General features: G+C 45.3%; 4 protein-coding genes and 1 pseudogene across 10 annotated transcripts; all 5 read left to right on the top strand.

Moving 5' to 3' along the window:
- The first annotated feature begins 6,353 nt into the window (after window positions 1–6,353).
- LOC146397882 (carbonyl reductase [NADPH] 1-like) lies at window positions 6,354–11,457 on the top strand. 3 transcript variants are annotated; one of them, XM_084992042.1, is made up of 3 exons: window positions 6,354–6,674; window positions 7,488–7,604; window positions 10,752–11,457. In XM_084992042.1, exons 1-3 carry the CDS (start codon window positions 6,386–6,388, stop codon window positions 11,222–11,224), a joined length of 879 nt encoding a protein of 292 aa, XP_084848168.1. In that variant the 5' UTR covers window positions 6,354–6,385; the 3' UTR covers window positions 11,225–11,457. The 3 variants fall into 3 exon arrangements, with proteins under 3 accessions (XP_084848168.1, XP_084848170.1, XP_084848169.1); XM_084992044.1 differs by having other exon boundaries at window positions 6,373–6,674; window positions 7,526–7,604; XM_084992043.1 differs by lacking the exon at window positions 6,354–6,674 and adding an exon at window positions 7,016–7,172.
- A 9,009-nt stretch (window positions 11,458–20,466) lies between these two features.
- Window positions 20,467–25,562, top strand: LOC146397883 (carbonyl reductase [NADPH] 1-like). 3 transcript variants are annotated; one of them, XM_084992047.1, is made up of 3 exons: window positions 20,467–20,780; window positions 21,632–21,710; window positions 24,858–25,562. In XM_084992047.1, exons 1-3 carry the CDS (start codon window positions 20,492–20,494, stop codon window positions 24,877–24,879), a joined length of 390 nt encoding a protein of 129 aa, XP_084848173.1. In that variant the 5' UTR covers window positions 20,467–20,491; the 3' UTR covers window positions 24,880–25,562. The 3 variants fall into 3 exon arrangements, with proteins under 3 accessions (XP_084848173.1, XP_084848171.1, XP_084848172.1); XM_084992045.1 differs by having other exon boundaries at window positions 20,468–20,780; window positions 21,594–21,710; XM_084992046.1 differs by lacking the exon at window positions 20,467–20,780 and adding an exon at window positions 21,122–21,278 and having other exon boundaries at window positions 21,594–21,710.
- An 8,992-nt stretch (window positions 25,563–34,554) lies between these two features.
- LOC110256279 (carbonyl reductase [NADPH] 1-like) lies at window positions 34,555–39,662 on the top strand. Of its 3 annotated transcripts, none has more exons than XM_084992051.1 (3): window positions 34,555–34,888; window positions 35,740–35,818; window positions 38,966–39,662. In XM_084992051.1, exons 1-3 carry the CDS (start codon window positions 34,600–34,602, stop codon window positions 38,985–38,987), a joined length of 390 nt encoding a protein of 129 aa, XP_084848177.1. In that variant the 5' UTR covers window positions 34,555–34,599; the 3' UTR covers window positions 38,988–39,662. The 3 variants fall into 3 exon arrangements, with proteins under 3 accessions (XP_084848177.1, XP_084848175.1, XP_084848176.1); XM_084992049.1 differs by having other exon boundaries at window positions 34,557–34,888; window positions 35,702–35,818; XM_084992050.1 differs by lacking the exon at window positions 34,555–34,888 and adding an exon at window positions 35,248–35,386 and having other exon boundaries at window positions 35,702–35,818.
- Window positions 39,663–49,765: 10,103 nt separating this feature from the next.
- LOC110256483 (carbonyl reductase [NADPH] 1-like) lies at window positions 49,766–55,359 on the top strand. Its single transcript, XM_021070961.2, has 3 exons — window positions 49,766–50,544; window positions 51,629–51,736; window positions 54,656–55,359. The coding sequence occupies exons 1-3, from the start codon at window positions 50,202–50,204 to the stop codon at window positions 55,126–55,128; spliced, it is 924 nt and encodes a 307-aa protein (XP_020926620.1). The 5' UTR covers window positions 49,766–50,201; the 3' UTR covers window positions 55,129–55,359.
- A 4,704-nt stretch (window positions 55,360–60,063) lies between these two features.
- LOC110256280 (carbonyl reductase [NADPH] 1-like) overlaps window positions 60,064–69,249 on the top strand; it is an 11,341-nt pseudogene continuing 2,155 nt past the window's right edge.

Raw genomic sequence — 69,249 nt, forward strand, 5'->3', positions numbered from 1 at the left:
GTTGGAAACTATTTTCTGCCATTCTGCAAGGTGTCTTTTGGGGTTTTTCATGGTATCCTCTGCTGTGCCAAAGATTGTCCGTTTGATTAGTCCCATTGGTTTATTTTTGCCTTTATTTCTGTTGCCGTGGGAGACTGACCTAAGAAAATTTTGTACGGTTGACAGCAGAGAGTATCTTGCCTATGTTCTCTTCATGGAGCTTTATGGTGTCTTGTCTTACGTTTAAGTCGTTAAGCCCCCATTTTGAATTTATTTTTTGTGCATGGTGTGAGAGTGTGTTCCAGTTGCATGGATTTATGTGCAACTGTCCAGTTTTCCCAGCACCACTGTCTCTTTCCTGTCCATATTCTTGCCTCTTTTGTTGACGATGAATTGACCATAGTTGTCTGGGCTCATTTCTGGATTCTCTATTCTGTTCCATTGGTCTGTATGTCTGCTTTGGAACCAGGACCACACTCTCTTGCTTACTGTAGCTTTGCGGTACTGCCTGAAGTCTGGGGGAGTTATGCCTCCTGCTTGGTTTTTGTTCCTCGGGATTGCTTTGGCAATTCTGGGTCTCTCATGGTTCCCCATAAATTTTTGGATTCTTTGTTCCACTTCAGTGAAAAATGTCTTGGGGAGCGTGATGGGGATTGCATGGAATCTGTAGGCTGCTTTGGGTAGCATGGCCATTTTTACAAGGTTAATGTGTCCGACCCAGGAGCGTGGAAAGTCTTTCCCTTTCTTTGCATCCTCTAATTTCCCTCACTAATGTTTTATACTTCTCAGCATATAAGTCTCTCACCTCCTTGGTCAGGTCAATTCCCGGGTATTTGATTTTGGGGGGTGCAACTTGAAAAGGTATTGTATTTTTGTATTCCTTTTCTAGAATTTCATTGGGAGTCTACAGACATGTGACTGATTTCTGAATGTTAATCTTGTATCCTGCTACTTTGCTGATTTTTTTGATCCGTTTGAGTAGTTTTGGGGTTAAGCCCTTAGGGTTTTCTCTGTATAGTATCGTGTCATCTGCACACAGTGACAATTTCACCTCTTCTCTTCCCATTTACATACTCTTTATTGCTTCTGTTTGTCTAATGGCTGTGTCTCCAGCTTCCGAAATACTAAGTTGAATAAAAGTGGTGAGAGTGGGCATCCTTGTCTTGTTCCAGATTTGAATGGGAAGGCTTTCAGCTTTTCTCCATTGAGTGTCATATTAGCGGTGTGTTTCTCGTGCATGGCTTTTCTTATGTTAAGGTATGCTCCCTCTGGAACCACTTTGCTAAGAGTTTTTACCATGAATCGATGTTTGACTTTGTCAAATGCCCTGTCCACATCTACTGAGATGATCATGTGGTTTTTGACTTTTCTTTTGTTCATGTGGTGTGTGACGTTGATTGATTTGCATACGGCAAACCATCCTTGTGCACCTGGGATGAATCCACTTGGTCGTGGTGTATGATGATCTTTTTTCTATGTTGTTGATTCAGTTGGCTAAAGTTTTGCTGAGAAGTTTTGCATCTACATTCATCAAAGATATGGCCTATACTTTTCTTTTTTGGTGGTATCTTTGTCTGGTTTTGGTATGAGGGTGATGGTGGTGTTTGGGAGTGTTCCTTCTTCTGCAACATTTTGCAAGAGTTTAAGGAGGAGGCGTATAAGTTCCTCTTGGTATGTTTGAAAGACGTCGCCTGTGAAGCCATCTGGCCCTGGGCTTTTACTTGTCAGGAGAGTTTTTACGACATCGTCAATTTCATTTCTAGTGATAGGTCTGTTCAGGTGATCTATTTCTTCTGGATTCCGTTTTGGCGGGCTCTAGGTCTCTAGAAAGTTGTCTGCTTCTTCTAGATTGTCGAATTTGTTGGCATACAACTGTTCATGGGACTCTCTTATGGCTTTTTGTATTTCTGCAGGATCCATCAGGATTTCTCCTTTTTCATTTCTTATTTTGTTGATTTGGGTTTCTTTCTCTCCTCTTCTTGGGGAGACTGGCCAGAGGTTTGTTGATTTGGTTGACGTGGTCAAAGAACCAGCTCTTGCTTTTGTTGATTTTTTCCATTGTTTTTTGATTCTCTGTTTTATGGATCTCCTCTCGGATCTTCATGATTTCCTTCCTTCTGCTGACTTTAGGTTTTGTTTGTTCTTCCTTTTCGAGTTCCTTCAGGTGGTGGGTTAAGTTGTTGAATTGAGATTTTTTCTTCCGTTTTGAGGAAGGCCTGTCTTGCTATGAATTCCCCTCTGAGCACTGCTTTTGCAGCATCCCATAGATTTGGAGGGGTTGCGTCTTCCTTATCCTTTGTCTCCAGGTATTTTTAAATTTCCTGCTTGATTTCCTCATTGACCCATGGCATCTTTAGGAGCACGTTGTGTAGTCTCCATGTGGTCGGGTTTTTCTCATATCTTTTCCTCTGGTTGATTTCTAGTTCCATGTCATTGTGGTCAGAGAGATCCTTGAAATAATTTCTATACTCTTAAATTTGTTGAGGTTAGCTTTGTGCCCCAGTATGTGATCAATCCCTGAGAGTGTTCCAGGTGCACTTGAGAAGAATGCGTATGCTGATTTTTTTGGATGGAATGTCCTGAAAATGTCGATTAAGTCTCACTTTTCCATTGCGTCATTCAGGATCTCTGTTGCCTTCCTGATTTTCTGTCTAGAGGATCTGTCCATCGATGTGAGTGGGGTGTTAAAGTCTCCTGCTATTAGTGTCCTCCCATCTATTTCTCCTTTTATGTCTGTTGGTGTTTGTTGTAGGTACCTGGGTGTTCCAGCATTAGGGGCATATATGTATTGGTGAGTGTAACATCCTCTTCTTGAGTGGGTCCTTTAAGCATTAAATAGTCTTCTTCTTTGTCTTTCTTTATGGCCTTTATCTTAAAGCCTATTTTGTCTGATTTGAGTATTGCAACTCCTGCTTTCTGGTCTTGTCCATTGGCATGAAATATCTTTTCCCATCCCCTCACTTTCAATCAATAGGAGTCCTTTGCCCAAAGGTGAGTCTCTGGTAGACAGCAGATTGTAGGTGTTTACTTTTTTTTTAATCCAGTCTGCCACTCAGTGTCTTGTGATAAGAGCATTCAGTCCATTGACCTTTAAGGTAATTATTGATACATATGGATTTATGGCCATTTTCAACCTTGGTTTCCAGTTGATTCTATGTTTCTCCTATCCTCCTTTTTTTGGGGTTGGATGATTTCCATTTATTTTGTGCTTGAGTACTTTTCTTTTGAGCTTTTGTGAATGTGAACCCTTCCTGGATTTGCTTGTTTTAGCCTGATAGTCATACAGGCTCAAGCATATTATTGTTTAAAAAAAAAAAAAAAGAGTCTCTACTGTCTTCCTTTCATTCCCCACATTCTAAGATTTTGAAGTCCCTTGTTAGCATCTTCATGTTTGTCCCTTTGCTGTTCCTTGTGTTTATCATCGATTTTACTGTAGGTTGTTGGGTTTTTTTTTTTTCCTCTTTTAGATCTGTATGCTGGCTTATGTAAGTGTTTGCTTTCCAGTTGTGGTTTTCTCCATCCTATTTCTTCGTACTTCTTCTTTTATTTAGAGATGCCCTTTCGGTGTTTCTTGAAGAATGGTTTAGGTTTGCTGTACTCTTTTAGCTTGTGTTTGTTGGAGGAATTCTTTATTCCCCCTTCTATGTTAAATGATATTCTTGCTGGATAGAGTATTCTAGGCTGCAAATTGTTTCCTTTCAGAATTTAAGTATATCTTGCCCCTCCCTTCTGGCCTTTACTGTTTCTGTGGAGAAATCAGCCTTCTGCCATGTGGGTGTTCCCTTAGAATTAACCCTTTGTTTTCTTCTTACTGCCTTTAGAATCCTCCCTCTCACTTAAACTTTTGCCATTGGTATCATAATATGTTTTTGTGTGGGCCAGTTTGGGTTCAACTTGTTTGGGGCCCTCTGGGCTTCCTGTATCTTGATACCAGATTACTTTGTTTAGTGTTGGAAAGGTTTCAGACATAATTTCATTGAATATACTTTCAATCCCCTTTTCTTTTTCTTCTCCTTCTGGAATTCCTATTATGCATACATTGGCCCTCTTTGTATCACCCCATGGATCTCTTATACTGCTTTCATGTTTTTTCATTTGGTTTTCTGTCCACTGTCCCGACTGGGTGATTTCCATGAGTCCATCTTCCAGGTCACCAATTCCTCCCTCTGCATCATTCATTCTGCTCGTCAGTTCCTTTAGCTCAGTTTGTGTCTCTGAACATGAATTTCCTAATTTTTCTCTGTTCCTACTTACACATTTCTGGTTCCTTTCCAAAGGAATCTGCATTACTTTTCACCTCTGCTCTTAATTCCTTGATATTCAGACTCAATTCCTTCAGTAGTTTCACCTCCTCCCTTTTGAACACAGTGTCTATCAGACTACCAAGGACTGTTTCATTTTTTTGCTGCTTCATGTGAATTCTCCTGTTCCTTTAACTGGAATTGGTTCCTGAGCTTCTTCATCTTGCTTATGGTTTTCTCTTTCTGTGAGTTTAGGGAAGCCAAACTGAAGTCTTGGAGGGTGACTTCTATCAGGAACACCCTTGTATTTTTGGGGGGTTGCTATTTTTCTTCGTCATGGGAATTTGAATATTAGGTGTCTTGTTCTTTGGTATGAGCAGGCTGTTATCCCCAAGGTGCTGAGTGTGTTCCCAGGGAGCAGGAGGCAATGCTTAGGGGTAGTAGTCAGTGCCTGGCTGCTGGGCTCTTAACAGCAGCAAGGACCTGCAGGAAGGTGGCACAGCCTTCTCCTTATTGAAGGACCCTGGGAAGTGTGGATGAGACTTAGGCGGATTTACAGGATGCCCAGAGCATTTGGCAGTGGCAACAGCAGGGTGGGTGTGTTCCCAGGGGAGCAAGAACAGCAACAGGTGGTATTCCACTGCAATGTCCTCCTCTGTGGTGCCCTCTGAGGTGGCCGGGGCTGCAAATGATTCCTGATCAGGGTCCCCCAGAAGCAGTGATTGTGAACTGGGAGGGACTTTGGATGAAGGATATACCCTTATGAGAATCAGAGAGGATGGGAAAATGGAGCCAGTAGGGGTTTTAGTGGCTAGGAGAGATGATGGCCCAGTTGTTGGGGGGAGAAAGTGAAATTTAAGTGGGAAAGGAGGGCTGAAAGGTTATTAAGGAAGACATAGTTCCTGACACATGTCCATTGGTGCAGACTGCTTAATACCAAACCAATTGTTCCTAATTGTTGGATCTCGTTAGGAGGACGAACAAGGAGTATGGAATTGCTTTAGGTTTCCTATTTGACAGCTTTCCGGACAAACATCAGGAAGAAGGTATCCTGCCTGAGCCACCTTCCTGTATGACCTTGAGCCACAAGGGGTATCTACTTTATCCTTTCAACTGTAAAATGGGGATCACATCATAGGACTGCTCGGAAGAGGAGTATCAGGATATAGGGGCTGTTGCTGAAACACAGGGGGATTGCCAAGCATCCGCTGCCACGAGTCCCTGTAAGAGGGTCCCAACAGCAGCCAGGGCAGCAAGGACAAACTTCTTCCCGCCCAACACCAATCCTGGCCTCCCCAGGGTCCTGAGGATTGTCCTCCACGTTCCCTCCAGTAACAGAAGCACTGCAAGTCAACTTCCAAAAATATAACATACACTTCAATATTCCACTTATTATAGTAACATAAACCAAACCAAAATGTGGCCCTTTCAGGAACCCAAAGAATTATTCCTGCATGCAATAAATATCCCAACCACTGGCTTGGCACAGAAAGAACTTCACAAACCCCCCAAGCCCGGGGCATCACTGGGAATCCCACAGAGCCAGGTACACGGCCCAAAGGGTAGTTGAACATAGGACCATGTCTCTCATTCACTGTCTGGAATGCCTCTTAAGAAAGCTGCCAGGAACTCTGTTCCTCATAAGCCATCTCCCTTAGCAGTTTTTTTTTCATTACAGAAAAAGCAATCATTGCCATTCTGTAGGGAGTAATGGGCCCAGCCTAAGAGAATGAATCAGCACTCCTTTTTCTCCTTTGGAAGATCTCCTCCCAAATACTTTTTGCTCAACTGCAAGAACTCCCTTGCCCCCAGGGGCCCTTCACCTATATATCACCTCCCAACAGAACCCCGGGCATCTCAGGTTAATTTAAAAGACTGCTGTGCCCAGGTTTGGCTCTGGATGTGGCACCAGGGACAGAGTGGAGTCAGGAGTTGGTCATTGGGAACATCGTGCACCATTTGGCCAGTCCTTGGACAGAGGCAAGAAGGCAGGGCTTAGTGCCCTAGGAGTCTCACTCCTGGCAGCCAGACACACTGGATCCCAGCTCTGGTGTTACTAGCTCCTTGGTAGTCAGGTCCAGCCCCTTGTATTGCCCCGCCTCCTGTCCTAGATGCACACTACCCTCCACTCTCCACACCAGAGGCTCGGACACACTACACCGGCCATGTCCTCCCACACTCGTGTGGCCCTGGTGACTGGCTCAAACAAGGGTATTGGCCTTGCCATTGTACGGGAGCTGTGTCGGCAGTTCTCGGGGGATGTGGTACTCACAGCCAGGGACGTGGTTCGGGGCCAGGCGGCAGTGAAGCAGCTGGAGGCAGAGGGCCTGAGCCCACGCTTCCACCAGCTGGACATCGATGACCTGCAGAGCATCCGGGTCCTGCGTGACTTCCTGTGCAAGGAGTACGGGGGGCTGGACGTGCTGGTCAACAATGCGGCCATCGCCCCCAAAAGTAAGTAGATAGGAGTTCCCATAAGTGGATGGGATACAGCCTTGTGAGGGTGGCCAACATGGCTGTGACAGGGCACTGGCTGAATCTCAGGTGTGGGGTCTAGAGCCCACTCCCCAGAGAGTGGACATACTGGTGGCCAGAGGGAGCAGAATCCTTCCAGACTGACAAGTCCCTTCCAGCCAGAGGGCTCCCGAAATACCTTTGGTCAGACGGTTTAGGACTGAGTCCAGATTTTCACAATATCACTCTCATGGAATTTGGGAGCCCTTCAGTGAATTTTTAACTTATGTTGACATGAACAAAATCTGGCAAAGCATGGGACACGCAGATCCCATATTTGCTCCCTTCACTTAGCCTCCCCTGATGGTGCCATCTTACAGAACTCTAGAGCACGATCAAGCCCTGAAATGCGCACTGGCACAACGCTGCGAAGGAAACACGGACATTAATTAATATTCATCAGAATACATAGCACGGGAGTTCCTGTCATGCTCAAGGGTAACAAACCCAACTACTATGCCTGAGGAGGTAGATTTGATCCCTGGCCTCACTCAGTGGGGGAAGGATCCAGCTTTGCCATGAGCTGTGGTGTAGGCCACAGACACGACTTGGATCCTGCCTAGCTCTGGTTGTGGTGTAGAACGGCAGTTACAGCTCCGACTGGACCCTTAACGTGGGAAATCCATATCCATATGCCTAGGGTGCAGCCCACCCACCCACCCCCCCAAAAAAAGAAAGAAAACATATTACAAAGAGCTACCATTGTCAAAATTTTCACATAAGGCTAATATTTATTAACTCCATTTCCTTCAGCTCTAAGAGCTGCCAATCCCACACCATTTCATACTCAGGCAGAAATGATGATGAAAACCAACTTCGTGGGAACCCGAGATGTGTGCACCGAGCTTCTGCCGCTAATAAGACCCAAAGGTGAGTCTGAATGGAGCCCAAGATAAGGGGTTTCAGGCAAGATCTGGGCTCCGCCTGCCTCTGGCCTCCTCTGCGGTCCCAGCTCCCTCTCCTCTTCCACTTCACTGGCAGCAAGGCTGTGTCCCCACCTTTCCAGGTGCCTGAGGCCACAGGTCCTTCTACACAGTCCAACTGAGTCTTGCCTCGGTCCAGCTGCTCTTTGCACATCTGGCCCTTTCTTCTCTTCCCACCTTAACGCAAAGGTCTCCTCTGAGAGCCCTTTAACTTGCCCCATGCCCGTCACAGCTGGGCTTCCCTTAGGACTCCACCCAGACCTTCTCACCCCTCCTTCCCGCTCACAGTGACCTGATTCACCTTTCGTCGTTGCTTGTTGGCTTTTTCTGATTCGGGTTTCGGGAGCCCAGACTACCATCAATTCATTATGCCCCCAAAGGCTTTCCCTTCATCTCTTCATTTCACGTTTTCTTTTGACTCCACCTGATAGAATATATTATACATATATTGGTTAAAGATGCTAAGCGAAGCGCACACTTCGGAGTCTTGGCCAATTCAGGACATCCCATACCACCCTCAGGGTCAATAATTTACTAAAAGTACACAGAACTCAGCAAAAGTCTGTTAAACACACATGAGAGTAAACTAGGAAACAGAGACTAGCTCAGGTCAGCAGTGGTCAAGGTCTCATGGCACAGGGTCAAGAAAGACCAGGATGGAGTTGCCACATGCCCTCTCCCAGCAGATCCTGGGGGAAGCACGAGTTTCTCCCTGAAACAACAGGAGACAGCACCTGTGGAGCATTGCCCACCCGGGAGCTCACACTGACCATGGTGTCCAGTGGCCTTGGTGCTTGTTGCTCACTTAGGTGTGGCCCAATGAGCACTTTGCTCTCCTGACTCTTCAGCCCCTCCCAAGATCCACCTCATACCAAGTACCCCAAGGCCCCAGCATAGTCACCTGTTAACACAGATTATAGAGCGGGACCCTAGGTAACAAGTCCAGGCCAGGCTTCTCAGGCAGGACATTCTAAGGGTTTAACATTTCCTCCAAGGCCCCTGGCCAAGGGCTGAAGCATCCTGTGCACAAGCTTAGGCCTTCCCTTACAGAGAGCACCCAAGGTGGCTTTCCTAGGGCTCTCTTACATCCAAAGGACATCAAGCAACTACATCTAGTACAAAAGTTATCTAACAGAGCAACAGTCTGAGATATATGCCTAATAACTGCAGGAGGCAACTTGGGGGAGGGATACTTTGAGAGGAACAGATAAACCTACTTCCACTTCATGTGTTTTGGCAAATTGTGGTCTCCCCTTAGTCAACTGCTATTTGGACATTTTTAGCATACAACTGTTTCTTCAACTATTTGACAGATATTAAGCAATAAGCCAAGGCATATAAATTTTTCTTTCTTTCTTTTTTTTTTTTTCTTTTTCCCTTTTCTGGGGCTGCTCCCGCGGCGTATGGAAGTTCCCACGCTACAGGTCCAATCACAGCTGTAGCCACCGGCCTACACCAGAGCAACAGCACCGTGGGATCTGAGCCACATCTGTGACCCACACCACAGCTCACAGCAGTGCTGGGTCCTTAACCCACTGAGCAAGGCAAGGGATCGAATCCGCAACCTCATGGTTCCTAGTCGGATTCGTTAACAATGCACCACGATGGGAACTCCACAAGGCATATAAATTTTTAAAGATATTTTCTTAGAAAAATATATCTATTTGCCTCAGAAATCACAAAACTAGATGTGGTGATGATGCTTCTACCATGGGTAGAGAGGGACACATGATTATGGAGAGAAGACTGAAAGAAAGTAAGGAGGTTATGGACTGTGTGCAGCTTCAGAAACTTGGTGGCTCTTTGTCAATGGTGCTCCTAAGCTTTCAATCGAGTCACAATTAGACATTTACAGGTTCATACTCTGGACTGCTACCATAACCCACCAGGGGACTAAAGCCACTCAATCGAATGGCCACCTTGTTTCACCAATTTACAACATGGAAAGTAGCTGCTACTCAGCTCCCCTCGATTTTTGTCATCTACTCATTTTCCATCAGTGTGACAACCAGAGGAGACTGTCACTCAGTCTCCCAGGACACTTGACCCGCAACATCAGTACCTGCCTTGACGCCTTAGACAGGGGTTCTCCCACCAGGGTGGAAAAGCCAGGTCCAGAAACAGCATCTCATCTCAGCAGGGCACAATATAACTTCCTAGGCCTGCCACCTCCAGCCCGAATTCCCAGCTCTGTGTCCAGACATGGCCTCAACAAGTCTGTCTCCTACACATCTCCCCTCCTTCTGACTGGCTGGCAGAGGAAACATTCAGGGGCCTTGGAGTCTCAGAAGATGCTAGAGTCTTAGGAACAATGAGCCAACTCCTACCTTGGGGCTGCACCCATTTCCACTCCCCTCCTGCACCCAAAAAGACACTGCAAGGAACCACACCTGAGGACAGTCCCTCCATAGTATCTGCACCTCCTCACCCAGGAAGACCTGCTTCTGATGGCCCCTATCATGTCCTACTCTCATTCCCTCTTAAGGTCCCTTTGAATCTCTCAGTGGCATGCTCACTGGGCATCTCCGAAATAATCAGATTCCACTGCCCCTCTCTGTCCTCCAATAGCCAGGACTGGAGGCATTACTCGTGAGTGAGAAAAACCCAAACCCAGAAAAAAATGCATGAAATTCAGACCCTGAAATGAATGCTTTTAGCTTATTCTGACTGAGCCTCCCAAGATGAATGCTGTCTGATCCCCTAGGAACTGCCATTCATAAACCCACAGGCCCTTGGCAGGTCAAGACACACCTGTCCTAGAGCACTGGCCAAGTGACCATAGACCCTCAGGTGGCCCCAAAGGAGGCCACTCTCCTGAGTGCAGCGAGGACTCCTCTTATTTTCTGAGCATTTTCCTCCATACACCAGTTGCCTTTTCTTATGGGAATCTGGGCACTGCCCTCCCCACTAGAGCATTTCATTCCCTGACATCATCCATACACGATGCTCAGCAGATGATCCAAGGCCAGTTCATGTCCCTCTCTCACAGAGGCACTCTTACGTCTTCACCTAGCAAACTGCTCACTCCTGGGGAATTGGGTCTATATCCTTCTGGTGCTCATGTCTCTATATAAGGATCTGTGTTGTATTACAGGCAGAGTGGTGAATGTGTCTAGCACTGAGGGTGTCAGAGCCCTTAACGAGTGCAGCCCTGAATTGCAGCAGAAGTTCAAGAGTGAGACCATCACAGAGGAGGAGCTGGTGGGGCTCATGAACAAGTTTGTGGAAGACACAAAGAACGGGGTGCACAGGAAGGAGGGATGGAGTGATTCGACCTACGGAGTGACAAAAATTGGGGTCTCTGTGTTGTCCAGGATCTACGCCAGGAAACTGAGTGAGCAGAGAGCAGGGGACAAGATCCTCCTGAATGCCTGCTGCCCAGGGTGGGTGAGAACTGACATGGGGGGACCCAAAGCCCCCAAGAGCCCAGAGGAAGGAGCAGAGACCCCCGTGTACCTGGCCCTTTTGCCCTCAGATGCAGAGGGGCCTCACGGTCAGTTTGTTTCTGACAAAAAAGTTGTAGAGTGGGGTGTTCTCCCTGAGAGCTTCCCCTGGGTCAATGCATAATTTGTGTCCTGATTTCCCCAAAAGGGTACTTACACTGTCAATGTATCCTGATGCAAAAATGAAAAAGAAAACAGAGAACCAAATTGTCTCTATTAAGTCCCCACTCACAGAGGGCTGCTCATTCTGTGAAGGCTTATGTGATTACTTCTCTGACCCCAAGGAAGGGAAACATGGAGTAGATGACAAATAATGTAAACCAATCAAGAGATGAATAAATGGCTCTTCATAAAGGTCCACGTGTGCCGACTGTTCCTATGCTAAAAAGGCTCAGACATGGAAGAGACCCAAAGGCAGGTCAAGAGAAGCGCGAGCATAACTTGGGACAACCCCCGTTATGCATCCGGTCAGACAGGAAATCCACTGAGCTTTGCGGGTCCAAGTGGTCTCTGCTGCAGCTACTCAGATCTGCCTTTGCAGCAGGAAAGTCGCCAGAGAGGGTTCATAAACCGAGGAGCATGGTGACATTGAGACCGTGGGCTTTAGCTCAGCAGCCAGCAGTGTAACACGGGCAGCATCACAGAGGGAGGATATTTGCTCTGGTGTCTTTAAACCCCAAATTCAATGGGACAAGAGCAACTGTGTAGTTGAAGTGTGAGGGGGCACTTTTATGAAAGATGCGGACCTAAGAGAATCAGAGCCGGCAGGGAAGAGGGAGTGTGCAGGTGTGTTGGTGGATAGGAGAGATTGTGGTCCAGTCTATGCAGGGAGGGTGTGTTGTTTATGTGAGCCTGGAGGGGCAGGAGGCCTGCAACGTCAGTAATGAGTCCAACACCCACGTGGTAATGGTGCCTGACGCAAACAAGGATTGCCCATGGTGTGGGAGCTGTGCCAGCAAGGGACATTCCCAGAGGACAGGCAGCAGTGAAGCAACTGCAGGCAGAGGCCCTGAGCCTACAATTCCCCCAGCTGGACATCGGTGACCTGCAGAGCATCTCTGCCCTGTGCGACTTCCTATGCATGGAGTACCCAGGAGCTGCACCCTCTGGTCAATGATGGGGCCATCACCTTCCAGTGTATGTGGATGGGACCTCAAAGGATATAGGCTGGGAGGGTGGCCAGCATGGGTGGGTCACGGCTACTGCCTGAACCTCTGCTATATGGGATTTAGAAACTGTCCCCTCGGGAGGTGGAGAGATGGATGGACAGACAGGCAGATGTCCACAAGGAGCAGAATCCTTCCAGACAGACAAGCCCTTCCAGCCATAAGGACTCTGCAATACCTGTCATCCAGCTGTTAAGTCCAGATTTTCACAGCATCGCTCTGACTGAACTTTGGAGCCGCTGGGCGATTGTTGTATAGTTGACTTAGAACTTTCTGTCAATTTCTACTCTACAGCAACGTGACTCAGTTATACGCATGTTCATACTATTCTCCTATTACCTTCCGTCATCATCCATTATGACTGGATCTAGTTCCCTGTGCTATGCAGCATGATCTCATTCCCAATCCACTCCAGACATTATGGATTGCACCTAGAAACCCCAAACTCCCAATCCATCCCACGCCTTCACCCTCCACCTTGGCAACCACATCTGTGTTCTCCATGTCCATCAGTTTGTTTAGTTTCTACAGATACGTTCATTCACACCATATTTCAGATCCCACGTATAAGTGATATCACAATGTATTTGTCTTTCTCTTTCCGACTTACTTCACTTGGTGTGAGCATCTCTTGTTCCTTCAATGTTGCAAATGGCCTTCTTTTGTTCATTTTCTGGCTAAGTGGTATTCCTTTGTGTGTCGGTACAACATCTTTTAGTTTAATTATTTTTACTTTTTCCATTATAGCTGGGTTTCAGGGTTCTGCCAATTTTCTGCACTACAGCAAACCGACTCAGTCACACACGCACACACACACACACACACACACACACACACACACACACACATATGTATTCATTCTTTTTCTCACATTATCCTCCATCATGCTCCATCATTAGTGACTAGCTACAGTTCTCAGTGCTATGAAGCAGGATCTCATTGCTTATCCATTACCAACGCAATACGTTTGCACCTATTAACTATAGATTCCCAGTCCATCCCACTCCCTCCACCTCCCCCTCCCCGTCATCGTTGGCAAGCACAGTGTGTTCTCCAAGTCCATGAGTTTCTTTCCTATGGAAAGTTTCACTTGTGCGTTATATTAGATCCACATATAAGTGATACTGTATGGTATTTGTCTTTCTCTCTCTGATTTACCTCACTTAGTATGAGAGTCTCTAGTTCCATCCATGTGACTGCAAATGGCATTCTTCTGTTCTTTTTCACGGGTGAGTATTCCATGGCATACACACACACACACACACACACACACAGATCGATCACATCTTCTTAATCCATTCATCTGTCGATGGACATTTAGGTTGTCTCCACGTCGGGGCTATTGTGAGTAGTGCTCCAGTGAACACACGGGTGCCGGTGTATTTTTCAAGGAAAGTTTTCTCCAGATGTATGCCCAAGAGTAGGATTGCTGGGTCATATGGTACTTCTCCATTTAGTTTTCTGAGGTACCCCCATACTGTTTTCCATATAGGTGTACAAATTTACATTCTCACCAACAGTGTAGGGGGTACCCTTTTCTCCACACCCTCTCCAGCATTTATAATGCTTGACTTGATAATGATGGGCATTCTGATAGGCGCACGGTGGTACCTCATAGTAGTTTTGATTTGCATTTCCCTAATAATTAGAGATGCTGAGCATGTTTTTCATGTGCTTCTTGGCCATCCACATGTCTTCTTTGGAAAAAGGTATATTCAGGTCTTTTCCCCAATTTTCATTTGGGTCGTTGGGTTGTTTGTTGGTTGGTTGGTTTGCTTTCTGCTGTTGAGTTTTTTAAGGTGATTGTATCTTTTAGTGATGAAGCCCTGTCAGTTGCATCGTTGGAAACTATTTTCTGCCATTCTGCAAGGTGTCTTTTGGGGTTTTTCATGGTATCCTCTGCTGTGCCAAAGATTGTCCGTTTGATTAGTCCCATTGGTTTATTTTTGCCTTTATTTCTGTTGCCGTGGGAGACTGACCTAAGAAAATTTTGTACGGTTGACAGCAGAGAGTATCTTGCCTATGTTCTCTTCATGGAGCTTTATGGTGTCTTGTCTTACGTTTAAGTCGTTAAGCCCCCATTTTGAATTTATTTTTTGTGCATGGTGTGAGAGTGTGTTCCAGTTGCATGGATTTATGTGCAACTGTCCAGTTTTCCCAGCACCACTGTCTCTTTCCTGTCCATATTCTTGCCTCTTTTGTTGACGATGAATTGACCATAGTTGTCTGGGCTCATTTCTGGATTCTCTATTCTGTTCCATTGGTCTGTATGTCTGCTTTGGAACCAGGACCACACTCTCTTGCTTACTGTAGCTTTGCGGTACTGCCTGAAGTCTGGGGGAGTTATGCCTCCTGCTTGGTTTTTGTTCCTCGGGATTGCTTTGGCAATTCTGGGTCTCTCATGGTTCCCCATAAATTTTTGGATTCTTTGTTCCACTTCAGTGAAAAATGTCTTGGGGAGCGTGATGGGGATTGCATGGAATCTGTAGGCTGCTTTGGGTAGCATGGCCATTTTTACAAGGTTAATGTGTCCGACCCAGGAGCGTGGAAAGTCTTTCCCTTTCTTTGCATCCTCTAATTTCCCTCACTAATGTTTTATACTTCTCAGCATATAAGTCTCTCACCTCCTTGGTCAGGTCAATTCCCGGGTATTTGATTTTGGGGGGTGCAACTTGAAAAGGTATTGTATTTTTGTATTCCTTTTCTAGAATTTCATTGGGAGTCTACAGACATGTGACTGATTTCTGAATGTTAATCTTGTATCCTGCTACTTTGCTGATTTTTTTGATCCGTTTGAGTAGTTTTGGGGTTAAGCCCTTAGGGTTTTCTCTGTATAGTATCGTGTCATCTGCACACAGTGACAATTTCACCTCTTCTCTTCCCATTTACATACTCTTTATTGCTTCTGTTTGTCTAATGGCTGTGTCTCCAGCTTCCGAAATACTAAGTTGAATAAAAGTGGTGAGAGTGGGCATCCTTGTCTTGTTCCAGATTTGAATGGGAAGGCTTTCAGCTTTTCTCCATTGAGTGTCATATTAGCGGTGTGTTTCTCGTGCATGGCTTTTCTTATGTTAAGGTATGCTCCCTCTGGAACCACTTTGCTAAGAGTTTTTACCATGAATCGATGTTTGACTTTGTCAAATGCCCTGTCCACATCTACTGAGATGATCATGTGGTTTTTGACTTTTCTTTTGTTCATGTGGTGTGTGACGTTGATTGATTTGCATACGGCAAACCATCCTTGTGCACCTGGGATGAATCCACTTGGTCGTGGTGTATGATGATCTTTTTTCTATGTTGTTGATTCAGTTGGCTAAAGTTTTGCTGAGAAGTTTTGCATCTACATTCATCAAAGATATGGCCTATACTTTTCTTTTTTGGTGGTATCTTTGTCTGGTTTTGGTATGAGGGTGATGGTGGTGTTTGGGAGTGTTCCTTCTTCTGCAACATTTTGCAAGAGTTTAAGGAGGAGGCGTATAAGTTCCTCTTGGTATGTTTGAAAGACGTCGCCTGTGAAGCCATCTGGCCCTGGGCTTTTACTTGTCAGGAGAGTTTTTACGACATCGTCAATTTCATTTCTAGTGATAGGTCTGTTCAGGTGATCTATTTCTTCTGGATTCCGTTTTGGCGGGCTCTAGGTCTCTAGAAAGTTGTCTGCTTCTTCTAGATTGTCGAATTTGTTGGCATACAACTGTTCATGGGACTCTCTTATGGCTTTTTGTATTTCTGCAGGATCCATCAGGATTTCTCCTTTTTCATTTCTTATTTTGTTGATTTGGGTTTCTTTCTCTCCTCTTCTTGGGGAGACTGGCCAGAGGTTTGTTGATTTGGTTGACGTGGTCAAAGAACCAGCTCTTGCTTTTGTTGATTTTTTCCATTGTTTTTTGATTCTCTGTTTTATGGATCTCCTCTCGGATCTTCATGATTTCCTTCCTTCTGCTGACTTTAGGTTTTGTTTGTTCTTCCTTTTCGAGTTCCTTCAGGTGGTGGGTTAAGTTGTTGAATTGAGATTTTTTCTTCCGTTTTGAGGAAGGCCTGTCTTGCTATGAATTCCCCTCTGAGCACTGCTTTTGCAGCATCCCATAGATTTGGAGGGGTTGCGTCTTCCTTATCCTTTGTCTCCAGGTATTTTTAAATTTCCTGCTTGATTTCCTCATTGACCCATGGCATCTTTAGGAGCACGTTGTGTAGTCTCCATGTGGTCGGGTTTTTCTCATATCTTTTCCTCTGGTTGATTTCTAGTTCCATGTCATTGTGGTCAGAGAGATCCTTGAAATAATTTCTATACTCTTAAATTTGTTGAGGTTAGCTTTGTGCCCCAGTATGTGATCAATCCCTGAGAGTGTTCCAGGTGCACTTGAGAAGAATGCGTATGCTGATTTTTTTGGATGGAATGTCCTGAAAATGTCGATTAAGTCTCACTTTTCCATTGCGTCATTCAGGATCTCTGTTGCCTTCCTGATTTTCTGTCTAGAGGATCTGTCCATCGATGTGAGTGGGGTGTTAAAGTCTCCTGCTATTAGTGTCCTCCCATCTATTTCTCCTTTTATGTCTGTTGGTGTTTGTTGTAGGTACCTGGGTGTTCCAGCATTAGGGGCATATATGTATTGGTGAGTGTAACATCCTCTTCTTGAGTGGGTCCTTTAAGCATTAAATAGTCTTCTTCTTTGTCTTTCTTTATGGCCTTTATCTTAAAGCCTATTTTGTCTGATTTGAGTATTGCAACTCCTGCTTTCTGGTCTTGTCCATTGGCATGAAATATCTTTTCCCATCCCCTCACTTTCAATCAATAGGAGTCCTTTGCCCAAAGGTGAGTCTCTGGTAGACAGCAGATTGTAGGTGTTTACTTTTTTTTTAATCCAGTCTGCCACTCAGTGTCTTGTGATAAGAGCATTCAGTCCATTGACCTTTAAGGTAATTATTGATACATATGGATTTATGGCCATTTTCAACCTTGGTTTCCAGTTGATTCTATGTTTCTCCTATCCTCCTTTTTTTGGGGTTGGATGATTTCCATTTATTTTGTGCTTGAGTACTTTTCTTTTGAGCTTTTGTGAATGTGAACCCTTCCTGGATTTGCTTGTTTTAGCCTGATAGTCATACAGGCTCAAGCATATTATTGTTTAAAAAAAAAAAAAAAGAGTCTCTACTGTCTTCCTTTCATTCCCCACATTCTAAGATTTTGAAGTCCCTTGTTAGCATCTTCATGTTTGTCCCTTTGCTGTTCCTTGTGTTTATCATCGATTTTACTGTAGGTTGTTGGGTTTTTTTTTTTTCCTCTTTTAGATCTGTATGCTGGCTTATGTAAGTGTTTGCTTTCCAGTTGTGGTTTTCTCCATCCTATTTCTTCGTACTTCTTCTTTTATTTAGAGATGCCCTTTCGGTGTTTCTTGAAGAATGGTTTAGGTTTGCTGTACTCTTTTAGCTTGTGTTTGTTGGAGGAATTCTTTATTCCCCCTTCTATGTTAAATGATATTCTTGCTGGATAGAGTATTCTAGGCTGCAAATTGTTTCCTTTCAGAATTTAAGTATATCTTGCCCCTCCCTTCTGGCCTTTACTGTTTCTGTGGAGAAATCAGCCTTCTGCCATGTGGGTGTTCCCTTAGAATTAACCCTTTGTTTTCTTCTTACTGCCTTTAGAATCCTCCCTCTCACTTAAACTTTTGCCATTGGTATCATAATATGTTTTTGTGTGGGCCAGTTTGGGTTCAACTTGTTTGGGGCCCTCTGGGCTTCCTGTATCTTGATACCAGATTACTTTGTTTAGTGTTGGAAAGGTTTCAGACATAATTTCATTGAATATACTTTCAATCCCCTTTTCTTTTTCTTCTCCTTCTGGAATTCCTATTATGCATACATTGGCCCTCTTTGTATCACCCCATGGATCTCTTATACTGCTTTCATGTTTTTTCATTTGGTTTTCTGTCCACTGTCCCGACTGGGTGATTTCCATGAGTCCATCTTCCAGGTCACCAATTCCTCCCTCTGCATCATTCATTCTGCTCGTCAGTTCCTTTAGCTCAGTTTGTGTCTCTGAACATGAATTTCCTAATTTTTCTCTGTTCCTACTTACACATTTCTGGTTCCTTTCCAAAGGAATCTGCATTACTTTTCACCTCTGCTCTTAATTCCTTGATATTCAGACTCAATTCCTTCAGTAGTTTCACCTCCTCCCTTTTGAACACAGTGTCTATCAGACTACCAAGGACTGTTTCATTTTTTTGCTGCTTCATGTGAATTCTCCTGTTCCTTTAACTGGAATTGGTTCCTGAGCTTCTTCATCTTGCTTATGGTTTTCTCTTTCTGTGAGTTTAGGGAAGCCAAACTGAAGTCTTGGAGGGTGACTTCTATCAGGAACACCCTTGTATTTTTGGGGGGTTGCTATTTTTCTTCGTCATGGGAATTTGAATATTAGGTGTCTTGTTCTTTGGTATGAGCAGGCTGTTATCCCCAAGGTGCTGAGTGTGTTCCCAGGGAGCAGGAGGCAATGCTTAGGGGTAGTAGTCAGTGCCTGGCTGCTGGGCTCTTAACAGCAGCAAGGACCTGCAGGAAGGTGGCACAGCCTTCTCCTTATTGAAGGACCCTGGGAAGTGTGGATGAGACTTAGGCGGATTTACAGGATGCCCAGAGCATTTGGCAGTGGCAACAGCAGGGTGGGTGTGTTCCCAGGGGAGCAAGAACAGCAACAGGTGGTATTCCACTGCAATGTCCTCCTCTGTGGTGCCCTCTGAGGTGGCCGGGGCTGCAAATGATTCCTGATCAGGGTCCCCCAGAAGCAGTGATTGTGAACTGGGAGGGACTTTGGATGAAGGATATACCCTTATGAGAATCAGAGAGGATGGGAAAATGGAGCCAGTAGGGGTTTTAGTGGCTAGGAGAGATGATGGCCCAGTTGTTGGGGGGAGAAAGTGAAATTTAAGTGGGAAAGGAGGGCTGAAAGGTTATTAAGGAAGACATAGTTCCTGACACATGTCCATTGGTGCAGACTGCTTAATACCAAACCAATTGTTCCTAATTGTTGGATCTCGTTAGGAGGACGAACAAGGAGTATGGAATTGCTTTAGGTTTCCTATTTGACAGCTTTCCGGACAAACATCAGGAAGAAGGTATCCTGCCTGAGCCACCTTCCTGTATGACCTTGAGCCACAAGGGGTATCTACTTTATCCTTTCAACTGTAAAATGGGGATCACATCATAGGACTGCTCGGAAGAGGAGTATCAGGATATAGGGGCTGTTGCTGAAACACAGGGGGATTGCCAAGCATCCGCTGCCACGAGTCCCTGTAAGAGGGTCCCAACAGCAGCCAGGGCAGCAAGGACAAACTTCTTCCCGCCCAACACCAATCCTGGCCTCCCCAGGGTCCTGAGGATTGTCCTCCACGTTCCCTCCAGTAACAGAAGCACTGCAAGTCAACTTCCAAAAATATAACATACACTTCAATATTCCACTTATTATAGTAACATAAACCAAACCAAAATGTGGCCCTTTCAGGAACCCAAAGAATTATTCCTGCATGCAATAAATATCCCAACCACTGGCTTGGCACAGAAAGAACTTCACAAACCCCCCAAGCCCGGGGCATCACTGGGAATCCCACAGAGCCAGGTACACGGCCCAAAGGGTAGTTGAACATAGGACCATGTCTCTCATTCACTGTCTGGAATGCCTCTTAAGAAAGCTGCCAGGAACTCTGTTCCTCATAAGCCATCTCCCTTAGCAGTTTTTTTTTCATTACAGAAAAAGCAATCATTGCCATTCTGTAGGGAGTAATGGGCCCAGCCTAAGAGAATGAATCAGCACTCCTTTTTCTCCTTTGGAAGATCTCCTCCCAAATACTTTTTGCTCAACTGCAAGAACTCCCTTGCCCCCAGGGGCCCTTCACCTATATATCACCTCCCAACAGAACCCCGGGCATCTCAGGTTAATTTAAAAGACTGCTGTGCCCAGGTTTGGCTCTGGATGTGGCACCAGGGACAGAGTGGAGTCAGGAGTTGGTCATTGGGAACATCGTGCACCATTTGGCCAGTCCTTGGACAGAGGCAAGAAGGCAGGGCTTAGTGCCCTAGGAGTCTCACTCCTGGCAGCCAGACACACTGGATCCCAGCTCTGGTGTTACTAGCTCCTTGGTAGTCAGGTCCAGCCCCTTGTATTGCCCCGCCTCCTGTCCTAGATGCACACTACCCTCCACTCTCCACACCAGAGGCTCGGACACACTACACCGGCCATGTCCTCCCACACTCGTGTGGCCCTGGTGACTGGCTCAAACAAGGGTATTGGCCTTGCCATTGTACGGGAGCTGTGTCGGCAGTTCTCGGGGGATGTGGTACTCACAGCCAGGGATGTGGTTCGGGGACAGGCGGCAGTGAAGCAGCTGGAGGCAGAGGGCCTGAGCCCACGCTTCCACCAGCTGGACATCGATGACCTGCAGAGCATCCGGGTCCTGCGTGACTTCCTGTGCAAGGAGTACGGGGGGCTGGACGTGCTGGTCAACAATGCGGCCATCGCCCCCAAAAGTAAGTAGATAGGAGTTCCCATAAGTGGATGGGATACAGCCTTGTGAGGGTGGCCAACATGGCTGTGACAGGGCACTGGCTGAATCTCAGGTGTGGGGTCTAGAGCCCACTCCCCAGAGAGTGGACATACTGGTGGCCAGAGGGAGCAGAATCCTTCCAGACTGACAAGTCCCTTCCAGCCAGAGGGCTCCCGAAATACCTTTGGTCAGACGGTTTAGGACTGAGTCCAGATTTTCACAATATCACTCTCATGGAATTTGGGAGCCCTTCAGTGAATTTTTAACTTATGTTGACATGAACAAAATCTGGCAAAGCATGGGACACGCAGATCCCATATTTGCTCCCTTCACTTAGCCTCCCCTGATGGTGCCATCTTACAGAACTCTAGAGCACGATCAAGCCCTGAAATGCGCACTGGCACAACGCTGCGAAGGAAACACGGACATTAATTAATATTCATCAGAATACATAGCACGGGAGTTCCTGTCATGCTCAAGGGTAACAAACCCAACTACTATGCCTGAGGAGGTAGATTTGATCCCTGGCCTCACTCAGTGGGGGAAGGATCCAGCTTTGCCATGAGCTGTGGTGTAGGCCACAGACACGACTTGGATCCTGCCTAGCTCTGGTTGTGGTGTAGAACGGCAGTTACAGCTCCGACTGGACCCTTAACGTGGGAAATCCATATCCATATGCCTAGGGTGCAGCCCACCCACCCACCCCCCCAAAAAAAGAAAGAAAACATATTACAAAGAGCTACCATTGTCAAAATTTTCACATAAGGCTAATATTTATTAACTCCATTTCCTTCAGCTCTAAGAGCTGCCAATCCCACACCATTTCATACTCAGGCAGAAATGATGATGAAAACCAACTTCGTGGGAACCCGAGATGTGTGCACCGAGCTTCTGCCGCTAATAAGACCCAAAGGTGAGTCTGAATGGAGCCCAAGATAAGGGGTTTCAGGCAAGATCTGGGCTCCGCCTGCCTCTGGCCTCCTCTGCGGTCCCAGCTCCCTCTCCTCTTCCACTTCACTGGCAGCAAGGCTGTGTCCCCACCTTTCCAGGTGCCTGAGGCCACAGGTCCTTCTACACAGTCCAACTGAGTCTTGCCTCGGTCCAGCTGCTCTTTGCACATCTGGCCCTTTCTTCTCTTCCCACCTTAACGCAAAGGTCTCCTCTGAGAGCCCTTTAACTTGCCCCATGCCCGTCACAGCTGGGCTTCCCTTAGGACTCCACCCAGACCTTCTCACCCCTCCTTCCCGCTCACAGTGACCTGATTCACCTTTCGTCGTTGCTTGTTGGCTTTTTCTGATTCGGGTTTCGGGAGCCCAGACTACCATCAATTCATTATGCCCCCAAAGGCTTTCCCTTCATCTCTTCATTTCACGTTTTCTTTTGACTCCACCTGATAGAATATATTATACATATATTGGTTAAAGATGCTAAGCGAAGCGCACACTTCGGAGTCTTGGCCAATTCAGGACATCCCATACCACCCTCAGGGTCAATAATTTACTAAAAGTACACAGAACTCAGCAAAAGTCTGTTAAACACACATGAGAGTAAACTAGGAAACAGAGACTAGCTCAGGTCAGCAGTGGTCAAGGTCTCATGGCACAGGGTCAAGAAAGACCAGGATGGAGTTGCCACATGCCCTCTCCCAGCAGATCCTGGGGGAAGCACGAGTTTCTCCCTGAAACAACAGGAGACAGCACCTGTGGAGCATTGCCCACCCGGGAGCTCACACTGACCATGGTGTCCAGTGGCCTTGGTGCTTGTTGCTCACTTAGGTGTGGCCCAATGAGCACTTTGCTCTCCTGACTCTTCAGCCCCTCCCAAGATCCACCTCATACCAAGTACCCCAAGGCCCCAGCATAGTCACCTGTTAACACAGATTATAGAGCGGGACCCTAGGTAACAAGTCCAGGCCAGGCTTCTCAGGCAGGACATTCTAAGGGTTTAACATTTCCTCCAAGGCCCCTGGCCAAGGGCTGAAGCATCCTGTGCACAAGCTTAGGCCTTCCCTTACAGAGAGCACCCAAGGTGGCTTTCCTAGGGCTCTCTTACATCCAAAGGACATCAAGCAACTACATCTAGTACAAAAGTTATCTAACAGAGCAACAGTCTGAGATATATGCCTAATAACTGCAGGAGGCAACTTGGGGGAGGGATACTTTGAGAGGAACAGATAAACCTACTTCCACTTCATGTGTTTTGGCAAATTGTGGTCTCCCCTTAGTCAACTGCTATTTGGACATTTTTAGCATACAACTGTTTCTTCAACTATTTGACAGATATTAAGCAATAAGCCAAGGCATATAAATTTTTCTTTCTTTCTTTTTTTTTTTTTCTTTTTCCCTTTTCTGGGGCTGCTCCCGCGGCGTATGGAAGTTCCCACGCTACAGGTCCAATCACAGCTGTAGCCACCGGCCTACACCAGAGCAACAGCACCGTGGGATCTGAGCCACATCTGTGACCCACACCACAGCTCACAGCAGTGCTGGGTCCTTAACCCACTGAGCAAGGCAAGGGATCGAATCCGCAACCTCATGGTTCCTAGTCGGATTCGTTAACAATGCACCACGATGGGAACTCCACAAGGCATATAAATTTTTAAAGATATTTTCTTAGAAAAATATATCTATTTGCCTCAGAAATCACAAAACTAGATGTGGTGATGATGCTTCTACCATGGGTAGAGAGGGACACATGATTATGGAGAGAAGACTGAAAGAAAGTAAGGAGGTTATGGACTGTGTGCAGCTTCAGAAACTTGGTGGCTCTTTGTCAATGGTGCTCCTAAGCTTTCAATCGAGTCACAATTAGACATTTACAGGTTCATACTCTGGACTGCTACCATAACCCACCAGGGGACTAAAGCCACTCAATCGAATGGCCACCTTGTTTCACCAATTTACAACATGGAAAGTAGCTGCTACTCAGCTCCCCTCGATTTTTGTCATCTACTCATTTTCCATCAGTGTGACAACCAGAGGAGACTGTCACTCAGTCTCCCAGGACACTTGACCCGCAACATCAGTACCTGCCTTGACGCCTTAGACAGGGGTTCTCCCACCAGGGTGGAAAAGCCAGGTCCAGAAACAGCATCTCATCTCAGCAGGGCACAATATAACTTCCTAGGCCTGCCACCTCCAGCCCGAATTCCCAGCTCTGTGTCCAGACATGGCCTCAACAAGTCTGTCTCCTACACATCTCCCCTCCTTCTGACTGGCTGGCAGAGGAAACATTCAGGGGCCTTGGAGTCTCAGAAGATGCTAGAGTCTTAGGAACAATGAGCCAACTCCTACCTTGGGGCTGCACCCATTTCCACTCCCCTCCTGCACCCAAAAAGACACTGCAAGGAACCACACCTGAGGACAGTCCCTCCATAGTATCTGCACCTCCTCACCCAGGAAGACCTGCTTCTGATGGCCCCTATCATGTCCTACTCTCATTCCCTCTTAAGGTCCCTTTGAATCTCTCAGTGGCATGCTCACTGGGCATCTCCGAAATAATCAGATTCCACTGCCCCTCTCTGTCCTCCAATAGCCAGGACTGGAGGCATTACTCGTGAGTGAGAAAAACCCAAACCCAGAAAAAAATGCATGAAATTCAGACCCTGAAATGAATGCTTTTAGCTTATTCTGACTGAGCCTCCCAAGATGAATGCTGTCTGATCCCCTAGGAACTGCCATTCATAAACCCACAGGCCCTTGGCAGGTCAAGACACACCTGTCCTAGAGCACTGGCCAAGTGACCATAGACCCTCAGGTGGCCCCAAAGGAGGCCACTCTCCTGAGTGCAGCGAGGACTCCTCTTATTTTCTGAGCATTTTCCTCCATACACCAGTTGCCTTTTCTTATGGGAATCTGGGCACTGCCCTCCCCACTAGAGCATTTCATTCCCTGACATCATCCATACACGATGCTCAGCAGATGATCCAAGGCCAGTTCATGTCCCTCTCTCACAGAGGCACTCTTACGTCTTCACCTAGCAAACTGCTCACTCCTGGGGAATTGGGTCTATATCCTTCTGGTGCTCATGTCTCTATATAAGGATCTGTGTTGTATTACAGGCAGAGTGGTGAATGTGTCTAGCACTGAGGGTGTCAGAGCCCTTAACGAGTGCAGCCCTGAATTGCAGCAGAAGTTCAAGAGTGAGACCATCACAGAGGAGGAGCTGGTGGGGCTCATGAACAAGTTTGTGGAAGACACAAAGAACGGGGTGCACAGGAAGGAGGGATGGAGTGATTCGACCTACGGAGTGACAAAAATTGGGGTCTCTGTGTTGTCCAGGATCTACGCCAGGAAACTGAGTGAGCAGAGAGCAGGGGACAAGATCCTCCTGAATGCCTGCTGCCCAGGGTGGGTGAGAACTGACATGGGGGGACCCAAAGCCCCCAAGAGCCCAGAGGAAGGAGCAGAGACCCCCGTGTACCTGGCCCTTTTGCCCTCAGATGCAGAGGGGCCTCACGGTCAGTTTGTTTCTGACAAAAAAGTTGTAGAGTGGGGTGTTCTCCCTGAGAGCTTCCCCTGGGTCAATGCATAATTTGTGTCCTGATTTCCCCAAAAGGGTACTTACACTGTCAATGTATCCTGATGCAAAAATGAAAAAGAAAACAGAGAACCAAATTGTCTCTATTAAGTCCCCACTCACAGAGGGCTGCTCATTCTGTGAAGGCTTATGTGATTACTTCTCTGACCCCAAGGAAGGGAAACATGGAGTAGATGACAAATAATGTAAACCAATCAAGAGATGAATAAATGGCTCTTCATAAAGGTCCACGTGTGCCGACTGTTCCTATGCTAAAAAGGCTCAGACATGGAAGAGACCCAAAGGCAGGTCAAGAGAAGCGCGAGCATAACTTGGGACAACCCCCGTTATGCATCCGGTCAGACAGGAAATCCACTGAGCTTTGCGGGTCCAAGTGGTCTCTGCTGCAGCTACTCAGATCTGCCTTTGCAGCAGGAAAGTCGCCAGAGAGGGTTCATAAACCGAGGAGCATGGTGACATTGAGACCGTGGGCTTTAGCTCAGCAGCCAGCAGTGTAACACGGGCAGCATCACAGAGGGAGGATATTTGCTCTGGTGTCTTTAAACCCCAAATTCAATGGGACAAGAGCAACTGTGTAGTTGAAGTGTGAGGGGGCACTTTTATGAAAGATGCGGACCTAAGAGAATCAGAGCCGGCAGGGAAGAGGGAGTGTGCAGGTGTGTTGGTGGATAGGAGAGATTGTGGTCCAGTCTATGCAGGGAGGGTGTGTTGTTTATGTGAGCCTGGAGGGGCAGGAGGCCTGCAACGTCAGTAATGAGTCCAACACCCACGTGGTAATGGTGCCTGACGCAAACAAGGATTGCCCATGGTGTGGGAGCTGTGCCAGCAAGGGACATTCCCAGAGGACAGGCAGCAGTGAAGCAACTGCAGGCAGAGGCCCTGAGCCTACAATTCCCCCAGCTGGACATCGGTGACCTGCAGAGCATCTCTGCCCTGTGCGACTTCCTATGCATGGAGTACCCAGGAGCTGCACCCTCTGGTCAATGATGGGGCCATCACCTTCCAGTGTATGTGGATGGGACCTCAAAGGATATAGGCTGGGAGGGTGGCCAGCATGGGTGGGTCACGGCTACTGCCTGAACCTCTGCTATATGGGATTTAGAAACTGTCCCCTCGGGAGGTGGAGAGATGGATGGACAGACAGGCAGATGTCCACAAGGAGCAGAATCCTTCCAGACAGACAAGCCCTTCCAGCCATAAGGACTCTGCAATACCTGTCATCCAGCTGTTAAGTCCAGATTTTCACAGCATCGCTCTGACTGAACTTTGGAGCCGCTGGGCGATTGTTGTATAGTTGACTTAGAACTTTCTGTCAATTTCTACTCTACAGCAACGTGACTCAGTTATACGCATGTTCATACTATTCTCCTATTACCTTCCGTCATCATCCATTATGACTGGATCTAGTTCCCTGTGCTATGCAGCATGATCTCATTCCCAATCCACTCCAGACATTATGGATTGCACCTAGAAACCCCAAACTCCCAATCCATCCCACGCCTTCACCCTCCACCTTGGCAACCACATCTGTGTTCTCCATGTCCATCAGTTTGTTTAGTTTCTACAGATACGTTCATTCACACCATATTTCAGATCCCACGTATAAGTGATATCACAATGTATTTGTCTTTCTCTTTCCGACTTACTTCACTTGGTGTGAGCATCTCTTGTTCCTTCAATGTTGCAAATGGCCTTCTTTTGTTCATTTTCTGGCTAAGTGGTATTCCTTTGTGTGTCGGTACAACATCTTTTAGTTTAATTATTTTTACTTTTTCCATTATAGCTGGGTTTCAGGGTTCTGCCAATTTTCTGCACTACAGCAAACCGACTCAGTCACACACGCACACACACACACACACACACACACACACACACACACACACATATGTATTCATTCTTTTTCTCACATTATCCTCCATCATGCTCCATCATTAGTGACTAGCTACAGTTCTCAGTGCTATGAAGCAGGATCTCATTGCTTATCCATTACCAACGCAATACGTTTGCACCTATTAACTATAGATTCCCAGTCCATCCCACTCCCTCCACCTCCCCCTCCCCGTCATCGTTGGCAAGCACAGTGTGTTCTCCAAGTCCATGAGTTTCTTTCCTATGGAAAGTTTCACTTGTGCGTTATATTAGATCCACATATAAGTGATACTGTATGGTATTTGTCTTTCTCTCTCTGATTTACCTCACTTAGTATGAGAGTCTCTAGTTCCATCCATGTGACTGCAAATGGCATTCTTCTGTTCTTTTTCACGGGTGAGTATTCCATGGCATACACACACACACACACACACACACACAGATCGATCACATCTTCTTAATCCATTCATCTGTCGATGGACATTTAGGTTGTCTCCACGTCGGGGCTATTGTGAGTAGTGCTCCAGTGAACACACGGGTGCCGGTGTATTTTTCAAGGAAAGTTTTCTCCAGATGTATGCCCAAGAGTAGGATTGCTGGGTCATATGGTACTTCTCCATTTAGTTTTCTGAGGTACCCCCATACTGTTTTCCATATAGGTGTACAAATTTACATTCTCACCAACAGTGTAGGGGGTACCCTTTTCTCCACACCCTCTCCAGCATTTATAATGCTTGACTTGATAATGATGGGCATTCTGATAGGCGCACGGTGGTACCTCATAGTAGTTTTGATTTGCATTTCCCTAATAATTAGAGATGCTGAGCATGTTTTTCATGTGCTTCTTGGCCATCCACATGTCTTCTTTGGAAAAAGGTATATTCAGGTCTTTTCCCCAATTTTCATTTGGGTCGTTGGGTTGTTTGTTGGTTGGTTGGTTTGCTTTCTGCTGTTGAGTTTTTTAAGGTGATTGTATCTTTTAGTGATGAAGCCCTGTCAGTTGCATCGTTGGAAACTATTTTCTGCCATTCTGCAAGGTGTCTTTTGGGGTTTTTCATGGTATCCTCTGCTGTGCCAAAGATTGTCCGTTTGATTAGTCCCATTGGTTTATTTTTGCCTTTATTTCTGTTGCCGTGGGAGACTGACCTAAGAAAATTTTGTACGGTTGACAGCAGAGAGTATCTTGCCTATGTTCTCTTCATGGAGCTTTATGGTGTCTTGTCTTACGTTTAAGTCGTTAAGCCCCCATTTTGAATTTATTTTTTGTGCATGGTGTGAGAGTGTGTTCCAGTTGCATGGATTTATGTGCAACTGTCCAGTTTTCCCAGCACCACTGTCTCTTTCCTGTCCATATTCTTGCCTCTTTTGTTGACGATGAATTGACCATAGTTGTCTGGGCTCATTTCTGGATTCTCTATTCTGTTCCATTGGTCTGTATGTCTGCTTTGGAACCAGGACCACACTCTCTTGCTTACTGTAGCTTTGCGGTACTGCCTGAAGTCTGGGGGAGTTATGCCTCCTGCTTGGTTTTTGTTCCTCGGGATTGCTTTGGCAATTCTGGGTCTCTCATGGTTCCCCATAAATTTTTGGATTCTTTGTTCCACTTCAGTGAAAAATGTCTTGGGGAGCGTGATGGGGATTGCATGGAATCTGTAGGCTGCTTTGGGTAGCATGGCCATTTTTACAAGGTTAATGTGTCCGACCCAGGAGCGTGGAAAGTCTTTCCCTTTCTTTGCATCCTCTAATTTCCCTCACTAATGTTTTATACTTCTCAGCATATAAGTCTCTCACCTCCTTGGTCAGGTCAATTCCCGGGTATTTGATTTTGGGGGGTGCAACTTGAAAAGGTATTGTATTTTTGTATTCCTTTTCTAGAATTTCATTGGGAGTCTACAGACATGTGACTGATTTCTGAATGTTAATCTTGTATCCTGCTACTTTGCTGATTTTTTTGATCCGTTTGAGTAGTTTTGGGGTTAAGCCCTTAGGGTTTTCTCTGTATAGTATCGTGTCATCTGCACACAGTGACAATTTCACCTCTTCTCTTCCCATTTACATACTCTTTATTGCTTCTGTTTGTCTAATGGCTGTGTCTCCAGCTTCCGAAATACTAAGTTGAATAAAAGTGGTGAGAGTGGGCATCCTTGTCTTGTTCCAGATTTGAATGGGAAGGCTTTCAGCTTTTCTCCATTGAGTGTCATATTAGCGGTGTGTTTCTCGTGCATGGCTTTTCTTATGTTAAGGTATGCTCCCTCTGGAACCACTTTGCTAAGAGTTTTTACCATGAATCGATGTTTGACTTTGTCAAATGCCCTGTCCACATCTACTGAGATGATCATGTGGTTTTTGACTTTTCCTTTGTTCATGTGGTGTGTGACGTTGATTGATTTGCATACGGCAAACCATCCTTGTGCACCTGGGATGAATCCACTTGGTCGTGGTGTATGATGATCTTTTTTCTATGTTGTTGATTCAGTTGGCTAAAGTTTTGCTGAGAAGTTTTGCATCTACATTCATCAAAGATATGGCCTATACTTTTCTTTTTTGGTGGTATCTTTGTCTGGTTTTGGTATGAGGGTGATGGTGGTGTTTGGGAGTGTTCCTTCTTCTGCAACATTTTGCAAGAGTTTAAGGAGGAGGCGTATAAGTTCCTCTTGGTATGTTTGAAAGACGTCGCCTGTGAAGCCATCTGGCCCTGGGCTTTTACTTGTCAGGAGAGTTTTTACGACATCGTCAATTTCATTTCTAGTGATAGGTCTGTTCAGGTGATCTATTTCTTCTGGATTCCGTTTTGGCGGGCTCTAGGTCTCTAGAAAGTTGTCTGCTTCTTCTAGATTGTCGAATTTGTTGGCATACAACTGTTCATGGGACTCTCTTATGGCTTTTTGTATTTCTGCAGGATCCATCAGGATTTCTCCTTTTTCATTTCTTATTTTGTTGATTTGGGTTTCTTTCTCTCCTCTTCTTGGGGAGACTGGCCAGAGGTTTGTTGATTTGGTTGACGTGGTCAAAGAACCAGCTCTTGCTTTTGTTGATTTTTTCCATTGTTTTTTGATTCTCTGTTTTATGGATCTCCTCTCGGATCTTCATGATTTCCTTCCTTCTGCTGACTTTAGGTTTTGTTTGTTCTTCCTTTTCGAGTTCCTTCAGGTGGTGGGTTAAGTTGTTGAATTGAGATTTTTTCTTCCGTTTTGAGGAAGGCCTGTCTTGCTATGAATTCCCCTCTGAGCACTGCTTTTGCAGCATCCCATAGATTTGGAGGGGTTGCGTCTTCCTTATCCTTTGTCTCCAGGTATTTTTAAATTTCCTGCTTGATTTCCTCATTGACCCATGGCATCTTTAGGAGCACGTTGTGTAGTCTCCATGTGGTCGGGTTTTTCTCATATCTTTTCCTCTGGTTGATTTCTAGTTCCATGTCATTGTGGTCAGAGAGATCCTTGAAATAATTTCTATACTCTTAAATTTGTTGAGGTTAGCTTTGTGCCCCAGTATGTGATCAATCCCTGAGAGTGTTCCAGGTGCACTTGAGAAGAATGCGTATGCTGATTTTTTTGGATGGAATGTCCTGAAAATGTCGATTAAGTCTCACTTTTCCATTGCGTCATTCAGGATCTCTGTTGCCTTCCTGATTTTCTGTCTAGAGGATCTGTCCATCGATGTGAGTGGGGTGTTAAAGTCTCCTGCTATTAGTGTCCTCCCATCTATTTCTCCTTTTATGTCTGTTGGTGTTTGTTGTAGGTACCTGGGTGTTCCAGCATTAGGGGCATATATGTATTGGTGAGTGTAACATCCTCTTCTTGAGTGGGTCCTTTAAGCATTAAATAGTCTTCTTCTTTGTCTTTCTTTATGGCCTTTATCTTAAAGCCTATTTTGTCTGATTTGAGTATTGCAACTCCTGCTTTCTGGTCTTGTCCATTGGCATGAAATATCTTTTCCCATCCCCTCACTTTCAATCAATAGGAGTCCTTTGCCCAAAGGTGAGTCTCTGGTAGACAGCAGATTGTAGGTGTTTACTTTTTTTTTAATCCAGTCTGCCACTCAGTGTCTTGTGATAAGAGCATTCAGTCCATTGACCTTTAAGGTAATTATTGATACATATGGATTTATGGCCATTTTCAACCTTGGTTTCCAGTTGATTCTATGTTTCTCCTATCCTCCTTTTTTTGGGGTTGGATGATTTCCATTTATTTTGTGCTTGAGTACTTTTCTTTTGAGCTTTTGTGAATGTGAACCCTTCCTGGATTTGCTTGTTTTAGCCTGATAGTCATACAGGCTCAAGCATATTATTGTTTAAAAAAAAAAAAAAAGAGTCTCTACTGTCTTCCTTTCATTCCCCACATTCTAAGATTTTGAAGTCCCTTGTTAGCATCTTCATGTTTGTCCCTTTGCTGTTCCTTGTGTTTATCATCGATTTTACTGTAGGTTGTTGGGTTTTTTTTTTTTTTCCTCTTTTAGATCTGTATGCTGGCTTATGTAAGTGTTTGCTTTCCAGTTGTGGTTTTCTCCATCCTATTTCTTCGTACTTCTTCTTTTATTTAGAGATGCCCTTTCGGTGTTTCTTGAAGAATGGTTTAGGTTTGCTGTACTCTTTTAGCTTGTGTTTGTTGGAGGAATTCTTTATTCCCCCTTCTATGTTAAATGATATTCTTGCTGGATAGAGTATTCTAGGCTGCAAATTGTTTCCTTTCAGAATTTAAGTATATCTTGCCCCTCCCTTCTGGCCTTTACTGTTTCTGTGGAGAAATCAGCCTTCTGCCATGTGGGTGTTCCCTTAGAATTAACCCTTTGTTTTCTTCTTACTGCCTTTAGAATCCTCCCTCTCACTTAAACTTTTGCCATTCGTATCATAATATGTTTTTGTGTGGGCCAGTTTGGGTTCAACTTGTTTGGGGCCCTCTGGGCTTCCTGTATCTTGATACCAGATTACTTTGTTTAGTGTTGGAAAGGTTTCAGACATAATTTCATTGAATATACTTTCAATCCCCTTTTCTTTTTCTTCTCCTTCTGGAATTCCTATTATGCATACATTGGCCCTCTTTGTATCACCCCATGGATCTCTTATACTGCTTTCATGTTTTTTCATTTGGTTTTCTGTCCACTGTCCCGACTGGGTGATTTCCATGAGTCCATCTTCCAGGTCACCAATTCCTCCCTCTGCATCATTCATTCTGCTCGTCAGTTCCTTTAGCTCAGTTTGTGTCTCTGAACATGAATTTCCTAATTTTTCTCTGTTCCTACTTACACATTTCTGGTTCCTTTCCAAAGGAATCTGCATTACTTTTCACCTCTGCTCTTAATTCCTTGATATTCAGACTCAATTCCTTCAGTAGTTTCACCTCCTCCCTTTTGAACACAGTGTCTATCAGACTACCAAGGACTGTTTCATTTTTTTGCTGCTTCATGTGAATTCTCCTGTTCCTTTAACTGGAATTGGTTCCTGAGCTTCTTCATCTTGCTTATGGTTTTCTCTTTCTGTGAGTTTAGGGAAGCCAAACTGAAGTCTTGGAGGGTGACTTCTATCAGGAACACCCTTGTATTTTTGGGGGGTTGCTATTTTTCTTCGTCATGGGAATTTGAATATTAGGTGTCTTGTTCTTTGGTATGAGCAGGCTGTTATCCCCAAGGTGCTGAGTGTGTTCCCAGGGAGCAGGAGGCAATGCTTAGGGGTAGTAGTCAGTGCCTGGCTGCTGGGCTCTTAACAGCAGCAAGGACCTGCAGGAAGGTGGCACAGCCTTCTCCTTATTGAAGGACCCTGGGAAGTGTGGATGAGACTTAGGCGGATTTACAGGATGCCCAGAGCATTTGGCAGTGGCAACAGCAGGGTGGGTGTGTTCCCAGGGGAGCAAGAACAGCAACAGGTGGTATTCCACTGCAATGTCCTCCTCTGTGGTGCCCTCTGAGGTGGCCGGGGCTGCAAATGATTCCTGATCAGGGTCCCCCAGAAGCAGTGATTGTGAACTGGGAGGGACTTTGGATGAAGGATATACCCTTATGAGAATCAGAGAGGATGGGAAAATGGAGCCAGTAGGGGTTTTAGTGGCTAGGAGAGATGATGGCCCAGTTGTTGGAGGGAGAAAGTGAAATTTAAGTGGGAAAGGAGGGCTGAAAGGTTATTAAGGAAGACATAGTTCCTGACACATGTCCATTGGTGCAGACTGCTTAATACCAAACCAATTGTTCCTAATTGTTGGATCTCGTTAGGAGGACGAACAAGGAGTATGGAATTGCTTTAGGTTTCCTATTTGACAGCTTTCCGGACAAACATCAGGAAGAAGGTATCCTGCCTGAGCCACCTTCCTGTATGACCTTGAGCCACAAGGGGTATCTACTTTATCCTTTCAACTGTAAAATGGGGATCACATCATAGGACTGCTCGGAAGAGGAGTATCAGGATATAGGGGCTGTTGCTGAAACACAGGGGGATTGCCAAGCATCCGCTGCCACGAGTCCCTGTAAGAGGGTCCCAACAGCAGCCAGGGCAGCAAGGACAAACTTCTTCCCGCCCAACACCAATCCTGGCCTCCCCAGGGTCCTGAGGATTGTCCTCCACGTTCCCTCCAGTAACAGAAGCACTGCAAGTCAACTTCCAAAAATATAACATACACTTCAATATTCCACTTATTATAGTAACATAAACCAAACCAAAATGTGGCCCTTTCAGGAACCCAAAGAATTATTCCTGCATGCAATAAATATCCCAACCACTGGCTTGGCACAGAAAGAACTTCACAAACCCCCCAAGCCCGGGGCATCACTGGGAATCCCACAGAGCCAGGTACACGGCCCAAAGGGTAGTTGAACATAGGACCATGTCTCTCATTCACTGTCTGGAATGCCTCTTAAGAAAGCTGCCAGGAACTCTGTTCCTCATAAGCCATCTCCCTTAGCAGTTTTTTTTTCATTACAGAAAAAGCAATCATTGCCATTCTGTAGGGAGTAATGGGCCCAGCCTAAGAGAATGAATCAGCACTCCTTTTTCTCCTTTGGAAGATCTCCTCCCAAATACTTTTTGCTCAACTGCAAGAACTCCCTTGCCCCCAGGGGCCCTTCACCTATATATCACCTCCCAACAGAACCCCGGGCATCTCAGGTTAATTTAAAAGACTGCTGTGCCCAGGTTTGGCTCTGGATGTGGCACCAGGGACAGAGTGGAGTCAGGAGTTGGTCATTGGGAACATCGTGCACCATTTGGCCAGTCCTTGGACAGAGGCAAGAAGGCAGGGCTTAGTGCCCTAGGAGTCTCACTCCTGGCAGCCAGACACACTGGATCCCAGCTCTGGTGTTACTAGCTCCTTGGTAGTCAGGTCCAGCCCCTTGTATTGCCCCGCCTCCTGTCCTAGATGCACACTACCCTCCACTCTCCACACCAGAGGCTCGGACACACTACACCGGCCATGTCCTCCCACACTCGTGTGGCCCTGGTGACTGGCTCAAACAAGGGTATTGGCCTTGCCATTGTACGGGAGCTGTGTCGGCAGTTCTCGGGGGATGTGGTACTCACAGCCAGGGATGTGGTTCGGGGACAGGCGGCAGTGAAGCAGCTGGAGGCAGAGGGCCTGAGCCCACGCTTCCACCAGCTGGACATCAATGACCTGCAGAGCATCCGGGTCCTGCGTGACTTCCTGTGCAAGGAGTACGGGGGGCTGGACGTGCTGGTCAACAATGCGGCCATCGCCCCCAAAAGTAAGTAGATAGGAGTTCCCATAAGTGGATGGGATACAGCCTTGTGAGGGTGGCCAACATGGCTGTGACAGGGCACTGGCTGAATCTCAGGTGTGGGGTCTAGAGCCCACTCCCCAGAGAGTGGACATACTGGTGGCCAGAGGGAGCAGAATCCTTCCAGACTGACAAGTCCCTTCCAGCCAGAGGGCTCCCGAAATACCTTTGGTCAGACGGTTTAGGACTGAGTCCAGATTTTCACAATATCACTCTCATGGAATTTGGGAGCCCTTCAGTGAATTTTTAACTTATGTTGACATGAACAAAATCTGGCAAAGCATGGGACACGCAGATCCCATATTTGCTCCCTTCACTTAGCCTCCCCTGATGGTGCCATCTTACAGAACTCTAGAGCACGATCAAGCCCTGAAATGCGCACTGGCACAACGCTGCGAAGGAAACACGGACATTAATTAATATTCATCAGAATACATAGCACGGGAGTTCCTGTCATGCTCAAGGGTAACAAACCCAACTACTATGCCTGAGGAGGTAGATTTGATCCCTGGCCTCACTCAGTGGGGGAAGGATCCAGTTTTGCCATGAGCTGTGGTGTAGGCCACAGACACGACTTGGATCCTGCCTAGCTCTGGTTGTGGTGTAGAACGGCAGTTACAGCTCCGACTGGACCCTTAACGTGGGAAATCCATATCCATATGCCTAGGGTGCAGCCCACCCACCCACCCCCCCAAAAAAAGAAAGAAAACATATTACAAAGAGCTACCATTGTCAAAATTTTCACATAAGGCTAATATTTATTAACTCCATTTCCTTCAGCTCTAAGAGCTGCCAATCCCACACCATTTCATACTCAGGCAGAAATGATGATGAAAACCAACTTCGTGGGAACCCGAGATGTGTGCACCGAGCTTCTGCCGCTAATAAGACCCAAAGGTGAGTCTGAATGGAGCCCAAGATAAGGGGTTTCAGGCAAGATCTGGGCTCCGCCTGCCTCTGGCCTCCTCTGCGGTCCCAGCTCCCTCTCCTCTTCCACTTCACTGGCAGCAAGGCTGTGTCCCCACCTTTCCAGGTGCCTGAGGCCACAGGTCCTTCTACACAGTCCAACTGAGTCTTGCCTCGGTCCAGCTGCTCTTTGCACATCTGGCCCTTTCTTCTCTTCCCACCTTAACGCAAAGGTCTCCTCTGAGAGCCCTTTAACTTGCCCCATGCCCGTCACAGCTGGGCTTCCCTTAGGACTCCACCCAGACCTTCTCACCCCTCCTTCCCGCTCACAGTGACCTGATTCACCTTTCGTCGTTGCTTGTTGGCTTTTTCTGATTCGGGTTTCGGGAGCCCAGACTACCATCAATTCATTATGCCCCCAAAGGCTTTCCCTTCATCTCTTCATTTCACGTTTTCTTTTGACTCCACCTGATAGAATATATTATACATATATTGGTTAAAGATGCTAAGCGAAGCGCACACTTCGGAGTCTTGGCCAATTCAGGACATCCCATACCACCCTCAGGGTCAATAATTTACTAAAAGTACACAGAACTCAGCAAAAGTCTGTTAAACACACATGAGAGTAAACTAGGAAACAGAGACTAGCTCAGGTCAGCAGTGGTCAAGGTCTCATGGCACAGGGTCAAGAAAGACCAGGATGGAGTTGCCACATGCCCTCTCCCAGCAGATCCTGGGGGAAGCACGAGTTTCTCCCTGAAACAACAGGAGACAGCACCTGTGGAGCATTGCCCACCCGGGAGCTCACACTGACCATGGTGTCCAGTGGCCTTGGTGCTTGTTGCTCACTTAGGTGTGGCCCAATGAGCACTTTGCTCTCCTGACTCTTCAGCCCCTCCCAAGATCCACCTCATACCAAGTACCCCAAGGCCCCAGCATAGTCACCTGTTAACACAGATTATAGAGCGGGACCCTAGGTAACAAGTCCAGGCCAGGCTTCTCAGGCAGGACATTCTAAGGGTTTAACATTTCCTCCAAGGCCCCTGGCCAAGGGCTGAAGCATCCTGTGCACAAGCTTAGGCCTTCCCTTACAGAGAGCACCCAAGGTGGCTTTCCTAGGGCTCTCTTACATCCAAAGGACATCAAGCAACTACATCTAGTACAAAAGTTATCTAACAGAGCAACAGTCTGAGATATATGCCTAATAACTGCAGGAGGCAACTTGGGGGAGGGATACTTTGAGAGGAACAGATAAACCTACTTCCACTTCATGTGTTTTGGCAAATTGTGGTCTCCCCTTAGTCAACTGCTATTTGGACATTTTTAGCATACAACTGTTTCTTCAACTATTTGACAGATATTAAGCAATAAGCCAAGGCATATAAATTTTTCTTTCTTTCTTTCTTTTTTTTTTTTTCTTTTTCCCTTGGGGCTGCTCCCGTGGCGTATGGAAGTTCCCACGCTACAGGTCCAATCACAGCTGTAGCCACCGGCCTACACCAGAGCAACAGCACCGTGGGATCTGAGCCACATCTGTGACCCACACCACAGCTCACAGCAGTGCTGGGTCCTTAACCCACTGAGCAAGGCAAGGGATCGAATCCGCAACCTCATGGTTCCTAGTCGGATTCGTTAACAATGCACCACGATGGGAACTCCACAAGGCATATAAATTTTTAAAGATATTTTCTTAGAAAAATATATCTATTTGCCTCAGAAATCACAAAACTAGATGTGGTGATGATGCTTCTACCATGGGTAGAGAGGGACACATGATTATGGAGAGAAGACTGAAAGAAAGTAAGGAGGTTATGGACTGTGTGCAGCTTCAGAAACTTGGTGGCTCTTTGTCAATGGTGCTCCTAAGCTTTCAATCGAGTCACAATTAGACATTTACAGGTTCATACTCTGGACTGCTACCATAACCCACCAGGGGACTAAAGCCACTCAATCGAATGGCCACCTTGTTTCACCAATTTACAACATGGAAAGTAGCTGCTACTCAGCTCCCCTCGATTTTTGTCATCTACTCATTTTCCATCAGTGTGACAACCAGAGGAGACTGTCACTCAGTCTCCCAGGACACTTGACCCGCAACATCAGTACCTGCCTTGACGCCTTAGACAGGGGTTCTCCCACCAGGGTGGAAAAGCCAGGTCCAGAAACAGCATCTCATCTCAGCAGGGCACAATATAACTTCCTAGGCCTGCCACCTCCAGCCCGAATTCCCAGCTCTGTGTCCAGACATGGCCTCAACAAGTCTGTCTCCTACACATCTCCCCTCCTTCTGACTGGCTGGCAGAGGAAACATTCAGGGGCCTTGGAGTCTCAGAAGATGCTAGAGTCTTAGGAACAATGAGCCAACTCCTACCTTGGGGCTGCACCCATTTCCACTCCCCTCCTGCACCCAAAAAGACACTGCAAGGAACCACACCTGAGGACAGTCCCTCCATAGTATCTGCACCTCCTCACCCAGGAAGACCTGCTTCTGATGGCCCCTATCATGTCCTACTCTCATTCCCTCTTAAGGTCCCTTTGAATCTCTCAGTGGCATGCTCACTGGGCATCTCCGAAATAATCAGATTCCACTGCCCCTCTCTGTCCTCCAATAGCCAGGACTGGAAGCATTACTCGTGAGTGAGAAAAACCCAAACCCAGAAAACAATGCATGAAATTCAGACCCTGAAATGAATGCTTTTAGCTTATTCTGACTGAGCCTCCCAAGATGAATGCTGTCTGATCCCCTAGGAACTGCCATTCATAAACCCACAGGCTCTTGGCAGGTCAAGACACACCTGTCCTAGAGCACTGGCCAAGTGACCATAGACCCTCAGGTGGCCCCAAAGGAGGCCACTCTCCTGAGTGCAGCGAGAACTCCTCTTATTTTCTGAACATTTTCCTCCATACACCAGTTTCCTTTTCTTATGGGAATCTGGGCACTGCCCTCCCCACTAGAGCATTTCATTCCCTGACATCATCCATACACGATGCTCAGCAGATGATCCAAGGCCAGTTCATGTCCCTCTCTCACAGAGGCACTCTTACGTCTTCACCTAGCAAACTGCTCACTCCTGGGGAATTGGGTCTATATCCTTCTGGTGCTCATGTCTCTATATAAGGATCTGTGTTGTATTACAGGCAGAGTGGTGAATGTGTCTAGCACTGAGGGTGTCAGAGCCCTTAACGAGTGCAGCCCTGAATTGCAGCAGAAGTTCAAGAGTGAGACCATCACAGAGGAGGAGCTGGTGGGGCTCATGAACAAGTTTGTGGAAGACACAAAGAACGGGGTGCACAGGAAGGAGGGATGGAGTGATTCGACCTACGGAGTGACAAAAAATGGGGTCTCTGTGTTGTCCAGGATCTATGCCAGGAAACTGAGTGAGCAGAGAGCAGGGGACAAGATCCTCCTGAATGCCTGCTGCCCAGGGTGGGTGAGAACTGACATGACTGAGGCACACAAGAGCCCAGAAGAAGGAGCAGAGACCGTTGTATACCTGGACCTTTTGCTCTCAGATGCTGAGGGGCCTCATGGTCAGTTTGTTTCTGAGAAAGAAGTTGTAGAATGGGGTTTTCCCCCTGAAAGCTACCCCTGGGCCAATGCATAATTTGTGTCCTGATTTCCCCAAAAGATACTTATACTGTCAAAAACAGCCCTATGCAAAAATGAAAAAGAAAATAGAGAACCAAAATGTCTCCATTGAGTCCCCACTCGGAGAGGGCTGCTCATTCTGTGAAGGCTTATGTCATTACTTCTCTGACCCCAAGGAAGGGAAACATGGAGTAGATGACAAATAATGTAAACCAATCAAGAGATGAATAAATGGCTCTTCATAAAGGTCCACGTGTGCCGACTGTTCCTATGCTAAAAAGGCTCAGACATGGAAGAGACCCAAAGGCAGGTCAAGAGAAGCGCGAGCATAACTTGGGACAACCCCCGTTATGGATCCGGTCAGACAGGAAATCCACTGAGCTTTGCGGGTCCAAGTGGGCTCTGCTGCAGCTACTCAGATCTGCCTTTGCAGCAGGAAAGTCGCCAGAGAGGGTTCATAAACCGAGGAGCATGGTGACATTGAGACCGTGGGCTCTAGCTCAGCAGCCAGCAGTGTAACACGGGCAGCATCACAGAGGGAGGATATTTGCTCTGGTGTCTTTAAACCCCAAATTCAATGGGACAAGAGCAACTGTGTAGTTGAAGGAGGGGGCACTTTTATGAAAGATGCGGACCTAAGAGAATCAGAGCCGGCAGGAAGAGGGAGTGTGCAGGTGTGTTGGTGGATAGGAGAGATTGTGGTCCAGTCTATGCAGGGAGGGTGTGTTGTTTATGTGAGCCTGGAGGGGCAGGAGGCCTGCAACATCAGTAATGAGTCCAACACCCACGTGGTAATGGTGCCTGACGCAAACAAGGATTGCCCATGGTGTGGGAGCTGTGCCAGCAAGGGACATTCCCAGAGGACAGGCAGCAGTGAAGCAACTGCAGGCAGAGGCCCTGAGCCTACAATTCCCCCAGCTGGACATCGGTGACCTGCAGAGCATCTCTGCCCTGTGCGACTTCCTATGCATGGAGTACCCAGGAGCTGCACCCTCTGGTCAATGATGGGGCCATCACCTTCCAGTGTATGTGGATGGGACCTCAAAGGATATAGGCTGTGAGGGTGGCCAGCATGGGTGGGTCACGGCTACTGCCTGAACCTCTGCTATGGGATTTAGAAACTGTCCCCTCGGGAGGCGGATAGATGGATGGACAGACAGGCAGATGTCCACAAGGAGCAGAATCCTTCCAGACGGACAAGCCCTTCCGGCCCTAAGGACTCTGCAATACCTGTCATCCAGCTGTTAAGTCCAGGATTTCACAGTATCACTCTGAAGTTTGGAGCCGCTGGGTGATTGTTTTATAGCTGATTTAGAACTTTCTGTCAATATCTGCTCTACGGCAACGTGACTCAGCTATACATAGATATACACAGATATTTTCTCATATTACCTTCCATCAGGATCCATCAGGATCCATCAGGCGTGAGTGGATAGCCTGTGCTATGCAGCAGGATCTCATTGCGAATCCACTCCAAATGTGGGAGTTTTTGCCAGGTCCATAAGTTGTATTTTGGTTTTTTATTTGTTTGATTATGGTTTCCTTGGCTGTGCAAATGTTGATTAGGTTCAGTTGGTTTCCTTTTGTCTTTAATTCTATTGCTTTGGAAGACGGACCTAAGAAAACATTTGTGTGGTTGATGTCAGAGAATGCTTTGCTCATGTTTTCTTCTAGGAATTTTATGGTGTCTTGTCTTACGGTTAAGTCTTTAAGCCATTTTGAGTGTGTTTCTTTGTTTGGTTTTGTTTTTTTAAGATTTTCCTTTTTTCTATTACAGTTGATTTACTATGTTCTGTCAATTTCTGCGGTACAGCAAAGTGACCCAGCCATACCTATATGTGTACGCATTCTTTTTCTCCCTTTATCCTCCATCCTGTTCCATCACAAGTGACCAGGTAGAGTTCCCTGTGCTATACAGCAGGATCTCATTGCTTTCCCACTCCAAATGCAAAAGTTTGCATCTTTCAACCCAGGATGCCCAGCCCATCCCACCCCATCACCCTCCCCCTTGGCAACCACAAGTCTGTTCTCAAGGTCTATCAGTTTTTGTGAGAGTTTCCAGTTGCCTCCATGTTGCTGCAAATGGCATTATTCTGTTCTTTTATTATGGTTGATCAGTATTCCATTGTGCATGTGTGCGTGTGTGTGTGTACATATATATATATATATCTATATATATATATATATGTATATATATATACACATATATATATATATACACACCACACCTTAATCTATTCATCTGTCTTTGGACAATTACACTGTTTCCATGTCTTGGCTACTGGGAATAGGACTGCAATGCACTTATGGGTGCATGTGTATTTTTCAAGGAAAGTTTTATCTGAACATATGCCCAAGAGTAGGAGTGCCAGGTCATATGGTACTTTTATATTTACTTTTCTGAGGTACCTCCATACTGTTTTCCACAGTGGTTGTGCCAATTTACATTAGGACCAACCGTGTAGTATAGTTCCCTTTTCTCCACACCCTCTCCAGCATTTGTAGTTGTTGACTGGCTAATGATGGGCATTCTGACACGTGTGAGGTGTTACCTCACAGTAGTTTTGATTTTACATTTCCCTAATAATTAATGATGTAGAGCATTTCTTCATCTTCTTTTTGGCCATGCATACCTCTTCTTTGGAGAAATGTACATTCAGGTCTTTTCGCCATTTTTCACTTGGGTTGTTCGTTTTTTGCTGTTGAGTGTTTTTGTTTTTGTTTTTTAGTACACAATGAATTGATTACATTTATAGTGGTAAAATGAGCATCACAATCCAATGTTATAGGATTTCCATCCCACACCCCCAGTGCATCCCCCCACCCCCCAAACTGTCTCCTTTGGAAACCACAAGTTTTGCAAAGTCTGAGTCAGTATCTGTTCTGCAAAGAAGTTCAGCATGTCCTTTTTTTTAGATTCCATGTGTCAGTGATAGCATTTGATGTTGGTGTCTCATTGTCTGACTGACTTCACTTAGCATGATCATTTCTAGGTGCATCCATGTTGCTAAAAATGCCAATATTTCATTCCTTTTAAGGGCTGAGTAACATTCCATTGAGTATATCTATCACTTCTCTATCCACTCCTCTGTCGATGGACATTTAGGTTGTTTCCATGTCTTGGCTATTGCAAATGGTGCTGTGATGAACATCGGAGTACATGTGTCTTTGTGAGTCGTGGTTTTCTCTGGATAGATGCCCAGGAGTGGGATTGCTGGATCAAAGGGTAGTTCTATTTTGAGTGTTCTGAGGAATCTCCATACGGTTTTCCACAGTGGTTGCACCAATTTACATTCCCACCGACAGTGTACTAGGGTTCCTTTTTCTCCACACCCTCTCCAACACTTATTGTTTGTAGACTTTTGGATGATGGCCCTTCTGGCTGGTGTAAGGTGGTACCTCATAAGAGGTTTTGATTTGCATTTCTCTAATAATGACTGATGTTGAACATCTGTTCATGCGTTTTTTGGCCATCCGTATGTCTTCTTTGGAGAACTGTCTGTTTAGATCTTCTGGCCATTTTTTGAAGGGGTTATTTGTTTTGTTTTGTTTTTTTGTATTGAGATGCAGGAGGTGATAATAAATTTTGGAGGTTACTCCCTTGTCCATTGATTCACGTGCAAAGATTTTCTCCTATTCTGTGGGTTGTCTTTTCATTTTGTTTAGGGTTTCCTTTGCTGTGCAGAAACTTTTAAGTTTAATTAAGTCCCATTTGTTTATTTTTGTTTTTATTGTCATTATTCAAAGAGGTGGATCTGAGAAGATGTTGCTGTGGTTTATGTCAGAGAGTGTTTGGCCTCTGGTTTCCTCTAAGAGTTTTATAGCGTCTGGTCTTATATCTAGGTCTTTCATCCATTGCGAGTTTCTTTTTGTGTATGGTGTTAGGGAGTGTCCTAATTTCATTCTTTTCCATGTGGCTGTCCAGTTTCCCCAGCACCACTTATTCAAGGGGCTGTCCTTTCTCCATTGTCTATTCTTGCCTCCTTTGTCATAGATTAGTTGGCTTTAGGTGCGTGGGCTTAATTCTGGGCTTTCACTCCTGTTCCGCTGATCTATATTTCTGCCTTTGTGTCCCTACCACACGGTTTTGATGACGGCTGCTATGTGGTATAGTCTGAAGTCCAGGAGCCTGATTCCTCCAGCTCCATTTTTCCTTCTCAGGATGTCTTTGGCTATTCTGGGTCTTTTGTGCTTCCAAACACACTTTAAAATATTTTGTTCACATTCTGTGGAAAATGTCCTTGGTGATTTGATAGGGATTGCATTGAACCTGTAGATTGCCTTGGATGGAATAGTCATTTTGATAATATTGACTCTTCCAATCCAAGAGCATGGTATGTCTTTCCATCTATTTGTGTCATCTTTGACTTCTTTCATCCGTGTCTTATAGTTTTCAGAGTATGGGTCTTTTGTCTCTTTAGGTAGGTTTACTCCTAGGTATTTTACTCTTTTGGATGTGATGGTAAGTGGGATTGCTGCCCTAATTTCTCTTTCTGATCTTTCATTGTTAATATATCAAAATGCTGTCGATTTCTGTATCCTGCGACTTTGCCAAATTCGTGGATGAGTTTTCTGGTAGCACCTTTAGGATTCTCTAGGTATAGTATCATGTCATCTGCAAACAGTGATAGTTTTACTTCTTCCTTTCCAATTTGGATTCCTTTTATTTCTTTTACTTCTCTGATATTGCCGTGGCTAGGACTTCCAAAACTATATTGAATAGTAGTGGCATGAGTAGTGGAATGAGTAGGCATCTTTGATTTGTTCCTCATCTCAGCGGGAATTCTTTCAGCTTTTCACCATTGAGAATGATGTTACTTCTGTGTTTGTTCATATATGGGTTTATGATGTTCACGCAGGTTCCCTCTATGCCCACTTTCTGAAGGGTTTTTCTCAAAAATGGGTGTTGGATTTTGTCAAAGTCTTTTTCTGCATCTACTGAGAGGATCATATGGTTTTTATTCTTCAGTTTGTTAATGTGGAGTATCACACTGATTGATTTGTAGATATTGAAGAACCCTTGCATCCCTGTGTGAAATCCCACTTGATCATGGTGTACAATCCTTTTAATGTCATGTTGGATTCGGTTTGCTAGTTGTGTGGAGGGTTTTTGCATCAATGTTCATCAGTGAAATGGGCCTGCAATTTTCTTTTTTTGTGTGTGTGTGGCATCTTTGGTTTTGGTATCAGGGGGATGGTGGCCTCATAGAATGAGTTTGGGAATTTCCCTTCCTCTGCAGTTTTTTGGAATAGTTTCAGAAGTATAGGTGTGAGCTCTTTTCTAAATGTTTGATAGAATTCACCCGTGAAGCCATCTGGTCCTGGACATTTGTTTGTGGGAAGTTTATTAATCATAGTTTCAATTTCAGTACCTATGATTGGCCTGTTCATCTTTTCTAGTTCACCCTGGTTTAGTCTTGGAAGAAAGTACCCTTTGCTTTCAAGAATTAGTCCATTTCTTCTAGGTTTTCCATCTCATTGGTGTATAGTTGCATATAGCAATCTCTTATGATCCTTCGTATTTCTGTGATGTCCACTGTTATTTCTCCTTTTTCATTTCTAATTTTATTGACTTGAGCCCTTTTTGATTTTTTCTTGACAATTCTGGCTAAAGGTTTACCAATTTTGTTGATCTTATCAAAGAACACACTTTGGTTTCATTGACCTTCTCTACTGTTTTCTTTGCCTCTATATCATTTATTATTGCTCTGATATTTGTGTTTTCTTTCCTTCTACTAATTTTGGGCTTTGTTTGTTCCCACTTCTTTAGTTGTCTTAGGTGTGAATTTAGGTTGTTTATTTGAGCTTTTTCTTATTTCCAGAGATAGGATTGTATTGCTATAAACTTCCCTCTCAGATCTGCTTTTGCTGTGTCCCAGAGGTTTGGGATTGTTGTGTTTTCATTGTCATGTACCTCTAAATATCTTTAGGTTTCCTCTTCAGTTTCTTCAATGATGCATGGGTTCTTCAGAAGCATATTTTTTTACCTTCTAGGAGTGTGGTTTTTGCTTGTTTGTTTGCTTCTTTCTTTCTTTTATTTGTTTTTTTTTTTTTTCCTTGTAGGGGATATCTAGTCTCAGAGCATTGTGTTTGCAGGAAATGCTTGAACAAAATTTCAACTTTTTAACCTTTACCAAGGCTTGCTCTGTGGCCTAAGATGTCATCTATCCTAGAGAATATTCCATGTGCACTTGAGAAGAATATATATTCTTCTGATTGGGGATGCAATGTTCTATAAAAACCAGATAAATCTATCTGGTCTAGGGTGTCGTTTAAAGCCTCTGTTTCCCTGTTGGTTTTCTGTGTGGAGGACCTGTCCTTGATGTAAGTGGGGTGTTGGAGTCCTCCAATATTATTGGGTTGTTGCTGATTTCTCCTTTTTTGGCTGTCAGCAGTTGCCTTGTATATTGAGGTACTCCGATGTTAGGTGCGTGTGTCTTTACAAATGTTAAATCCTCTTCTTGGGTAGATCCTTGCATCATTATGTAGTGTCTTTTGGCTCTTGGGACATTCTTTCCTTGAATGTCGATTTTGTCTGATATGCGCTTTGCTCTTCCTGCTTTCCTTTGAGTTCCATTTGCAGGGAAGAGCTTCTTCCATCCCCTCACTTTCAGTCTGTATGTGTCTTTAGGACTGAAATGGGTCTCTTATAAATAGCATATATACATGTCTTGCTTTTGTATCCATCCAGCCAGTCTGTGTCTTCATTTTTTTTTCTTCTCTTTTTGCTATTTCTTTGGGCCACTCCCATGGCATATGGAGGTTCCCAGGCTAGGGGTCAAATCAGAGCTGTAGCCCCCAGCCTACACCAGAGCCACAGCAATGCAGGATCCGAGCCACATCTGCAACATACACAACAGCTCACGGCAATGCTGGATCATAAACCCACTGAGCAAGGGCAGGGACCGAACCCGCAAACTCATGGTTCCTAGTCGGATTCGTTAACCACTGAACCACAGTGGGAACTCCCAGTCTATGTCTTCAGGTTGGAGCATTTAATCATTTACATTCAGTGTAACGAGGGATAACCATGGGATCATTGCCATTTTTCTCATGGTTTGGGAATGCTACTGTGGGTCTTTTTTTTTTCTTCCTTTCCTCTTTTGCTGCTTTCTTTGTGAATTGCTATCATCAGTGTTGTGTTTGGAATGCTTTTTCTTTTTATATGTGTGGATCGACTATGGTCTTTGGTTTGCCATTCCCATTAGGTATGAAGACCACCCACTCCATGTGTACAGAATGGTCGGGGTTGCTGTTCTCTTCTTTGCAGTTGTGTTTTCAGGGTTCTGCATTAGTTTTCTCTTCTTATGTTTGCTAGTTTGGGTAGCATATTTGTCAGTGGGTGATCTTCTACCTTTATATTATCTTTGTCTTTACTGGTGAGTTTCTCAATTCAAATTTCCTTCTTTCTACTTGTGGCTTTTTTCTTTTCTGCCCAGAAATGTTCCTTTAATACCTGGTGTATATCTGGTTTGGAGGCCCTGAAGTCTCTTAGCTTTTGTTTGTCTGAAAAGCTTTGTACCTATCCATTAAACCTGAATGAGAGCCTGATGGGATAGAATATTCTTGGTTCTAGATTCTGCCCCTTCATCACCTTAAATATGTCTTGCCACTCCCTTGTACCTTGCAGACTTTCTGCTGAAAAATCAGCTGTTTTCCTTACTGGGGTTCCCTTTTGAGTTATATGATGTTTTTCCCTCATGGCTTTTCTTTGGTGTTTTTTCTTTGGATTTAATTTTTGTCCGTTTGATTTGTTAGTGTACTGCTGTGCACACCCTGGGCTTATCCTGGGTGGGATTCTCTGTGCATCCTCAACTTGAGTGAGTGTTTCCTTTCCCATATCAGGGAAGTTTCTGGGCATAATCTCTTTGAATACCTCCTCTGGCCCTTTCGCTCTCCTCTCCTTCTGGGGCCCCTATAATGCCAATGTTGGGATGTGAAATACTGTCCCAGAGGACTCTCAGACTTGCCTCACTTCAGTCATTTTTTCCTTACCTTTTTTATTTTTTTCTTAAGTTTTTTGGCGGGGCCAGTGATTTCCACCATGCTGGCTTCCTCATCACTTTTTTGTTTTTCTGCCCCTGTTATCCTGCTGTTAATTCCTTCTCATGTACTTTTCATATAACATATGGTGCTATCCATCTTAGTTAGCTTGTGCTTTAGGTCTTCTAATTCTTTCTTTAGCACTTCTTGTCAATTCTCCCGTCTGTGCCTCCATCTTTTTTTCCAAGATCTTGGATCATCTTTACTGTCATCTCTCTGAAACCTTTATTTGGTACATGACATATCTCCTCTTCACTTAGTTCATTTTGGATGTTTTTGTCTTGTTCTGTTGTCTGATAGCTATTTCTTTGTCATCTCATAATGTCAAACTATCTCTGTTGTTTATGGTCCACTTGACAGAGTGTATGGAGTTCTAGCATCTGGTGGCTCGTCTTGGAGTTCTCAGGGTTGGTAGCAGCTCACATTTACCCAGAGCTCGTCATGGGAACTGGGGTATTATGCTACCTCCTCTGGAGCCAGGTGGCTCCTAGAACTTGGGTCCATGAGTTGCCTGTGGTACATGGTTCACAGGATTACTTTTGTAGTGGTGGGGATGGGGGCAGCACTGGCTTCTGCAAAGCCTCCTGCTTCCAGGTAGCTCCTCAGGGCGATTTCCGGAAGTTGGCAAAAGCATCAGCTGCTCCTATGGCCCATCACGTTGTCGGGGAAACACTTAGGATAGCTCTATGTAGCTGCATGGACAGGTCCCTTTCTGTAGCCATTCCTTTGTAGGGAGAGTCTAGATAGCGTTCTCTAATACCCCAAGGGCATGGGCCACTCACGCTCTGTTGTGAAAAGGCTCTCTCTGTTGCTGGAGGCCTGCCAACTTTGGGGAGATCCATCCCTCTCCTACACCAAAGGAAGAGTGCTCCCTGCAGCCACTGCAAACTCAAAAGTGAGCCAGCATGCTCCTCTCGGCTCCTTTGGCTAGACATACAATGTACACTGTTCCCTGCTTCTTTGTTGGCTGGGATCACAGAGCTCGTGCTTTTCCTGAGGGTCATCCCTTCCGATTGAGAAATAAATTTCACTTCCCCATAGACAAATTGCATGTCCAAAAAGTAGGTCGAGAGAAGGTGCCTTATGGCTTGTTACAACAGCCATGATGGATAGGGTCAGACAGGACTTCTTTTCAGCTTTAAAGGTCCAAGTGGTCTCTGTTGGGGCTCCTTGATCTGCCTTTGCAGCAGGAAAATAGACAGAGATGGTCCATAAACCAAGGAAAATAGCAACACTTAGCCTCCATGCTTTACCTCACCAGCCAGCAGTGTAACAAGGGCAATACCACCAAGGGAATTTATTTCCTCTGGTGCCTTTAAACCCCCAACTGACGGGCAAAAAGGAAATTGTGATATTTACCTGGGAGGGGCCTTGTATGAAAGATATACCCTTATGAGAATCAGAGAGGAGGGGAAAATGGAGCCAGTAGGGGTTTTAGTGGATAGGAGAGATTGTGGTCCAGTCTATGGAGGGAGAAAATGAAATTTAAGTGGGAAAGAAGGAACAGGAGGGCTGAAAGGTTATTAAGGAAGACATAGTTCCTGACACATGTCCATTGGTGCAGACTGCTTAATACCAAACCAGCTAAACTGTTCATAATTGTTGGATCTCGTTTGGATGCTGTATAAGGAGTCTGGGGTTCCTTCAAGTTTCCTATTTGACAGCTTTCAGGACAAACATTGGGAAGAAGGTATCCTGCCTGAGCTACCTTCCTGTATGACCTTGAGCCACAAGGGGTATCTAGTCTATCCTTTCAACTGTAAAATGGGGATCACATCATAGGACTGCTCGGAAGAGGAGTATCAGGATATAGGGGCTGTTGCTGAAACACAGGGGGATTGCCAAGCATCCGCTGCCATGAGTCCCTGTAAGAGGGTCCCAACAGCAGCCAGGGCAGCAAGGACAAACTTCTTCCCGCCCAACACCAATCCTGGCCTCCCCAGGGTCCCAAGGATTGTCCATCGTGTTCCCTCTATTCACAGAAGCACTCCATGTCAACTTCCAAAAAATAACATATACTTCATTATTCCGCTTATTAAGTTAACATAACAAAAACCAAGCCAAAATGTGGCACTTTCAGGAACCCAAAGAATTATTTCTGCATGCAATAAATATCCCAACCACTGGCTTGGCATAGAGAGTACCACAAACCCCCACACACACACACCTTTGGCAACACTGGGAATCCCACAGAGCCTATTACACGGCCCAAAGGATAGTTGAACATAGGACCATTTTCTCTCGTTCACTGACATTAATTCCCTTTAAGAAAGCTCCAGGAACTCTGTTCCTCATGAGCCATCTCCCTTAGTAATTTTTTTTTCATTAAAGAAAAAGCAATCATTGCCAATCAAAGACAATTAATCCAGACTCCTTTTTCTCCTTTGGAAGATGTCCTTCCTGAGTACATTTTGGTCAATGGTCAGGAATCCCTAGCCCCCACTGGACCTTCACCAACGCATCTCCACCCAGCAGAACTCTGGGCATCTGACGTTAAAGTAAAAGACTGCCATAGGCTGATTTGGCTCTGGATGCACCACCAAGGACAGAGTGGAGTCAGGAGTTGGTCATTGGGAACATCGTGCACCATTTGGCCAGTCCTTGGACAGAGGCAAGAAGGCAGGGCTTAGTTCCCTAGGAGTCACACTCCTGGCAGCCAGACACACTGGATCCCAGCTCTGGTGTTACTAGCTCCTTGGTAGTCAGGTCCAGCCCCTTGTATTGCCCCACCTCCTGTCCTAGATGCACACTACCCTCCACTCTCCACACCAGAGGCTCGGACACACTACACCGGCCATGTCCTCCCACACTCATGTGGCCCTGGTGACTGGCTCAAACAAGGGTATTGGCCTTGCCATCGTGCGGGAGCTGTGTCGGCAGTTCTCGGGGGATGTGGTACTCACAGCCAGGGACGTAGCTCGTGGTCAGGCGGCGGTGAAGCAGCTGGAGGCAGAGGGCCTGAGCCCACGCTTCCACCAGCTGGACATCGATGACCTGCAGAGCATCCGGGTCCTGCGTGACTTCCTGTGCAAGGAGTATGGGGGACTGGACGTGCTGGTCAACAATGCGGCCATCATCACCAAAAGTAAGTGGATGGGAGTTCAAAGGATATAGCCTTGTGAGGGTTGCCAACATGGCCATGTTGAGGCTGTTGTTTGAACATCTCTGTGAGATCTAGAGTCTGCACCCCAGAGAGTAGGATGGACTGGTGGCCCCAGGGAATAGGTCTTTCCAGACTGACAAGCCTTTCCAGCCAGAGGGCCCCTGCCACACCTTTGGTCAGATGGTTTAGGACTGAGTCCAGATTTTCACAATATCACTCTCTTTGTACTTTGGAGCAGTTCAGTGAATTTTTTTTTTTTGTCTTTTGTCTTTCTAGGGCCACAACCGTGGCATATGGAAGTTCCCAGGCTAGGGGTCTAATCAGAGCTATTGCTTCCAGCCTATGCCAGAGCCATAGCAATGCCAGAGCCAAGCTGCATTTGTGACCTCCACCACAGCTCATGGCAATGTCAGATCCTTAACCCACTGAGTAAGGCCAGGGATCAAACCCACAACCTCATGGTTCCTAGTCGGATTTGTTTCCACTGCACCATGACAGGAACTCCCCCAGGTTAGTGAATTTTTAACTTATATTGACATTAACAAAATGTGGAAAAGAATGGGACACAGAGATCCCATATTTCCTCCCTTCACTTAGCCTCCCCTGATGGTGTCAACTTATAGAACTCTACAGCATGATCAAGCCCTGAAATGCTCACTGGCACAATGCTGTGAAGTCATCCCAGACATTCATATTCATCAGAATACATTGCACAGGACTTCCCTTCTTGACTCAAATGCAGTGAACCCAAAAACGTGGCATGGAGACATGGTTTCACTCCGTGACTTCTCTCAGTAGATGAAGGATCCAGCTTTGCCATGAGACGTGGTGTAGGTCTCTGTCACGAATCAGATCCTGCCTAGCTTGGGCTGTGAGGTAGAATGGCAGCTACAGCTCCAATTCAACCCCTAACCTGGGAAATCCATATGCCTCGGGTGCAGCCCTAAAGAAATGGAAAAAACGAAAAAGAAGAAGAAAATGAATACATTAGACAAAAAACTTGAACTTTCTACAGATATACAAGAGACAAGAAATTATTAATACTCTTCTCTTTCTGCCCTAAAAGGTGACGACCCCACACTGTCTCATATTCGGGCAGAAATGATTATGAAAACCAACTTCGTGGGAACCCGAGATGTGTGCACCGAGCTTCTGCCGCTAATAAGACCCAAAGGTGAGTCTGAATGGAGCCCAAGATAAGGGGTTTCAGGCAAGATCTGGGCTCTGCCTGCCTCTGGCCTCCTCTGCGGTCCCAGCTCCCTCTCCTCTTCCACTTCACTGGCAGCAAGGCTGTGTCCCCACCTTTCCAGGTGCCTGAGGCCACAGGTCCTTCTACACAGTCCAACTGAGTCTTGCCTCGGTCCAGCTGCTCTTTGCACATCTGGCCCTTTCTTCTCTTCCCACCTTAACACAAAGGTCTCCTCTGAGAGCCCTTTAACTTGCTCCATGCCCGTCACAGCTGGGCTTCCCTTAGGACTCCACCCAGATCTTCTCACCCCTCCTTCCCGCTCACAGTGACCTGATTCACCTTTCGTCGTTGCTTGTTGGCTTTTTCTGATTCGGGTTTCGGGAGCCCAGACTACCATCAATTCATTATGCCCCCTAAGGCTTTCCCTTCATCTCTTCATTTCACGTTTTCTTTTGACTCCACCTGATAGAATATATTATACATATATTGCTTAAAAGATGCTACGTGAAATGCACACTTTGGCGTCTTGGCAAATTCAGGACATCCCATACCACCCTCAGGGTCAATAATTTACTAAAAGTACACAGAACTCAGCAAAAGTCTGTTAAACACACATGAGAGTGAATTAGGAAATAGAGATTAGCTCAGGTCAGCAGTGGTCAAGGTCTCATGGCACAGGGTCAAGAAAGACCAGGATGGAGTTGCCACATGTCCTCTCCCAGCAGATCCTGGGGAAAGCACGAGTTTCTCCCTGAAACAATAGGAGAGAGCACTTGTGGAGAACTGCCCACCTGGGAGTTCACCCAGGCATCAGGGTCCAGTGGCCTTGCTGCTGGTGGGTCACCTAGGCATGGCCCACTGCCCTCTTGGCTGACCTGACTCTCCAGACCCTCCTGAGGTCCAGCTCATACCAGGTAGCCCAAGGCCCCAGCATACTCACCTGCTAACATACATTATGGAGCCTGACCCTAGGCACCAAATGAGCAAGGCCAGTCTTCCCAGGCAGGACGTGCTAAGGGTTGAACATTTCTTCCCCATTTCCCTGGCCAAGGGCTGAGGTTTCCTGTGGCCAAGCTTAGGCCTTTCCTTAGAGAGGGCACCCCATGGAACTTTCCTAAGGAAGTCTTGCATCCAAAGGATCATCAGGCAACCACATTTAGTACAAACTTTATTCAACAAATAGACCAACAATATCACAATTATACCTAACACGTGCAGGAGCCCGCCTGGGGGCGGGGTAGTTTTAAAGGTGCAGATAATCCATCCTATAAAGCCACTACTTCCATTTCATGTGTTTCTGCTCATTGGATTCTCCCCTTAATCAACTGCTATTTGTGCCTTTATTAGCATACAACTGTTTCTTCAACTATTTGGTACATATTGAGCAATAAACCAAGGCATATAAAATTTTAAAGATTTTTTGGAAAAAAAAATATCTACTATTTGAATCTGAAATCACCAAACCAGAAGTGGCGAGGATGCTTCTGCCCACAGGTAGAGAGGGACACATGATTATGGAGAGAAAACTGAAAGAAAGTAAGGAGGTTATGGACTGTGTGCAGCTTCAGAAACTTGGTGGCTCTTTGTCAATGGTGGTCCTAAGGTTTCAAATGTGTCACCTTGAGACATTTACAGGCTCATACTCTGGACTGCTACCATAACCCACCAGGGGACTAAAGCCACTCAAACAAATGGCCACCTTGTTAAATCAATTTACAACATGGGAAGCTGCTGCTCCTCAGCTCCCCCCGATTTTCATCAACTACCCATTTTCCATCAGTGTGACAACCAGAGGAGACTGTCACTCAGTCTCCCAGGACACTTGACCCTCAACATCAGTACCTGCCTTGACGCCTTAGACAGGGGTTCTCCCACCAGGGTGGAAAAGCCAGGTCCAGAAACAGCATCTCATCTCAGCAGGGCACAATATAACTTCCTAGGCCTGCCACCTCCAGCCCAAATTCCCAGCTCTGTGTCCAGACATGGCCTCAACAAGTCTGTCTCCTACACATCTCCCCTCCTTCTGACTGGCTGGCAGAGGAAACATTCAGGGGCCTTGGAGTCTCAGAAGATGCTAGAGTCTTAGGAACAATGAGCCAACTCCTACCTTGGGGCTGCACCCATTTCCACTCCCCTCCTGCACCCAAAAAGACACTGCAAGGAACCACACCTGAGGACAGTCCCTCCATAGTATCTGCACCTCCTCACCCAGGAAGACCTGCTTCTGATGGCCCCTATCATGTCCTACTCTCATTCCCTCTTAAGGTCCCTTTGAATCTCTCAGTGGCATGCTCACTGGGCATCTCCGAAATAATCAGATTCCACTGCCCCTCTCTGTCCTCCAATAGCCAGGACTGGAAGCATTACTCGTGAGTGAGAAAAACCCAAACCCAGAAAAAAATGCATGAAATTCAGACCCTGAAATGAATGCTTTTAGCTTATTCTGACTGAGCCTCCCAAGATGAATGCTGTCTGATCCCCTAGGAACTGCCATTCATAAACCCACAGGCCCTTGGCAGGTCAAGACACACCTGTCCTAGAGCACTGGCCAAGTGACCATAGACCCTCAGGTGGCCCCAAAGGAGGCCACTCTCCTGAGTGCAGCGAGGACTCCTCTTATTTTCTGAGCATTTTCCTCCATACACCAGTTTCCCTTTCTTATGGGAATCTGGGCACTGCCCTCCCCACTAGGGCATTTCTTTCCCTGACATCATCCTGGACATGACAACAGAACAAGCTCCAAGTCAGTTTATGTCCTTCTCTCATAGAGGCAGCCTTACTTCATCTACCATCAGACTGCACACTGATTCTGAGTTGGACATTTTGAGTCCAGCATCCTAGGAAACTGGGTATTTGTCATTCTGGTGTTCACTTCTCTAGGTAACAATCTGTGTTCTATTGTAGGCAGAGTGGTGAATGTGTCTAGCACTGAGGGTGTCAGAGCCCTTAACGAGTGCAGCCCTGAATTGCAGCAGAAGTTCAAGAGTGAGACCATCACAGAGGAGGAGCTGGTGGGGCTCATGAACAAGTTTGTGGAAGACACAAAGAACGGGGTACACAGGAAGGAGGGATGGAGTGATTCGACCTACGGAGTGACAAAAATTGGGGTCTCTGTGTTGTCCAGGATCTATGCCAGGAAACTGAGTGAGCAGAGAGCAGGGGACAAGATCCTCCTGAATGCCTGCTGCCCAGGGTGGGTGAGAACTGATATGGGGGGACCCAAAGCCCCCAAGAGCCCAGAGGAAGGAGCAGAGACCCCCGTGTACCTGGCCCTTTTGCCCTCGGATGCTGAGGAGCCTCACGGTCAGTTTGTATGTGAGAAAAAAGTTGTAGAGTGGGGTGTTCTCCCACAGTGCTTCCCATGGGTCACTGCATAATTTGTGTCCTGATTTCCCCAAAAGAGACTTATACTGTCAAAAATAGCCCTATGCAAAAATGAAAAAGAAAATAAAGAATCAAAATATCTCTATTAAGTCCCCACTTGGAGAGGACTGCTCATTCTGTGAAGGCTTATGTCATTACTTCTGATCCCAAGGAAGGGAAAAAAAGAATGGATGTCAAATAAAGTGAAACACCAAAAGATGAATAAATGGCTCTTCATAAAGGTCCATATGTGCCGACTGTTCCTATGCTAAAAATGCGCAGACATCGAAGAGACCAAAATGTAGTTCAAGAGAAGTGGCGGGATAATTGGGACAACCGCCATTATGGATCCAGTCAGACAGGAAATCCATTGAGCTTTGAGGGACCAAGTGGGCTCTGTTGCAGCTACTCAGATCTGCCTTTGAGCAGGAAAGTCACCAGAGAGGGGCCATAAATCAAGGAGCATGGTGACATAGAGACCGTGGGCTTTAGCTCAGCAGCCACAAGGATGACTTGGCAGCATCACAGAGGGAAAAGGCAATAGTTCACACCTATTAACTCCACATTCCCAGTCCATCCCACTCCCTCCCCCTCCCCCTCCCCGTCATCGTTGGCAAGCACAGTGTGTTCTCCAAGTCCATGAGTTTCTTTCCTATGGAAAGTTTCATTTGTGCGGTATATTAGATCCACATATAAGTGATACCGTATGGTATTTGTCTTTCTCTCTCTGGTTTACCTCACTTAGTATGAGAGTCTCTAGTTCCATCCATGTGGCTGCAAATGGCATTCTTCTGTTCTTTTTCACGGGTGAGTATTCCATGGCATACACACACACACACACACACACAGATCGATCACATCTTCTTAATCCATTCATCTGTCGATGGACATTTAGGTTGTCTCCACGTCGGGGCTATTGTGAGTAGTGCTCCAGTGAACACACGGGTGCCGGTGTATTTTTCAAGGAAAGTTTTCTCCAGATGTATGCCCAAGAGTAGGATTGCTGGGTCATATGGTACTTCTCCATTTAGTTTTCTGAGGTACCCCCATACTGGTTTCCATATAGGTGTACAAATTTACATTCTCACCAACAGTGTAGGGGGTACCCTTTTCTCCACACCCTCTCCAGCATTTATAATGCTTGACTTGATAATGATGGGCATTCTGACAGGCGCACGGTGGTACCTCATAGTAGTTTTGATTTGCATTTCCCTAATAATTAGAGATGCTGAGCATGTTTTTCATGTGCTTCTTGGCCATCCACATGTCTTCTTTGGAAAAAGGTATATTCAGGTCTTTTCCCCAATTTTCATTTGGGTCGTTGGGTTGTTTGTTGGTTGGTTGGTTTGCTTTCTGCTGTTGAGTTTTTTAAGGTGATTGTATCTTTTAGTGATGAAGCCCTGTCAGTTGCATCGTTGGAAACTATTTTCTGCCATTCTGCAAGGTGTCTTTTGGGGTTTTTCATGGTATCCTCTGCTGTGCCAAAGATTGTCAGTTTGATTAGTCCCATTGGTTTATTTTTGCCTTTATTTCTGTTGCCGTGGGAGACTGACCTAAGAAAATTTTGTACGGTTGACAGCAGAGAGTATCTTGCCTATGTTCTCTTCATGGAGTTTTATGGTGTCTTGTCTTACGTTTAAGTCGTTAAGCCCCCATTTTGAATTTACTTTTTGTGCATGGTGTGAGAGTGTGTTCCAGTTGCATGGATTTATGTGCAACTGTCCAGTTTTCCCAGCACCACTGTCTCTTTCCTGTCCATATTCTTGCCTCTTTTGTTGACGATGAATTGACCATAGTTGTCTGGGCTCATTTCTGGATTCTCTATTCTGTTCCATTGGTCTGTATGTCTGTTTTGGAACCAGGACCACACTCTCTTGCTTACTGTAGCTTTGCAATACTGCCTGAAGTCTGGGAGAGTTATGCCTCCTGCTTGGTTTTTGTTCCTCGGGATTGCTTTGGCAATTCTGGGTCTCTCATGGTTCCCCATAAATTTTTGGATTCTTTGTTCCACTTCAGTGAAAAATGTCATGGGGAGCGTGATGGGGATTGCATGGAATCTGTAGGCTGCTTTGGGTAGCATGGCCATTTTTACAAGGTTAATGTGTCCGACCCAGGAGCGTGGAAGGTCTTTCCCTTTCTTTGCATCCTCTTTAATTTCCCTCACTAATGTTTTATACTTCTCAGCATATAAGTCTCTCACCTCCTTGGTCAGGTCAATTCCCGGGTATTTGATTTTGGGGGGTGCAACTTGAAAAGGTATTGTATTTTTGCATTCCTTTTCTAGAATTTCACTGGGAGTCTACAGACATGCGACTGATTTCTGAATGTTAATCCTGTATCCTATTACTTTGCTGATTTTTTTTGATCAGTTTGAGTAGTTTTGGGGTTAAGCCCTTAGGGTTTTCTCTGTATAGTATCGTGTCATCTGCACACAGTGACAATTTCACCTCTTCTCTTCCCATTTACATACTCTTTATTGCTTCTGTTTGTCTAATGGCTGTGTCTCCAGCTTCCGAAATACTAAGTTGAATAAAAGTGGTGAGAGTGGGCATCCTTGTCTTGTTCCAGATTTGAATGTGTAAGACACAAAAAACAGGGTACACAAGAAGGAGGGCTGGGGAGATCTGATCTATGGAGTGATGAAAATTGGGGTCACTGTGCTGTCCAGGATCTATGCCAGGAAACTGAGTGAGCAGAGAGCAGGGGACAAGATCCTCCTGAATGCCTGCTGCACAAGGTGGGTGCAAACTGACATGGGGGGACCCAAAACCCCCAAGAGCCCAGAAGAAGGAGCAGAGACCGCTGTATACCTGGACCTTTTGCTCTCAGATGTTGAGGGGCCTCATGGTCAGTTTGTTTCTGACAAAAAAGTTGTAGAATGGGGTGTTCCCCCTGAGAGCTACCCCTGGGTCAATGAATAATTTGTGTCCTGATTTCCCCAAAAGGGTACATACACTGTCAAAAACAGCCCTATGCAAAAATGAAAAAGAAAATAGAGAACCAAAATGTCTCCACTGAGTCCCCACTCGGAGAGGGCTGCTCATTCTGTGCAGGCTTATGTCATTACTTCTCTGACCCCAAGGAAGGGAAACATGGAGTAGATGACAAATAATGTAAACCAATCAAGAGATGAATAAATGGCTCTTCATAAAGGTCCACGTGTGCCGACTGTTCCTATGCTAAAAAGGCTCAGACATGGAAGAGACCCAAAGGTAGGTCAAGAGAAGCGCGAGCATAACTTGGGACAACCCCCGTTATGGATCCGGTCAGACAGGAAATCCACTGAGCTTTGTGGGTCCAAGTGGGCTCTGCTGCAGCTACTCAGATCTGCCTTTGCAGCAGGAAAGTCGCCAGAGAGGGTTCATAAACCGAGGAGCATGGTGACATTGAGACCGTGGGCTTTAGCTCAGCAGCCAGCAGTGTAACACGGGCAGCATCACAGAGGGAGGATATTTGCTCTGGTGTCTTTAAACCCCAAATTCAATGGGACAAGAGCAACTGTGTAGTTGAAGGAGGGGGCACTTTTATGAAAGATGCGGACCTAAGAGAATCAGAGCCGGCAGGGAAGAGGGAGTGTGCAGGTGTGTTGGTGGATAGGAGAGATTGTGGTCCAGTCTATGCAGGGAGGGTGTGTTGTTTGTACAAGACCAAAGGCTCAGGAAGCCTGCAACATCGCTAATGAGTAAACTTCTTTATACACGTCCACTCGTGCAGACTCTGAAATGCTAAAGCAGCTCACTTGTTCATACGGGTTGAATCTAGTGTAGAGGACATTCGGGTGAGTAGAATTCCCTCAAACTGCTATTTAAGCATCTGGAACCAAAGGGTCCTGGCTGTGCCACCTTCCTGCCTGATCTTGGTCAAATGCCACGTCTACTGGATCCCCTCAATTGTAAAGTGGGGGTCACAGTTATAGGATTGCTGGGAAGATCCGTGTCAGGATATAAGTGACAGTGTTCAAAACTCAGGGGACGTGCCAAGTGCCCTCTGTCACAAGGCCCTGTACGAGGGTGCCAACACCACCTGGGGCAGCAAAATGAAGCTTTTTCCTGCCCAACACCAAGCCTCGCCTCCCCGGGGCCCCAGGAATTGTTCACCACATCCCCTCCATTCACAGAAGCACTCCATATCCAAGTCCACAAAAATAACATGTAATTAAATATATCACGTATTAACCTGAAATAAACCAAGCCAAAAGGTAGGCACTTCCAGCAACCCGAAGATTTAGGAAAACATTAAATAAACATTCTCATCAGGGGCTTGGCACAGGAGGAGCTTCACAAACACCCCCACTCCTGGGGCAACACTGGGAATCCCACAGAGTGCGTACCCTGCCCACACAAAGTCGCATCACTGGACCACTTTCTCTCATTCACAGTCCTGAATTCCTCCTAAGGAAGCTCCAGAAACTCTCTCCTCAGAAGCAAGCATCCTTAGTAATGTTTTCAATCTTTGCATTAAAGAAAAGCAATCCCTGCCATTCTCGAGGGAGTGATGGCCCCAGCCCAAGACAATGAATCTTCACTCCCTTTCCTCCTTTTGGAGATCTGCCCACCAAATTTTTTCTGGTCAACCACCAGGAATCCCTAGCCCCCTACTGACCCTTCACCCACCCATCTCCACCCTTCCAATCCGTGTGCAACTCAGAGGTAAGATCGAAAGACAGTGCTTTGCAGGTTTGGCTCTGGCGGCAGAACCAAGGAGGGGGTGGACTCAGGACTCAGTTATTAGGACCCTACTCCAACATTTGGCCCTCCTTGGAGGGAGGGAAGAAGGCAGGGATTAGTCCCCTAGGAGTTATAGCCCTGCTGCCAGACACGCTATCCCAGCTCCTGTCTAACTGGCCTCTCTGTTACTAATTCCTGCTTGTTGAAAACCTGCACCTCCTGCCCGAGACTCACACCACCCTCCGCTCTCCACACCAGAGCCCCACAAACACCACACCAGCCATGTCTTCCCACACTCTACTGGCTCTGGTGACGGGGGCAAACAAGCCTATTGGCTTTGCTATTGTGCGGGACCTGTGCCGGCAGTTCGCCGGGGACGTGGTGCTCACAGCAAGGGACGTGGCACGAGGCCAGGCAGCCGTGAAGCAACTGCCAGCCAAGGGCCTGACCCGCGCTTCCACCAGCTGGACATCATAGACCTGCAGAGCATCCGTGCCCTGTGTGACTTCCTGCACAGGGAGTATGGCGGGCTCGACATGCTGGTCAACAACGTGGCCATCGCCTTCCAGTGTAAGTGGATGTGAGCTCAAAGGATACAGCCTTCTGAGGGGGGCCAGCCTGGCTGGGTCGGGGCTACTGCCTGAATGTCCACCGTGGGACCTCGAACCTGTTCCCTGGAGAGGGGGATGGACTGATGTCCACAAGGAGCAGAATTCCTCCAGACTGACAAAATTTCCCAGCCATAACGCCCCTCCAATACTTTTGATCAGATTGGTAGGAACTGAGTCCAGGTTTTCACAGGATCACTCTGAACTGTGGAGCTTTGGGTGTTTATTTGGTTTTTTTTGTTTTGTTTTGTTTTTAAGTTATGTTCCCTTGGGTGTTTCCATCATGGCAGAGCAGAAACAAATCCAACTAGGAACCATGAAGTTGTGGCTTCTGTCCCTGGCTTCGTTCAGTGGGTGAAGGATCTGGTGTTGCCATGAGCTCTGGTGTAGGTCACAGACATGGCTCAGATCCTGCGTTGCTGTGGCTGTGCTGTAGGTCAGCAGCTGTAGCTCCAAGTCCACCCCTAGCCTGAGAACCTCCATATGCCAAATGTACGGCCCTAAAAAGCAAAAAAAAAAAAATATATATATATATATATGTTTCCTTAATTATTAACTTCCTTTGAAATAAACAAAATACTGCAAAGAAGGAGACACATAGATCCCATACATGCTCCCTTCGCTTATTCTCCCACAATGGTACCATCTCACAAAACCGTAACAGCATGTTCACTTTCTGAACACTCACTGGCACAACGCTGTTAACTAGCCCCAGACATTACTTAATATGCATCAGAATACAGGGTACAGAAACTATCGATATGTGCATTTTTACATAAGGCTACTATTAATTAGCTCCTTTCTCTTTCTGCCCTAAAAGTGGAGGATCCCACACTGTTTCATATTCAGGCAGAACTGACTATGAAAACCAACTTCTTGGGAACCCGAGATGTGTGCACAGAGCTTCTGCCTCTAATAAAACCTCAAGGTGAGTCTGATTGGATCCCAAGCTCTAGTGTTCCTCGCAAGATCTGAGCCTTGCCTGCCTCTGGCCTTCTCTGCAGGCCCAGCTCCCTCTCCTGCTCAGCGTCACTGGCCTCGAGGCTGTGTCTCCACCTGGGCAGGTGTCCTGGGGCCATAGGTCTCTTTACACTATCAAGGTCCAGCTGCTCTTCATTCCTCTGGCTGTTTCATCTCTTCTATTTCAGTCACAATGCTCCTACGAAAGGCATTTACCTTCCTCTGTGCCACTCACACGTGGAGTTTACTTAGGAGTCAGCTCCAGACCTTCTCTCCCCACCTCCCACTCTCACAGTGATCTGGTTCGCTGTTTCACTTTGCTGGTTGGCTTTTGCTGACTCAGGTTTGGGTAGCTACCATACCATCAAATCGTCATTCTCCCTAAAGCTTTTTCTACATCTCTTCACCTGGGTTTTGCTTTTGTCTCCTACCGACAGGATACATTATATATTTATTTATTGGTTGGTAGAAGCTGAGCTAAATGTACACTTCTTGGTCCTGACAAGTTCAGGGGGTCCCTAGACCACCCACAATGTCAAGAATTCACTAGAAAGAAACAGAACTCACCAACAAGCTGTTAAGTACAAATGCCAGTGAATTAGGAAGTGGAGACTGGCTCAGGTCAGCAGGGATCAAGGCCTCATGGCACAGGTCCAGCAAAGACCAGGATGGAGCTGCCACATGTCCTCACCCAGCACATCTTGGAGGAAGCACGTGTTTCTCCCTGAAACAATAGGAGACCGCACATGTGGAACATTGCCCACCTGGGAGCTCACCCTGGCCTTGGTGTTCAGTGGCCTTGGTGCTGGTGGGTCACATAGGCATGGCCCACTGCCCTCTTGGCTGACCTGACTCTCCAGACCCTCCCAAGGTCCAGCTCATACCAGGTAGCCCAAGGCCACAGCAGAGTCACCTGCTAACACAGATTATGGAACCTGACCCTAGACACCAAGTGAGCAAGGCCAGTCTTCTCAGGCAGGATGTGCTAAGGGTTTCGCACGTCCGCCCAGGTTCTCTGGCGAAGGGCTGAACAATCGTTGGACAAGCTTAGGCCCTTCCTTACAGAGAGCAGCCCCTGGTGCTTTCCTAAGGCTCTCTTATGTCCAAAGGATCGCGGAGCAACTAAATTTAGTACAGAACTTATTTAGTGAATAAAGCAATATTATCAGAAATAGGCCTGGTATTTAGAGGAGCTGGCTTGGGGGAAGGGTAGTTTTGGAAGGGCAGATGATCTTACTTATCAAGCCACCACTTACATTTTCATGTGTTGGTACTAATTGTATTCTCCTTTTAATCAACCGCTTTTGTTCTGTGCCTTTATTGGCATACAACCCTTTGTTCAACTGTTCAGTATATGTTAAGCAATAAAACAAGGCATATAAAATTTTAAAGCTTTTTTTTTTTTTTTGGTCTTTTTGCTATTTCTTGGGCCGCTCCCGCGGCATATGGAGGTTCCCAGGCTAGGGGTCCCATCGGAGCTGTAGTCTCCAGCCTACACCAGAGCCACAGCAACGCAGAATCCAAGCCGCGTCTGCAACCTACACCACAGCTCATGGCAACGCCGGATCGTTAACCCACTGAGCAAGGGCAGGGACCGAACCCACAACTTCATGGTTCCTAGTCAGATTCGTTAACCACTGCGCCACGACGGGAACTCCAAAATTTTAAAGCTTTTTTAAGGAAAAAAATCTACTATTTGAATCAAAAAGCACCAATCTGGAAGTGGTGAGGCTGTTTCTGCCCACAGGGAGTAAGGAAGACATGATTGTGGAGAGAACACTGAAAGAAAGCAAGGAGATTATGGAATGTCTGGAGCATCTGGCACCTGGTGGCTATTTGTGCCTGGTGGGCCTTAGGTTTCATTATGTCACCATGAGGCACTTACAGGCTCAGATTCTGGACTGCTACCATAACCCACCAGGGGACTAAAGCCACTCAATCAAATGGCCTCCTCGTTAAATCGATTTACAACATGGAAAGTTGCTGCTGCTCAACTCCCCCCAATTTTCGTCATCAACACTCATTTTCCATCGGCGTGACAACCAGAAGAGACTGTCACTCAGTCTCCCAGGACACTTGACCCTCAACATCAGTATCTTCCTTGATGCCTTAGACCAGGGTTCTCCCACCAGGGCGGAAAAGCCAGGTCCAGAGACAGCATCTCATCTCAGCAGGACACAATGTAACTTCTTAGGGCTCCCACCTGCAGCCCCACTTCCCAGCTTTGTGTCAGGACGTGGCCTCAAGTCTGTCTCCTACCCATCTCCCCTCTTTCTGACGTGCTTGCAGATGAAACACTCTCTATCTTTGTGCCTGAGAAGATGCTAGTCTTATTAACAAAAATCCCATCCCTGCCTTAAAACGGCAACCATTTCTACTCCCCTCATGGACCCAAAGAGCCATGACAAATAACCACACCTGAGTACAATCCATCAACAATATCAAAACCTCCCCACCTGGGAAATAGTTCTTCTGATGGAAATGAAAATGTCCTACTCTCATTCCCTCTTAAGGTCCCTTTGACTCTCAGAGTGACATGCTTAGTTGGCATATTTTTTTTTTGGTACAAAAGTATTCAAATAAGCTTTATTTGTAACACCCAAAAGTGGAAAACATCCCAAAGATCCTAACATAGAATGATGGATCAACAAGATGTGGCATATTCATGCAAAAGAATACTACTCAGCAATAAAAAAAAATAAACTATTGGCATGCAACCATAAAACTAAATCTCAAAAATACTATGTGGACCAAAAGAAGCCAGGCGTGGCAGGATGGAGGGGGAAATGTACATACTCTGAAATTTCTTTTTTCAAAACCCCCAGCTCATCCCCCATCCCACATCTGGTCTCATTTGGAAAACATAAGTATTTCAAAGTCTGTGAGTCAGTATCTGTTCTGCAAAGAAGTTCAGTATGTCCTTTTTTTAGATTCCACATGTAAGTGATAGCATACGATGTTGGTGTCCCACTGTCTGATTTCACTTAGCATGATAATTTCTAGGACCATCCATGTTGCTAAAAATGCCAGTATTTCATTCCTTTTAAGGGCTGAGTAACATTCCATTGTGTATATGTACCACCTCTTCTTGATCCACTCCTCTGTCGATGGACATTTAGGTTGTTTCCATGTCTTGGCTATTGTAAATGGTGCTGCGATGAACATCGGAGTACATGTGTCTTTGTGAGTCGTGGTTTTCTCTGGATAGATGCCCAGGAGAGGGATTGCTGGATCAAAGGGTAGTTCTATTTTGAGTGTTCTGAGGAATCTCCATATGGTTTTCCACAGTGATTGCACCAATTTACAATCCTACTAACAGTGTAAAAGTGTTTCTTTTTCTCCACATCCTCGCCAACACTTATGTTTGTAGATTTTTGGATGATGGCACTTCTGGCTGGTGTAAGGTGGTACCTCATAAGAGATTTTGATTTGCATTTCTCTAATAATGACTGATGTTGAACATCTGTTCATGTGTTCTTTGGCCATCCATATGTCTTCTTTGGAGAATTGTCTGTTTAGATCTTCTGGCCATTTTTTGAAGGGGTTATTTCTTTTTTTGGTATGGAGCTGTAGGAGGTATTTATAAATTTTGGAGATTAATTGCTTGTCCATTGATTCATTTGCAAAGATTTTCTCCCATTCTCTGGGTTGTCTTTTTGTTTTGTTTAGGGTTTCCTTTGCTGTGAAGAAACTTTTAAGTTTAATTAAGTCCCATTTGTTTATTTTTGTTTTTACTGTCATTACTCAAAGAGGTGGATCTGAGAAGATGTTGCTGTGGTTTATGTCAGAGAGTGTTTGGCCTCTGGTTTCCTCTAAGAGTTTTATAGTGTCTGGCCTTATATCTAGGTCTTTCATCCATTGCGAGTTTCTTTTTGTGTATGGTGTTAGGGAGTGTCCTAATTTCATTCTTTTCCATGTGGCTGTCCAGTTTTCCCAGCACCACTTATTCAAGGGGCTGTCCTTTCTCCATTGTCTATTCTTGCCTCCTTTGTCATAGATGAGTTGGCTGTAGGTGCGTGGATTTAATTCTAGGCTTTCTATCCTGTTCCATTGATCTATATTTCTATCTTTGTGCCAGTACCACATGGTTTTGATGACAGCTGCTTTGTAGTATAGTCTGAAGTCCAGGAGCCTGATTTCTCCAGCTCCATTTTTCCTTCTCAGGGTGTCTTTGGCAATTCTGGGTCTTTTGTGCTTCCAAACACACTTTAAAATATTTTGTTCACATTCTGTGGAAAACGTCCTTGGTGATTTGATAGGGATTGAATTGAATCTGTAGATTGCCTTGGATGGTATAGTCATTTTGATAATATTGACTCTTCCAATCCAAGAGCATGGTATGTCTTTCCATCTATTTGTGTCATCTTTGATTTCTTTCATCCGTGTCTTATAGTTTTCAGAGTACAGGTCTTTTGTCTCTTTAGGTAGGTTTACTCCTAGGTATTTTATTCTTTTTGATGAAATGGTAAATGAGATTGTTTCACTAATTTCTCTTTCTGATCTTTCGTTGTTAGTGTATAGAAATGCAGCTGATTTCTGTGCATTAATTTTGTATCCTGTGACATTGCCAAATTCATGGATGAGCTCTAACAGTTTTCTGGTAGCAATTTAGGATTCTCTAGGTATAGTATCATGTCATCTACAAATAGTGATAGTTTTACTTCTTCCTTTCCAATTTGGATTCCTTTTATTTCTTTTTCTTCTCTGATATTGCCATGGCTAGGACTTCCAGAACCATGTTGAAGAGTAGTGGTGAGAGCAGACATCCTTGTCTTGTTCCTGATCTCAGTGGGAGTTCTTTCAGCTTTTCACCATTGAGAATGATGGTAGCTCTGGGTTTGTTCGTATATGGCTTTTATTATGTTGAGGTAGGTTCCCTCTATGCCCCCTTTCTGAAGGGTTTTTATCAGAAATGGGTGTTGGATTTTGTCAAAGGCTTTTTCTGCGTCTATTGAGAGGATCATATGGTTTTTATTCTTCAGTTTGTAAATGTGGTGTATCACACTAATTGATTTGTGGATAGTGAAGAACCCTTGCATCCCTGGGATAAATCCCACTTGATCATGGTGTACAATCCTTTTAATGTATTGTTGGATGCGGTTTGCTAGTATTTTGTTGAGGATTTTTACATCAGTGTTCATCAGTGAAATCGGCCTGTAGTTTTCTTTTTTTGTGGAGTCTTTGTCTGGTTTTGGTATCAGGGTGATGGTGGCCTCATAGAATGAGTTTGGGAGTATCCCTTCCTCTGCAATTTTTTTTTGAAATAGTTTCAGAAGGACAGGTGTTAACTCTTCTCTAAGTGTTTGATAGAATTCACCTGTGAAGCCATCTGGTCCCGGACTTTTGTTGGTTGGAAGTTTTTAAATCATGGTTTCAATTTCAGTTCTCATGATGGGTCCATTCATCTTTTCTATTTCATCTTGGTTTAGTCTTGGAAGATTGTACTCTTCTAAGAATTCATCCATTTCTTCTAGGTTTTCTGTTTTATTGGCATGTAGTTTCATATAGTATTCCCTTATGATCCTTTGTATTTCTGTGATGTTTGTTGTTACTTCTTTTTCCTTTATAATTTTATCGATTTGGGTCCTCTCTCCTTTTTGATGAGTCTGGCTAGGGTTTATCAATTTTGTTGATCTTTTCAAAGAACGAAATTTTAGTTTCATTGATCTTTTCTATGGCTTTCTTCATTTATATTTCATTGATTTCTGCTCTGATCTTTATGATTTCTTTCCTTCTACTAACTTTATATCTTGTCTGTTCTCTCTCTCTCACTGCTTTAGATGTAAAGTTAGGTTGTTTATTTGAGCTTTTTCTTGTGTCCTGAGGTAGGCTTGTACTGCCATAAACTTCCCTCTTAGAACTGCTTTTGATGCATCCCATAGGTTTTGGAGTGTCATATCTTTGTTGTCATTTGTTTTGAGGTATTTTTTTAATTTCCTCTTTGATTTCTTTAGTTATCAATTGGTTGTTTAGTAGCATGTTGTTTAGTCTCCAAGTGTTTGTGTTTTTTGCAGATTTTTTTTTCTTGTTATTGATTTCCAGTCATATAAAGTAGTGTTTGGAAAAGATGCTTGATATGATTTCAATTTTCTTAAAGTTACTGAGGCTTGACTTGTGGCCTAGAATGTGATCAATCCTAGAGAATGTTCCATGGGCACTTGAGAAGAATGTGTATTCTGTTGCTTTTGGATGGAATGTCCTATAAATATCTATTACATCCATCTTGTCTAATGCCTTCATTTAGGGCCTGTGTTTCCTTGTTCATTTTCCATCTGGATGATCTATCCATTGCTGTAAGTGGGGTGTTAAAGTCCCCTGCTATGATTGTCTTATTGTCAATTTCTCTTTTTAAGGTTGTTTACAGTTGTGTTATATATTGAGGTGATCCTATGTTGGGTGCATATATATTTACAACTGCTATATCTTCTTCTTGGATTGATCCTTTGATCATTATGTAATGTCCTTCTGTATCTTATAATATTCTTTATTTTACAGTCTATTTTGTCAGCATGAGTATTGCTACTCCAGCTTTCTTTTGAGTCCCATTTGCATGGAATGTTTTCATCCATCCTCTCACTTTCAATTTTTATGTGTCCCTAGAAGTGAAGTGGGTCTCTTTTAGACAGCATATATATGGGTTTTGTTTTTGTATCCATTCAGCCAGTGTATGTCTTTTGGTTGGGGTGTTTAGTCCATTCACATTTAAGGTAATTGTTGATATGTATGTTCTTATTGCTATTTTATTAACTGTTTTGGATTTGTTTTTCTTGCCCTTTTTTTCCCCTTCTTCTCTTGTTCTCTCCTCTTCTGGTTTGATGACAATCTTTAGTGTTGTATTTAAGTTGATTTTTTTAATTGTGTGTGTATCAATTGTAGATTTTTTGGTTTGCAGTTATTCTGAGGTTTTGATGTAAGAGTCTATATAGATATGAGATTGTTTTAAGTTGTTGTTCTCTTAATTGCAAGTACATCTCCAGTGTCCTGCATTTGTACCCACCTCTTCTCATGATTTCTGATTTTGGTGGCATAATTGTGCATGGATGATTTCATATCTTTACTGTATAGATACCTTTCCTGGTGAGCCTTGTCATTTGTGGAATTTTTGTTTCCTGGTGCTGTCTTTTCTTTTCTGCCTAGAGAAGTTCCTTTAGTATTTGTTGTAAGGCTGGTTTAGTGTTGCTAAATTCTCTTAGCTTTTGCTTATCTGTGAAGCTTTTGATTTCTCCTTCAAACCTGAATGAGAGCCTTGCTGGGTAAAGTAATCATGGTTGGAGGTTTTTTCCTTTCATCACATTAAGCATATCATGCCACTCTCTTCTGGCCTGCAGAGTTTCTGCTGAAAGATCTGCCAATAATCTTACCAGGGTTCCCTTGTATGTTATTTGTTTCTTTTTCCTAGCTGCTTTCAGTATTTTCTCTTTGTCTTTAATTTTGGTTAGTTTGATTAATATGTGTCTCAGGGTGTTCCTCCATGGGTTTATTTTATATGGTACTCACTGCACTTCCTGGATTTGAATGAGCAGTTCATTTTCCATATTAGGGATGTTTTCAGCTATTATCTCTTCAAATATTTTTTCTGTCCCCTTTCTCTCTCTCTTCTCCTTCTGCCACACATATAATATGGATGTTGGTGTGTTTAACATTCTCCCAGAGTTCTCTTAGACTGTCTTCATTTCTTTTCAATCTTTTTTCTCTTTTCTGTTCCACTTCAGTGATTTCCACTAGTCTGTCCTCCACCTCACTTATTCACCCTTCTGCCTCCTGTATTCTGCTGTTAGCTGCTTCTAATGATTTTTTTATTTCAGTTATTGTATTTTGCATCTTTGCTTGCTTAATTTTTAAATCTTGTATTTCTTTGCTCAATGTTTGCTGTAAATTATCAGTCTTTGCCTCCAGTTTA

The sequence above is a fragment of the Sus scrofa genome, chromosome 13 (genome assembly GCF_054392235.1).
Source record: "Sus scrofa isolate SSC_HxYL_T2T_F1_AM1 chromosome 13, Sscrofa_HxYL_maternal_Yorkshire_Landrace_v2.0, whole genome shotgun sequence".
In the NCBI taxonomy this organism is placed as follows: Eukaryota; Metazoa; Chordata; class Mammalia; order Artiodactyla; family Suidae; genus Sus; species Sus scrofa.

What these genes read in the sequence shown, in the direction of transcription:
- LOC110256483 (XM_021070961.2), top strand. Translation starts at nt 50,202, where the DNA reads ATGCACACTACCCTCCACTCTCCACACCAGAGGCTCGGACACACTACA. An exon ending in TGCGGCCATCATCACCAAAA is followed by an intron (nt 50,545 to 51,628) that starts GTAAGTGGATGG and finishes CTGCCCTAAAAG; the next exon opens with GTGACGACCCCACACTGTCT. An exon ending in GCCGCTAATAAGACCCAAAG is followed by an intron (nt 51,737 to 54,655) that starts GTGAGTCTGAAT and finishes GTTCTATTGTAG; the next exon opens with GCAGAGTGGTGAATGTGTCT.
- LOC146397883 (XM_084992045.1), top strand. Translation starts at nt 20,492, where the DNA reads ATGTCCTCCCACACTCGTGTGGCCCTGGTGACTGGCTCAAACAAGGGT. An exon ending in TGCGGCCATCGCCCCCAAAA is followed by an intron (nt 20,781 to 21,593) that starts GTAAGTAGATAG and finishes CATTTCCTTCAG; the next exon opens with CTCTAAGAGCTGCCAATCCC. An exon ending in GCCGCTAATAAGACCCAAAG is followed by an intron (nt 21,711 to 24,857) that starts GTGAGTCTGAAT and finishes GTTGTATTACAG; the next exon opens with GCAGAGTGGTGAATGTGTCT.
- LOC146397882 (XM_084992042.1), top strand. Translation starts at nt 6,386, where the DNA reads ATGTCCTCCCACACTCGTGTGGCCCTGGTGACTGGCTCAAACAAGGGT. An exon ending in TGCGGCCATCGCCCCCAAAA is followed by an intron (nt 6,675 to 7,487) that starts GTAAGTAGATAG and finishes CATTTCCTTCAG; the next exon opens with CTCTAAGAGCTGCCAATCCC. An exon ending in GCCGCTAATAAGACCCAAAG is followed by an intron (nt 7,605 to 10,751) that starts GTGAGTCTGAAT and finishes GTTGTATTACAG; the next exon opens with GCAGAGTGGTGAATGTGTCT.
- LOC110256279 (XM_084992049.1), top strand. Translation starts at nt 34,600, where the DNA reads ATGTCCTCCCACACTCGTGTGGCCCTGGTGACTGGCTCAAACAAGGGT. An exon ending in TGCGGCCATCGCCCCCAAAA is followed by an intron (nt 34,889 to 35,701) that starts GTAAGTAGATAG and finishes CATTTCCTTCAG; the next exon opens with CTCTAAGAGCTGCCAATCCC. An exon ending in GCCGCTAATAAGACCCAAAG is followed by an intron (nt 35,819 to 38,965) that starts GTGAGTCTGAAT and finishes GTTGTATTACAG; the next exon opens with GCAGAGTGGTGAATGTGTCT.